Source organism: Hyperoodon ampullatus (genome assembly GCF_949752795.1).
Source record: "Hyperoodon ampullatus genome assembly, chromosome: 15".
Lineage (NCBI taxonomy): Eukaryota > Metazoa > Chordata > Mammalia > Artiodactyla > Ziphiidae > Hyperoodon > Hyperoodon ampullatus.
The window spans coordinates 68048744-68119393 of NC_136928.1; the positions used below are offsets into that span (position 1 = coordinate 68048744).

The following is a 70650-nucleotide window of genomic DNA, read 5'->3' on the forward strand; positions in this document are numbered from 1 at the left end:
GGGGCCGGGGGTCAGCACTGAATGATCCTAGAAGCATGGGCTGGAGAGAGGCAGCCGAAGGACCGCAGAGGCCCCATCTCAGGGCTGCTGGCTGAGCAGATGAGCTTGGGCAATTCCTTCCAGAAGCAAAGAGCAGCGTGGCCCAGGCTGAGGGCAGTGAGGTGCGGTGGGAAGGACACTGCCTTTTCAGTCCGGGCTTTGCTCCTTCCCACTTGTGTAACCTTGGGCAGATCATTCAACCTCCCTGAATCTTGGCTCATCTGTAAAGTGGGGAGAGTGATTCCTGCCTTGTACAGTCCTGGCATCTGGTAGGTATTCAACAGTGGTGGCTGTTCTTTTCCCTGTAGTAGAGAATTTTAACTTGGCCATGGACCCCTGGGGGACAGGCTTCAGGGTATCTGCCTGGGCTGTGGGAACAGGGGATGGGGTGAGCCTATGCCCCTCGTAACTCTGCCCAAGCACACCCTCTCCCTGCCAAGGACCCCCTGGGCCAGCCGGTCCAGGCCTCTCCCTGATTCTTATTCTCTCAGCTCAGAGCTGCTGAAAGTACAGATTCCTGTGACCGCCTCCTTGGTCCCTCTCAGGCCTCAGTTTTCTGATGGGTGAAATGAGGCAGGTTGAGCCTTTGGGGTTCCTTCTAACTCTGGTCAAATCTTGTGCAGTGATTAGTTCTGCCCTAGGCAGACTGAGGCAGGGAAAGGCAAGCCCCATGTGATGCTTTACAGCCCTGCTGAAGACGGGACCTGGGCCTGCGCTGACTCCCCGGCAGCTCCCAGTGCATCCTCGGTGACACGGGACATTGTCTGCATGTGAGAGTCAGATTTTTCCCCATGAATCGACAGGAAGGAAGGGAGAAGTGCTCTCCACAGTTGTTAAAACCAGAGAGGCCTTTCAGGCCGAGACTGGCTCTGCCAATTTCCTTGTATGACTATGGACACGTTATTTCAGCATTGAGTCTCCTCATTTACAAAATCGAAGGGCAGGATAAGGTGGTCCCTTTGGGGCCTCTCCGTAATGGCAGACCCATGAGGCTGGGACAGCTTGGTCCTACCCTGGGCTGTCTGTAAATTTCCTCATAAAGATCCATCCTGTCCTCATGCTTTCTGGGCCCTTCTTGAGGTTGGCTTGGAAGCTGAAGCTCCCTCCTCCTAAGCGTTTTAGCTGTGGGACTTTAGACAAGTCCACAGGCCCAGCTGAATTATGCAACCCTTATTTGTAGGGTTTGACTGCTTCACAGGTTCAGGGAGGAGATGAAGGGGTCAACTGTACAGTGATGCGCTGGGTATGGTAGATTACAAGGTTCATCTTAACACCCCAGGCAGCTGCTATTCATTTTTGATGCTTTGATGCAGGATGACAGCAGTCTGGTCCAGGCAGACAGCTGGCCCAACATCCTGGAAGCCCATTCATTTGCCCACCCCTACTCCCAGCCCAGAGCTGGCCCTGGGGGAGATGGTCTCTTGGGGGAGGGACTTGGGTCTTCTGAGTTTCCTCAGCTGTTGGATTGTGGAAGAGCCAGGTGGACATGTGGTACCTGCCTGCCCCTCCTGGCCTCATACCCTCCTACAGGCCTGTGTTCCTCCTTCCTGCCCTGGAGGCAGGGCTGCTGGGGCTACTGCTGCCACCGGAGCATCTGATCTGTGGGTTGGAAGCACCTGTGAAACATGAGGCCAGGGAGAGCCAGGGAGATTCCATCACAGGATTTTGAAAATCTTCCCCCTTCCTAGCTGTGCCACAGGCCCTCCTTGGCCTCCCTGGCAGGCAAGGAGAGTAAATGGTTCTCAGCTCTGGAAGCAGCAGCTGGGGCATCCCAGGCCCTCCCAGCTCTTGGAGAAGTGCCTGCTATGTGCCCCCTGCCACTCCCCTGTCCAGGCTTGTATAGAGATGGAGCAGTCCTTCCAGAGAGCAGCTGCATCCATCAGGACAGAGTGGAGGTCACCGTACTTTGCTGCCAGGCGTATTTTCTGAAACTCTAAATTACATACATTGCTCCTTTGCCCTGGCTCCCTGCTGCCTGTGGAATAATATACCCACACATCCCAGCTTGGTGGATGCATCCAGGGTCTCTCTTCCACTCTCCTCCTCTTTTCCCTCCTCTTTCTCCCTCCACAGGTCCACAACCATCTTTTGATGCCTGTTAAGTGTAGGTACCTGTGAGGCTCCAGAGATATAACCATGAAGGGGATGGACACAAAGCTTCCCTCCTCAGCCCCATGCCCTCCCCATCCCAAGCAGCCCTGGGCTCTTCCCATTGTTCTGGATCCTTCTGAGAGCATTGCCTTGTCTGAGCCTTCATTCAAGCTCCTGCCTCTGCAGAGCCGTTGCCATTTGCTACATCCCAGCCTTCCTTCCAGGCTCTGTCAGGGCCAGCTCTCCTCCATGTCCATCCCCTCCCCGGCCAGCTTTCCCCCCGCATCAGCCCCCTCCCCTCCCCAGCATGTGTGCACACCTGCGAAAACAACAGCACAATCAAAACAGTGAATATACCCCTCACCTCAAATCTTTCCTGTGCCCCTTTTTAAAGTGCCCCTCCCGGCGCTGTAAACTGTCGATTTGCTGTCTGTCCCTCTAGACCAGTTTACACTTCCCAGAGTTTTCAATGGATGGAATTCTGCAGTGTGTCCTCTCTGTCTGACTTCTGTGATCTTTTGTGACTCATCCATGATGCACGTATCACTGGTTCATCCCTTCCTGTTGCTGAGTGGTAACTAGTTCTCGGCATGGAAATGCCCAGTTGGTTTAACCATTTCCCTGCTGGTGGATGTTTGGGTTGTTCCTGTGTTTTGCTGTTACAAGTAAAGCTCGGCAGCTTGTGCCGATAGGGAAGGAGCACTGCTCGGGAGCTGGCAGCCCCCCGGCTCTGTCACCCACTCCCTGTGTGCAGGTTCCCTCTCCTCGCCGAGCCTCAGTGTTTGCTTCTGGAACATAAAGAGGACTCACGGGTCCTAAGGTGCCTCTAGCCCTGATGGCTGCTGTCTTGATGTGTCTGCATAGTCCCGGCCTCCCAGGGCCTGCTCCACCCCGCTGTGCTCATGGTGATGGGAGGGCCCGCGTAGAGTCTGGGCCTGGTTAGGACCAGGGTGCTCTGGGCACAGCGCTGCCCAAGCCTCGCTCTAGAGCCCCGAGGAGGAAGCTCCTGTTCCTCATCCGTTCCAGTGGTCTCAGGTGAAGGACTTTGGAATTAGAAAGGACTGCCTGACTTGTGCATGAATCCCCTGCAATGTTCGTCCAGGCTCTGCTCCAGGGACCAGAGTCTTTGCCTCGCGTGGCAAGCCCACTCACCATTGGCAGCAGACAGCTGACCCTCAGAGTCTACCCGCCTTGGAAGCTGGGGGGCCCAGGCAGGGGAGGTGGAGCTAGGTCTGCCCCTGTTCTCCCTGCCCGGCTCACTGGCTCCCTCCCTGCCTCCCAGCAGCCCCAGCAGTGCCCTACTTAGACCCCAGGGAGGGGTCTGCCCATCTGTTCCGCCAGCAATGGGCTGGAGGGGGCGGGGCAGCAGCAGATTCGTACCGCGTCTGTGGTGCCAGATCTGGAAGATTAATCCCCAATCATTCAGGTCTTGGGAACACTGGACTCGCTTCCCTGCAGCCTGATTCCACCCCCCGCCCCTCCTCCTCCCTCCTCTTGCCCTCAACCTGCTACTCCCTCCCGGGGGCTCAGGGAGGGCTGTGCTCAAGCTTACCCTGTCTTCCAGAGGCAGCTGAAGCAGCAGCCAGTCCCTAACTGCCTGGGAGGTAATCTGGGAAGGTGAGAAAACAGAGCAGCACAGCTACCCAGAGGGTAGGGTGGCCAGTTTGGAAGGTGGAAGCACAGCCTTGGGGTCAGAAACTGGTTCTGCCACTTACTGGTTGGTTGGGTGACTTTAGGCAAATGGAGTGACCTCCCTCACCTCCTCTCCTCACCCAGGAGATGGAGACAATTGATATGATGAGGGTTCTGATGAGGTTCTGGTAACACATCTAGCCCAGCTCCTGGCGCTTGCTTAATACATATTCTGTGCTCCACCCACCCCAGCCCCAGCTGACCTCAGGGTCCTGGACGTCAGCAGCTTCCCGTGGCAGATCTCAACTCTTAAGGTCATCTGAGTGCTCCAGTGACTGCCCTCCCACCCCTCCCCTCAGGGACAGACCAGTTGCCTGAGAGAGGAGCTGAGTCTGAGCCGGGAAGGGGATGAATGGGCGGTGCTCAGCTCTGGGGCTGGGGCTGGGCTGGGGCTGGGCAGAGCTGAGCTAAATGATGATGCCCAAACGAGGCGGTGGCGGGGGAGGGGGGGTGAAGAGGGTGAAGGCTGAGCTAGGCGAGGAAGCACCTGCTATTTTCAGCAAGTCCAAATCCCCAGCCCAGATCACTGACATCCCGGGAGACTGGAGAGCTATGGACTGGAGGCTCATCACCTGTGAGCATTGATTAAACAGACAGTTTTAGAGCACAGATAAAAGGAAGTGGTAAGTAGCTGAAGCCAGTAACAGTTCACCAAGAACATGCTGGAATAAATGTCGTCCTAAATTAAGGGTCCTCTATTCGGTCTTGTTCTCTTTGATATTTTCATCAAAGGCTTGAATAATGGCACAGAAAGCTGGATTATCAAATCTGTGGGTGACACGGAGCTGGGAGAGAGTGGGAGTAGATTTAACAGTGGAACAAGGCTTCAACACCCAGAACATCATCAAAAGCCTGGAACCAACCAGATGAGATTCTAGTAGCGCTAAGTCAGCAAGATCTTGCACTGACATTAAGAAAAGCAGGGCTTCCCTGGTGGCGCAGTGGTTGAGAGTCCGCCTGCCGATGCAGGGGACACGGGTTCGTGCCCCGGTCCGGGAGGATCCCACATGCCGCGGAGCGGCTGGGCCCGTGAGCCATGGTCGCTGAGCCGGTGCGTCTGGAGCCTGTGCTCTACGGTGGGAGAGGCCACAACAGTGAGAGGCCCGTGTACCACAAAAAAAAAAAAAAAAAAAAGAGAAGCAGCTGCTCAGCTACGTCGCAGGAAAGATCTGGCTTGAAAGGTACATAACAGGCATTGACTTTTTCTCTTACCCTGGCATTTGCTACCTGGCATGTGCACACTCAAGGGCAAAGAGATGTCCTCAGTCTTCCCCGGCCTGGATAAATAAGCAGGACATCAGAGAGAGGAGGGAGAATCACTTTAGTTCTGAGTTGTCAGTCTGGGGGAAGAATGCTGTGGTTCCCTCCTCTCCAGCCTAGCCAGGTTGGGGCAGCGGGCTCCCAGGAATCCCTCACTGAAACTACCAGAAGGGGAGACAGCATTTTCTTCCCAGGTTGGATGTCTACTTAGACATAAACTTGCTGCTCTATCTTCTGCTTATTTGGACAAGGGTGAAGAGCATTGGGGAGGGGTGGCAGGGGTTCCTGGGGGCCGTCTGTACTCCCACTGATTGGCATGGTCAGGATGTGGGAGTGTCCTGTGGACCAAGTGGACACTGAAAGTTGGCTGGGCCACCTTTGGATTTTTACAGTGCTCCACGCAAGAGGGCAGGCTGCAGGGCCAGAGGAGGCTGCGGGGGGACCCCCACGGGCTAGAGCCTGTGGGGACATTGGGTTGCCCCTCCGTGGAACAGGGCGACGAAGAGGCTCCTGTGTGGGTTCTGAAAACCCCACACTGAGCCCTGGAGAGCCAGCATTGAGAGCCAGGCCACACGGAGGGCTTCCATTGTCTTTTTTTTTTTTTTTTTTTAAAGTCTTTATTGAATTTGTTACAATATTGCTTCTGTTTTATGTTTTGGTTTTCTGGCCAGGAGGCATGTGGGATCTTAGCTCCCTTACAAGGGATGGAACCTGTACCCCCTTCACTGGAAGGCGAAGTCTTAACCACTGGACCACCAGGGAAGTCCCTCCTCTGTCTTTTTTTTTTTTCTGCGGTACGCGGGCCTCTCACTGTTGTGGCCTCTCCTATTGCGGAGCACAGACTCCGGACGCGCAGGCTCAGCGGCCATGGCTCACGGGCCCAGCCGCTCCGCGGCATGTGGGATCTTCCTGGACCGGGGCACGAACCCGTGTCCCCTGCATCGGCAGGCGGACTCTCAACCACTGCGCCACCAGGGAAGCCCCCTCCATTGTCTTTAATTCCTCTCCCCAGCTTGAGACTGTGGAAGGGCCAGAAATAGAAGGAGGGGGCTGGGGAGAAGAGCATGCCTCCTCCCCTTTCTAAGTCCCTTCGGCTGAAGGATGGTCTATTCTGGGAACAGGGAGAATATGAGCATTAAAACGGAACTGAGATTAAAGTTTTAAACCGGACTAGACTGGACTGGACTTCCTTATACCCAAGAGTGACCACAAAGCTCTGGGATTAGCCCCAGCTGATATTTAAGAGGCAGGAATGGGAGACTCAAGCTAGCGTTGCTAAAGGCTGTGAAGGGAGGAAAAACAAAGCCATTTCTCCCTTGGGGTCCACCAGGTTCCGACAGTACAATAATCCTGTTGCAGGAGCCTGAGGGCCATGGGGCTTTCAGCTGCCAGTAATGGAAAACGATCTGGGTCTTACACTTTTTGTCTCCTGTGATGAGACGGCCTGAGGTCAGGGGTTCTAGGGGCCGCTCCCTGTCACAGTGACAAATAAGCTCTCCATCTTCTCCTTCTGCCATTCCCACTGTGTCCATGATGTCTTCTCTCATGGCTGTCACTATTCCAGGCATCACACATAGACCTGGCAAGGTCCAGCCAAAGTAGAGTGGCATTTCCTCCCTTGTGATTTCTTTTAGGAAAGCCTCTCCTAGTAGCCCCCAGCAGACTTCTCTGAAGAACCCATTAACCAGAATGGAACACACTCGTACTAATTCAGTCTTCGGAAAGCTGCTTGAGGTCACCGTGATTGGCTTACTTCCTGGAACAGGCGTTGAGGGAGGGTGAGCACCTGAGGAATGTCTCCGTCTGCCATCAAGGCAGAAGGGCACAAGGATGGCTCTCGATTAGGTAACCAGTGGTGTCTGTCACAGTGGTTCACACGACAAGCTCCGGGAAAGTTTCGGTGGGCTGCAAGCTCAGCGTGAGGTGGCTGCCCACATGTCAGACGTGCTCTTAGGCTGCATTATAGGAACATCCCGAGCAAGGGAGGGGATGCTTATCACCTCTGTGCGGCTGGACCACACATGACGGATCAAACTCCTGGGGAAGAAGTAACCCGAAGCTCTTCCAGAGAAGGGCTGGTGAGAGGTCTAGATGTACTGTTTATGGAGGTGTGCCTGAAAGAAGAGGACATTTAGCCTGGAGAAGACTGGGAGGTACCTGCCCATGTGGGGAGCCATCTTGAATCCTTTAGAGCAATGCCCGAAACAGAGGGAGTTACTTCCTGTGGCTCCAGAAGGCACAGCCAGAACTGGAAGCAGTTCTTGTCTCAATAGAAAGAATATGGTCAATGTCTCCATATGGTCATTAGAGCTGCTTTTCAGTGAATGAAGGGGCGGCCTCAGAGAACAAGGGTCCTGTAAACTGAGGCTGTATGGCCTGGTAGGGAAGATGTTGAGGCAATTCTTGTTTTGTGGGGAGGCTGGACTAGATGTATTCCAGGCACGGGTGTGCACTGGAAAGTGCCTGAGCATTAGAGCCAGAGGGTCCTGGGTGCGGCTTTGCCACTTACTATCTGTGTGACCTTGGGCAAGTCACTTAACCTCTCTGAGTCTTACCTTTCTCACCTACCAAAATGAGGGTAACAGCACCTGCCTCACAGGATGGTTGTGAGATTTGTAAAGTCGTGGCACATAGTAGGTGTTCAGTAATGAACATACCCTGGATTCTCGGGCATGTCCTTTACCTTCGGAGAGAGGCTGGCACAGTACTTCTGGCAGTCAAAAGTTTCCTTAGAAGTTTCGGTGGCCTGAAATAAGGGCAGGATGAGAGTTTTTATGACAAAGGTGAGGACAAAGCACAACACAGCCCAGGCCAGGCTCCCTGCCCCAGCGGCACCTTCAGTCTCCCCAGTTGGACCTGTGCAATCTGGAAGGACAGTACCCCTCAAACCCTGATGCTGGATCCAGAACAAGCCCAGGGCTGTGGGCCTTCTTCCTACCACTCTGATCCGGTAGTCAGACCAGAATACTCTGTAGTCAGGGAGGACCTGTTCACGTGTTCCCTCTTCAGGGAACAAGAACTGTGGAAGAGTGTTGACTTAGGGACTTGGCCTGGGTCAAAGTCACGACCTTCTCCCAGGGATCCTGTGGCCCTTCCAGCTGAAGGGCGGGGGCTGTTATCAAGGGCATTGTGCTGCCCTTAATCCAAAGTCCATGGCTCTGGACAAAGTTTGCTCAGGGCTCATGGTGAAGTGGGTAAAACGTTCATGACTCCTTGTCTCCTTCTGCTAATAGGTTCTGTGAGTCACATCCACCTGGGCCTCCCCAGCCCATGGGAACCAGCCTGGCACACTGTGGGGGACACTTGGGGCCCAGAGGTACTGGGGCACACAGGGAGCCGTGGCCCGGCACAACCATCAACAATATGGAAGTGAATGTGGAACGGTGCCGGCTCTCAGGACCTTGAGTCTTCCTTTAATTCTGTCATCTGTAAAATGGGAGCGTTAATCCTCACTTAAATCACAGAGTTGTCCAACGAACCAACGAGAGAATGAAGTGAGAGGGCTTTGTAAATGGAAAACGCCCTTAGCGTGGATTTTCTGGGAGTTCACGGCCAGAGAAGATCATGGAGAAGATCATGTCAATTCCATCACAGCCCCCATCCTAAGGGTGGCACTACCCACAAGGCCCTCGCCTGCAGCTGGGTGAATGAGGGGCGGGGGTGTGAGTCTCCTGGTGTGTGTCCAGATGTAGATGTGGGAAATTTCCAGCATGAGAGTGAGAGTGACTCAACCTCAGAGATTAGCAATTAGCAGCTTTCATCTGAAATCAGAGTCAGAGAAGGCTGGGCCCCTACTCTGTGTGGGTGTGTGGGGAGGGAGTGTGGAAAGTGAGGCTATCTGGATACCCATCCTGGCTACACTGCTATCTTGCCTCTTGACCTTGAGCATCTCACTTCCTCTCTCTGAACCAAAATCCCTTCCTCTGAGAAAGAGGAGCTGGACCAGAAATCTAGAGGAGTGTGTGTGTGTGTGTGTGTGTGTGTGTGTGTGTGTGTGTGTGATTCTTTGCAAACTTTGACCAAGGTGATGGCAGTGCCTGAGGCTGTTGTTCCAGTATCACTGGGCAAGAGGAGGGGACCGTGTCCACTACAGACTGGGCTGTTCAAAGGCCCCTATAGGGAAATGAAGTCTCAGCCTTCTAGGCTGAACCCAGCTTCGGGAGCGACAGGCGGGCTTAAGCTTCATGCTACTCAGTGCAGACGGCGAGGTGCGCCCTGAGGAGGGGCTGTTGCTTTTTCCTCTGACGGTGTGTCTGTTCTGAAGTTCTTCCCTGGCCCTAGACATCCCTTCCCTGCCCCTGGCTTCCTGAGATAAGTTGTAGTGAAGCTAAAAGAAAGAAGGAGCTAAATGGTCCTACCTATGGGAGTGCGAGGACTTAAGATGGAACAGAATTTCCTGGCTGCATCAGGATCTGTCATCCTTGAAGGGAGACATGTTTAGGTTATAGCCTCCCCACTCACCAAGATTCTGAATAAGAAATGACACGTCCTAAACAGCTCTGCGACTTCCACCAAACTTTTGCTGAAGACGTGGACCACCTGGGGACAGGACACAGCGAGGTGGCTGAGAGCTTACGCCGGAGCCATCAGGCCCGGGCTCAAATCCCAACTCTGCCACCAGCCCACCGCCTGATCTTGGCACGTGAGCTACTCCGAGCCTTGGTTTGACCTGACGTAGAATAAGGAATAAAATATGTATTTCATAATGTCACGGCCTTCAGTTATAGAAGGACTTATAAGCTAAGCTCCTTTTGGAATTTATTGAGGGGGTAAGATCAAACTTCTCTCTTCATCAGACAGGTTTCACTAGATCAGCATTTCCCAAAGCGTGCTCTGTGGGACCCGGGGTGTGAGGAAACATCGTGCAAACAGAAGGACTGGTGCCGGGAGTGATTTTGGGCCATGCTGTGAGTTTAAGCACAGGTAAACTGCCGTGTCTGCCGCCGGCCTTTTCAGAACCTTCACTGGGCTAAGATGTCTCGGGAAGCTCCACACTTGAGCGATGTGTGCAGTGTTGCCCCAGATTCATCTGACCAAGGAACTCTTTTGGCCACAAGGTATACCATGGGACACATTTTGGGAAGAGTTCCATTGCAGACCTTTTTCTCTCTTAGCTCCCAGGAAGCTTCTGTTTCCATTTGAGGCTGGCACAGAGGAACCACATCAGTCAGAGTCTTGGTATATTTATACCCCACCCCGCTCTGGGGTGCTGGTTTTCTATTTTTGTTTTGCTGTACATATATTTTTTTAGTGCAGGGTGCCTCAGAGGCTGTGTGGAAGTGAGGACGGTGAGGATGGCATCACCTGGAGATAAAGAGCCCACAGTAGGACCGAGGGCAATTCTGAGCCATTAGGAGCTATGGGCAGGGGCTGGGGTGCAGGTCATTGCTGCCATGATTCTGATCACCCCCGGAAGACTGGGATGACTGCAGCCCCTTGGGGAATTCCTTCGAATTCCGATTATTTCACCCTAGACAATGAAGAAAAGAGGGCAAGTGTCAGCAGGTTTATGTCCTGTAGGAACTGCTTAGGAAAGTCAAAGCGATATTGGACTGGTCACTGCTGACCTCAAAAATGACATTGTTTAACTTAGCTCTTCTAAGAAAGACAGAGGCAGATAGGCCGTGGGCAGGAAGCCCTGGCTTTTGATGAGGTGGTCTTAGGTGCGGTGAGCCAATGGGAGCTCAGGGCCGGTTGTGCCGTGGCCACCCCAAGGGCCGAAGGCCAAGCAGTGTGTCCCGGGGGCCTGCCTGCAGCTGCAAGGAGCAGCCAGGAGCGCCGTCACACAAGGCTTGGCTGTGTCCTGCCTCCTGCAGGTGCCACCACTTCTTTCTTCGACCCCTGGATCCCCAGTAAGTAGGTCTCTCTCTGTATTTTTCAACTGACCTATGTGGGTGGGTGGGAGGACTGGGATAAAGCAGTCTTACCCACACTGCCTTTATTTCTCTAGTGTATTTCAATCTGCAGGGAGCAAACCATTAGTGGAGAGAGAAATCAATTTAGTGGGTTGTGAGCAGCATTTTATAACATGAACTAGAATAGAAAGTATTAGAATGCATTGGCTGTAGTAGGGGTTAAGTACTGTTTCATGAAAGAAAGACAGACAGGGAGATAGGCATGGGTTGTGGTGTCAAAGGCCACTGTGGGTTGTACTCAGTGACATCTGGAAGCCACTGGCTAGCTGATTCCAGGCACTGGCACCACTTGAGGATGCATCTGCTTCCAGGTCTATCCTGGGCTCTGGGGCCCAGTCCCAGGCTGAGTTGTCCCTCCACACCCAGAGGAAAATGTACCTGGAAGAGGGGTGCCTGCAATGTATCTCACCCCTGAGCTGCGTCTGCTGGGTGTGTCCTCAGACTCCAGAGGGGGAGTGGCCACTCCCTGGCAGTGCCAAGGGTACACGATGACAGAGGCGGCTGAGCCTGACCCTGGTCTCCATGGACAGCATTTATTAGGCGCCATTCTCAGTGTGAAGACAGATAGGCAGGAGGGGCTGAAGGGAGGCCGTGGCAGCTGCGGCCTGTGGGGTCCAGGGGCTGCCCGGGGTGAGGGTGTGGGCGCGGGGGCATGTCACCCACACGTATTGCATATTCTGTGGCAGTGTGCCCAGGCATAAGGCATTGGGGAAGCAGAAAGGCTGCCTTCAGTGGGAGGGGGTGAGGGAGAAGCAACACCGGCCTTCCAGTTCCCTAGGAAAGACCTGGCCGGAGACCGAGCAGTCTGCCGTGCTCCGCGAGGGCCATTCGGCCTCCTTCCCCACCATCTCCCTACAGCTTTGGTTGTGGCTCCCTTGGGACTGACGGGACGGGACCCCTCGAGGGCAGGGTCGTACACCGGACAGAGGCACCCCAACATAAACACAGAGGGCAGCCCCGGATCCTGGGCCCTGCTCTCTGTGGCACCTGGGCAGCCAGATCCTCCACACTGAGACGGGACTCACACACAGGCCAGGCCAGACTTCTTCCCTCCCTCCCAGGGGTGCCCAGAGGCCGGAGCGCAGGGTCAGGGTGGGGCTAAGGCTGATCACCCTGGGGGCCTCCACTACAGCTTCCCTGAGTGCCAGGGCTGGCCTTGCTCAGCAGTGTTAAGGAGCTAACACGGAAACAGTAAGAGGGGGCAGCTGGAGGGGGAGAGACCCCTCACCCAACCCTTGATGCTGTCCTGAGTCACGGTCCCAGCTCTAGCTCTGGGCCCTGACCATGGAGCCTAGGGTCTCACCTCCAACTGTTGCTCTCTACCTGGGCTTCTGGGTTGCAGGTGGGGTAGGCAGGGGGTACACCTGGGAGGAGCGTTCCTTGCTGCAGCTATGGCTTATCTCTAGCTACTTGGGACACAGGCACCGGCACTGGTTGTGGGGTCAGGGTTCACGTCCCAGGAGGATACGCCTGCCAGCTCTCTAGGCTGCTCTGCCCAATTCCCCAGCTCCTAGAGCTCCAGCTCCTGGCCTTTCTGCTGTCAGCCCCAGCTCTGCTTATCTGGCCCTAAGGACTCCCCTGTTTGTAAGTAGGAAGTTCATTGACCGAGTGGTCTTACCCTGCTTCAGCGGCCCACTCAGAGCCCTGCCTCGTGGCCAAGCAGAGGAGCGGCTGAGCCCAGCACTGGCTCAGTCCTGGGCTCTAGTTCTGGTCTAAGGCCCAGTTGCCTACACAATGCCAGGGTGTGCAGGCTGGGAACTTTGCTTTCAAAGAGCGGGAAGAGGAGTCGAAAGAAAGAGCACTTAGGCTCAGAACAAACAGCCTGGGTTCTTGCTCCCCTTTGCCTTTTGCTACCTGTGTCACCTTGGGCAAGTCATGTTACCTGTCTGGGTCTCAGTGTCATCTGTAAAATGGGGATGACAACTCCTGCCCTGGTGACCTAACTGGGGTGTGGTGAGAATCAAACGAATGGGTAGTCAGGACAGGGTTTTCAAACTCACTTCACGGATCTAAGAGTCGGTTATTAGCAGCAGCGGCCAGTGATGGCAAGGAGGAAGTTTTCTGTTTGATTTCAAGGCCAGTGTCTGGAAGGCTGGACTCCCACCGGCCCCACATGAGGATGTGACTGGAGGCCAGTTAGCTCTCACCTACCAAGGGGACCGCCCTGCAGACTGCTGGGCCCCTGCCTCCCCCTTCCCTTCTCCACCCCTTCTGCAGCCTGCCTGTCCTTGCTTCCATCTGCCTGCCCTCTGGGGACTAGCTTTAGGGACTGCTGGGTTTCCATTTCCTCCATAACTGCAAAGCCATGCAAACAACACAAAAGGTAGTGGGAGACTGGGAGACACAGCTGGGGATGAGGAAGGGGAGTGGGACTGAGTGGGGTGACCTCGACAAAGACACCCTGACTTTTGGAGCCAAGGGAAGGTGTGAGACCTGGCAGGACAGAGGTATAAATAGAGATGCAAACTTACACAGAACACGAAGGTCCCTCCGTAAGGGACAGGGGGAGGGGGTGATGGTCTAGTTACCAGCAGGGCCTCTGCGAACTGGGGAGCTCCTTCTTTTTCCAAAGGGATGGGAGGCTCCCAGCTTCTGCCTTCCCTCCCCAACCCCCCCCCCCCAAGTTTCACATTTCTCGGAATTTGCAGGGCGCAGATGCGGGCTCCAGGGGTCCTCAGAGCCCCGGCTCCTGCCGGCTGGTGCAAGCAGGCACAGTCGGAGATGGGGGGCGGGGGGAGGGTGGTGAGGGGTGTAGGGGCGCCAAAGGCGGCTGGGGCGGTCTCTTCGCCGACCCCGCTGCTCCTCCGGGCAGGAGCCCCCCGCCCCGCCCGCGCTCCCAGGTGCTCCAGGCCCCGCAAGGCGTTCACACGGAGCTCCTGCGCTTCATGAGGCTGCGGAAGGTGGACAGGCTGTGTAGGCCCGTGGACACGGAGCTGATGGCGGAGCGTTGCGCCCCGCTGCATAGGCAGCGGTGCGAGGGCGTGTCGCTGTAGCGGCCGCCCCCTCCCGGCGACGAGTGGCTCTGCTCGACGCACGTGTCGGACGTGGAGAGGTCCCGCGGGATGATCATGGGGATGGAGTACTGCAGCTTCTCGCGGCTCTTGTACCAGAGGCACGAGCACATGGACTGGAAGTGCAGCACCTCGGCGTAGACGTTGCGGAAGCCGCCGCCGCCGCCTGCCGCAGCCGTGGACGAGGCGGTGTCCGTGGTGTGCGCGCTGCCTCCCGCGCCGCCGGTGCCGCCGCCCGCCTGCCCGTTGCGCGTGAGCAGCGCGCGGTGCTCGGCGTCGCGCTTCTCGTCCTCGGCGTTCATGGTCATGAAGCGCAGCACCACGAGGTTGAGGAAGGCGCCGATGACCGTGAGGCCCGTGAGGATGTAGACGAAGCTGAAGGCCACGTACTGCGGCTGCGTCTGCAGCGCCTGGTCCTTCTGCAGCGCCACGTAGTCGCCGAAGCCGATAGTGGTGAGCGTGATGAAGCAGTAGTAGTAGGCCTGGAAGAAGGTCCAGTGCTCGTAGTAGGAGAAGGCCGCGGCGCCGATGCACAGCGTGCTAATGCACGAGAAGAAGCCGATGAGCACCATGTTGGCCATGGACACGTCCGCGCGCCGCATGCCCAGCCCCCTCTTGGCGCGGTGCAGCAGGTACTTGACGAAGGTGTTGATGCGCTCGCCCAGGCTCTGGAACATGACCAGCGTGAGCGGGATGCCCAGCAGTGCGTAGAACATGCAGAACACCTTGCCGCCGTCGGTGCTGGGCGCTGCGTGGCCGTAGCCTGGGGGAAAAAGGGGAAGAGGAGAGAAAACACGTGCTATGGGGCTGCCTTTCCAGAAACCTGCCTCCCTTCCCCCTACTCTCCCCTCTCCTTCCCCAGCCTCGCAGAGTCTGGCCTCTTTTTCCTTTGGCCGAAGAGAAGACGACTCACAGTTATGGGTGCATCCTTGTCTCTAGGCACTGTGCTAGTTCCTTGCTGATGATTTCTCGCTCACTGTCATGACCACTCCAGGGGGTAGGTAGGAAGGAAGGAGGAAGCAGGGAGGGTTAAGTGACTTTTCCGGGGTCCCACTGTTTGGAGGCAGAGCAGCCTGCGTTTGAATTAGAGTCTGTTTGGCTTCAAAGACCCGACCATTTTCTCTACCCAGAATAGGAGCTGACTCGTGCTGCTGTTGGGAACTTAGTCTAGAGGCAGCGTGGATAGCGTGAATTGGGAGACCTGGATTCTAGTTTAGTGTCTGTGGGCTTTGGACTTGTTCCTAGTCCTCTCTGGGCCTCGGTTTCCTTGACTATAAGGGGTGGAGGTTGGACTGAATGAGTCCTGCATCCTGCGATTCAGTGTGAAGGGAGGGACCCTGGGGGTCTTTGATGACTTCCTTGCTTCCAGCCAAAGCTTATGGGGGTAGTTCGCCCCTGGGGCCCACCAGTCTCCCAGAGGCAGCTGGCCCACCCGTGTCAGAGGAGGAGAAAGGAGACAGTGCCCTCCCCCCATGAATTAGTGCTCCAGACTCCTCATCAAACCCTCTGTGGGGCCCTGGCGTCATCCTCTATGCCTGGCCCCAATGTAGGGTCTCTGCTCATGGGGATGCGGCATTGCCTTTGTCAAAGCAAGGGCCCTGGGTGTCCTTCCAGGTGTTACTATCACCAGTCAGACAGTCTCAACCCTATCACGCCCTACCATGCCCCTCAGCCCTCACCCAGCCAGGAGCCAGGCAGAGGCAAAGCCTCCCTCTGAGCCAACCATCACATGGCCTAAGTCAAGAGTTCTGCCTGAAGACCTAGAGGGGAAAGGACCCTAGATGGGAACTCAGAAGCCCTAGGCACAAGTTCTGGCCCTGTCACTAGTGGCTGTGTGACCTTGGGCAAATTACTCCCCCTCTCTGAGCATGTTTCCTCATTTGTAAAATTATGTCTGCTGGTCCTGGCCCTGCTTCCTTCACTGAGCTATTAAGATATTTATTACTTTTATTAACAGGATTATTATAATAAAGTAATGCTTTCCATTTTTCCCACCTTTTTAAGCCTTATCAAAACTTAACCAAGGGCTTCCCTGGTGGCACAGTGGTTAAGAATCTGCCTGCCAATGCAGGGGACACGGGTTCGAGCCCTGTTGCAGGAAGATACCACCTGCTGCGGAGCAACTAAGCCTGGGCGCCACCTCTACCGAGCCTGTGCTCTAGAGCCCACGAGCCACACTACTGAGCCCGCATGCCACAACTACTGAAGCCCGAGCACCTACAGCCCATGCTCCGCAACAAGAGAAGCCACCACAATGAAAAGCCCGAGCACTGCAACGAAGAGTAGCCCCTGCTCGCCGCAACTAGAGAAAGCCTGCGCCGAGCAACAAAGACCCAATGCAGCCAAAAATAAAATAAATTTTAAAAAATTAAAAAAAAAACTTAAAAATGCTGCTGCTTCTCTGCAGCCATCCTGGGTTGCTCACAGCTGGAAGTGATCCCTGCTTTGTGTGGCACTGAGAATGTTCCGCTTTGAAGTCCAGGGCCAGTACTACCACCATCCCCTACTCTGCCACTCAGGTCCCCCAACTGTAAATATATATGTACAGCTAAATACTAGCTTGGGGTGGGTGGGGGTGGGCACTGCTGGACTTTGTCATGTTCCTCCCTACCCCCCCATTGCCAGCCATGACCATAGGCTATGCCCAAAATATGTTTGATGAATTGATGGCAAGGCAGGATACCGTCTGCTTTGGTATGGGATCTGAATTCAAATCCTGACTCTGCCATGGACTGTGTATTTTCTAAAAAAAAAAAAAAACCTCTCTGAGCCTTAGTGTCCACATCTGTAAAATGGAGCTAATAAGTAGCACCTGCATCACAGGACTTTTGGGGAGAAATAAGTGAGATAATGTGTATAACACTTAGCACAGAGTCTGGTACATATCAAGCGCTCAGTAACAGCTCACAATGAAGTGCCAGGTTTCCCTCACATTTCCAAGAGATCACCTGGGCTGGCAGACAGCTCATTTCCAGTAAACTTTGCATCTCTATCAGCTTAAAGCCATGTGAATCTTAAAGCTCAGGGAGGTCGAGGGACTGCTGCTGGGGTGTGTGAGGCTGTGGGCTGCCCTTAGAATGGGCTCCCCTGCTCGCTGATCATGGCATCTAGCTGGTGACTGTGTCACCCTTTGCCAGGGGCCTGGATAGCTGAGCTCCTGAGCTACCATGCCTGGCCCGTCTGCACCCCAGCAGGGTGAGAACAGATTGTGCCCGCCAGCTCGGCCACAGCAGCCAGACCACAACTCACCTCGACAGCTGGGCAGGCTCTGAGTCAAAGCAGCTGCTCATCCTGCCCTTCCCCGTCCCCAAGGCCGGTGCAGCATAGGATGCGGGGGAGGGAACAGCACTGTGGCCATGGCTGAACAGGGATAGGGAGGCATGGACCAGCCCCAGCTTGACCACAGGCTGGCTGTGTGACATTGGGCAAATCCGTTCCCCTCTTTGGACCTCTCTTGTCTGCTCTGCACTCTGGGGGGTTGAGCTACAGCTGTTAATCCCCACCCTGGCCACCACTGCCAGAGCTGCTGTCAGAAGTAAAGGAGAGGGAATTCCCTGGTGGTCCAGTGGTTAGGACTCCACACTTCCACTGCCAGGGCCCCAGGTTTGATACCTGGTCAGGGAACTAAGATCCCACAAGCCGCATGGCACAGCCAAAAAAAAAAAAAAAAAAAAAAAAAAAGGAGTAAAGGAGAGACTGGACATAAAAGTACTTTGGAACCTGTGGGGTTCATGACAGAAGGACCAGTGAGGGGTCTCACAGGGTAAAGTCGGCCTGAAAGTGCAGTCCTGAGTGGCAGGCAGTCCCTGATGGGGTCAGGCAACTACATCCCAGCATCCCCTCTCACCTGTGTCTGTTCATAAGCTGTAACTGCTCCCGGTCCACCATCCTTTAGGAAAACCCAGTGCCTGCTGGCCTGGCAGCCTCACTACCCGCTGTGGGCTGCCCACAGAGCCCCCCGGCCCCAAGTCTCATGCTCTGCCACGGCCACTGTCCTGTCCAGTGTTGCCCCACCTTTGGGGTCTGGTGCCCTCCAGGGCCCACCCTTACTTCCTACCACATGCTGAGGCTGCAGATCTTATCCTTCAGATACATTTTTAACTTTAATTCTCAAAAACTTCCTACAAGGTCATTATTATGACTATCTCCACTTTATAGTTGGAATAATGAAAGCTGAAGAAGCCTCGTGAGTTGGCCAAGGCCACTAGACCTTCTGACTCATCGCTCATTCTGATGTCTCAGAGCCAATTTATCACCCAGGAAGGCGATCAGGATGGGAAACTGAGACCCGAGAGGAGAGCAGTCCATTTGGAGCCTCATCCTCAGCCACTGCCCTGAGCTGGATCGGGCAGAAATGGCAACAGGGGTGCAATGCCAGGGCATTCAGATGCTTCTCCAAGCATCGGGCCTAGGGTCAGCATGCCCCCACCCCTTCGCCTGTTCTATTGTCACTGGGTGAAAGGGCGAGGGAGCTGGGAGGACCTGCTGACGTGGGCACCCAGCTTGGAGGGGCGCCAGCTGGGGTGGAGCCACTCCCAGAGGGCCCTGGAACTTCTGGGAAGTAACTGGGAGTTTGGCAAGGCCTGTCTGCCTGCCAGCAGGCCTGCCGCCTGTCCAGTGCTCAGGCTTGGTTTTTACCAGGGAGAGGGGGCAAAGGGAGTCCCCGTTTTCTCCTTCCTGTCCAGCCCTGCGCATCTCAGGATGAGGGGCTCCATCTGTCCTTGGGTGTTGCTGACATACATAGAGGCTACGCTCCGGGGCTGATTCTCTGAGGATCCTCCCTCATTATACCCGATGGACCGACCAGCCAGAACTCACGCCCTGACCCTGAGACTCTAGACCCTGCCTCTCAGAGAGCTGACTGGGGCTGTTCCTGTCCCCTCTTCTCCCAGCTACCCTTCCTGAATCCACCATATGCTCAGAGCCAGAAAGGTCCTTACTGACCATATGGCCCAGTCCTTATATTGTACAGATGAGGTGATGGAGGCCCAGAGAGGGAGAGTGACCTGCTCAAGATCACACAGCTAGTGAACGGAAGAGCCAGGACTATAACCTGGGGTATTCCATTCCAAACTCAATGCTTTGTCCTCTGCCCTATGGCTCAGTATAACCAAGGTTGACCTGTTCATTCAACCAGAGCCCAGCAGCCCCTGCTTGGGAGCAACCCAGCTAAGAGATGGCCTAGAAACCTGGCTGGAGCATAGAACTTACCTGAGGAAGCCAAGTGGCTAGATTTAAAAATTATGTGGCTGGACATAAATATTAATTATGAATATTTTGAGACAGCAAGAAAAATTAGGTGGGATGGGAACCCCGGGGCCTTAGTTCTTCTATTTTCCTCCCAGCATCACCAAGGGCCTCAGAAACTGGCCAAAGCTCTGTCTTCCAGGGAGATGCAGAGGGTTGGGGGCCATCCCTCCCTCTTACTGAACTTTTTCTCTCTGTGGACTATTTCCTTCCAGTCGAAGCACAAATAACCAGTCTGAGACCTTGGTAATGGCCTTGGCTGGATTGGACTCAGCTGTCTGTTCCCATTGACCTCACATGCCTGCCAACTTGAGTGTCTGACCTCTTACCCCTGGCCTAGCTGGCCACAAAGTTAGAAAGCTGACCACAGCCTTGGGTGGAAGAAAGAGCTTGGGACTAGGAAGCGGGAGATCTGGGGGTCTGACCTGGCCCTAACCATAACCAGCTTGTGCCTTGGGCAAGTCCCTTTTCCTCTCTGGGGCTCAATTTTCCTCATCTATGACATGGAAAGACAGGACAAGATAAAGGGTTCCCACCTTTTCCCCCTGCTATGGATGCCTTTTTTGTTTTTTTGTTCACTCACACCCACTCATACAGTCTAAATTTTAAAATATTTTACATATGAAGTATAATACGTTGATCAGTACAGTGTAGCTACTACCTAGAATAGGTACTGGATAGATAATTGTGAAAAAATGAATTATTTTCCCATCAAAATTAATTAGGAACACATTTGCCAGTCAGAACTTCTGAGTAGCATGGGATAACTGATTCTGAGACTGAATTAAGTTATTATTACGCTTTTGAAATACTGAAAATTGATATTTCTATTTTCCACGGGGATCTCTGCAGTTTAGTGGTATAGGTGAGAGCAGACTCTGGAGTCAAACAGCTTTCAGTTTTGGCCAGGATACTTAATCTTCTAAGTGCCTCAGTTTCCTCACCTGTAAAATGGGAATAATGATGCACTTACCTCATAGAGTGGCTCTGGGGACTTGATGAGTTAGTGGACTTAAAATGCTTAGGATGTTGGGATAAATAAATATTAATCATTAGTATGAATATTTTGTGGAACATCAAAATTAGATGGTCTTTAAAGTTCCTTTCAGCATTGACATTCTGAGATCAGTGTTTCCCAAAGGTAATTTCCTGGAATACCAATTTCATGGACTATTAATAACTGTTGGATGAGAAAAGTGTTGCTTGGTTAAATGAAATTGCAGGAATGCTGAATTCAACTGCATTTGTTGTCATTTGATTTAAGTGGAGGCTTTATCAGAGCCACTAACGTGTTCAAGAGCAAGGTCAGGGGGCTTCCCTGGTGGCGCAGTGGTTGAGAGTCCCCCTGCCGATGCGGGGGACACGGGTTTGTGCCCTGGTCCGGGAGGAACCCACATGCCGCGGAGCGGCTGGGTCCGTGAGCCGTGGCTGCTGAGCCTGCGCGTCTGGAGCCTGTGCTCCGCAACGGGAGAGGCCACAACAGTGAGAGGTCCGTGTACCGCAAAAAAAAAAAAAAAAAAGAGCAAGGTCAGTTGAAGTTGGGAGAATGTGCTTAAGTTTTCCTGCTTGTATGACCTTGGAACACTTCTCTCACAGTGCATATTGCTGGACAAGTGTTCCTTGGAGCACAGTCTGGGAAACGCTCCTCTGTAGCAACAAGAATTCTAAGGTCCTTCTTCCGGGTCTCTGACTTTGAGATTCTCTGGTGTCCCGTCTCTGGTTGGCCCAGCCCTTCTGTAGATTAGAAACACACAGCCCTTGGCAATGCCTAGCTGCAACCTGTTTCTTGGTTTCCCGCAGACCTAGTTATCTAATGTAAATATGGCCCTGGCCGGGCTAATGTTTGCCCTGAGAGAAGATGGATGAGGTGACCCGTGGCCAGAGGTACCCAAAGGCTGTGCACTCTGGGCCAAGCTGGGCTGATGCAAAGCTGCACCTGGGGAGGGGGTGTGACCTCAGCATGCTGTCTGGGTCTGGTGGGGCAGCCGGAGAGGACTGGGGGCTTGAGGGAGATGGGGCAGCTCCAGGGGACTGGCTGTGAGACATAGGCACCCCCAGAAGAGGCTGAGCTCTCCTGCTGGGCCTGCGGAGGGCACCTCAGAAAGACCCACGGAGGACCCTGAGGCACAGACAGGGAGCCGCCCCCTTGATCTGGAGGTGGCAGCAGTGAGAAGCCAGGAAGTAGGACCGGAGGCTCCACAGGGACCTAATTGGTGTGTTAAAGGAGATGAGGCGGAAGGAAGCTGGCCCAGGCCCTGGGAGGGAGGGAAAAAAGAGGCTGCCCAGCTTGGTGGAGATGGGGAGGGGAGCGCAGGCCCTCTCCTTCCATCCTGCAGGATCCAGCTCAGACCTTGCCTTTTCCAAGAACCTTGGAGTGCCTTCCCAAAGCTGGAGGGACCTCTCCCTCTGCCTCGCTCTCAGGCCTGGATTTGTGCAGAGGAGCTCTGCAGGGCTCTGAGCCCCCGGAGGGCCTGCAAGTCCCCTCAGTGTCCGGCAAAAGGCCGGGTGGGTGCAGCTGCTCAGACAACGCTGTTTAGCCCAGACAGCCCAGAAGTATGAGATGTGGATGAGAGAAACCTCCCCTAGACACCCAGCAGTCGGCGGCAGTGGGGGTGGGGAATAAGAGGAGGGCCCTTTGTGAGTCATGGCTCCTGCCCTCCCTGTGGCCCCCAGGACCCTGCAAAATGAAATCAGCCTTAGGGCCCAGAGGAATCCCCTGCTGTCCCTGGCCCTGGCCAAGGCCTGAGCTAGGCCTGGGAAACCACTGGGGCCTGAAGGACCTGGGTTGGCAGGAGGGACCAGTGTGCAGAACTGGGTCTGGAGTTTGGCCCCCTCCAGGCCAGAGCGCCTGGGAAGGACAGCTCGGAGGCACAGCACTGCCCCCCAGCCCTGCCCCTCTCCAGATCCTCTCTTCTCATCCTCCCGGCTCCTCTTCCAGCTTTTGTCCCCACTCCCCACCATGGTCATCCCCCTCCTCCTGCCTTCCTCCCCAGCTTCCCACGTGGCGGCCCACTGCCCTCTCCTCTGTCTCTTTTTTAGCTCTCATCCATCCGCAGGTGCCCCTATGACTCCGGTTCAGGGTTCTCTGATGTAGGACAGCCCCCCTCCTCTGCCCTCCCCAGGCCCACATGGGATTAGGGGGAGCTGAGGGGGGTGGTGCTGGTGTCATGGAAAATCCCCGCGGCAGCCAAGGTCAGTGTTTGCAGACACAGCCTGGCCTGGAGCCAGGCCTGCCTCCCTGGCCAGCTCCCTCTGGCCTATCCCAGAGGCTGGCTTTGCACAGGGGCCCTCGGAGGCACCCCAGGGCTGCTCTGGGTGCCTGGGGCCAGGGGCCACAGGAGCCATCTATCCTGGAGTATGGGAGACTATGTAGTTCATTTTATAGATGGGTGAACTGCAGCCCAGAGAGGAGCGGGGACAGAGCCAGGACTGAAATCCAGGGCGTTCTGATGTAGCTCAGTCCTCGCTGCAGAGGGGAGCCCTCTGAAGTCTGTTCTGGTAGGACTAGGAAGAGTGAAGGCTGTCGTACACGTCCAGTAAATTAAGCGCTAGCTTGAGGTTGGGCTAGGCTTGAGGTGGGTGATGGGGCCAGGGGAAGTAGACCCAGATGATCAAACCACAGTCCTTGACCTCAAAACACTTTCCATGTGAAAGGGAATCAGATGAGACATCTCAGTGGAAACACAGTGGAAAACTTCAATGCCCCGCCCAAAGAAGAGGTTATTATTACACAAATTATTAAGATGCTAGGCAAAGGTAGGAAATGTTTTAGGAAGAATTTAAGACAGGACCTGAGGGAGGGCTAGTGGTGGAGAACTTCAGTTTGGATATCAGGAAGGGTTTCATGGAGGAGGTGGTATGTGCCCTGAGCTCTAAAGGATGGGTGGGAAATGCAGGGCTCTGATGGAGGGGAGCTGTTGAAACAAAGACACAATGCTAGGAAGACACGTGGCATGTTAGGGGCAGAGAAAATTAACCCGAGGCCGATGGGCATGCTCACAAATGGGGGGCGGAGGGGGACAGGCAGACTCTCTCAGGAAGGCAGCTACACGATATGCCTCAAGAGCCTTGAAAATGTGTCTGCCCGTGACCCTGCAATGCCACTTCTAGAAATCTCTCCTGGGAAAATAACCAGAGATTGGAACAAAGATTTATGAACAAGGATGTTTATAGCAGCATTTTCATTGTGAAAAATTGCAAACAGTCCAAATATTCACCAATAGGGTTTGGTTAAACATATTAAAGTATATTTATGTGGGGGAATATTGTGTAGCCATTAAAGTGCTGTTCTTAGGAGTCTCTTAATTACATAGAAAACCACCATCGAAGGTTAAATGCAAATGGTAGGATACAGCCCTTCATGTATAATGGGATCCCACGTAAATATACAAATTTGAAAAATGCAGCTATACACACACACGTACACACACATAGAAAGAGAAGTTGGAAGGAAATATACTAAAAAGCTCCTAAGAGTTTATCTTTGAATCATGGGCTCATGATTACTTTTAATTTTCTTTTATAGAGTCTATATTTTCTACAAAAATCTATTACTAAGTATAAAGAAATGAATATTATAAACGTAACAACAAAAGTTCTTGGTTATTTGGAGCAGAAAATAGTGAAGGTTGGTATGGTGAGCAATGGCTAAAATGGGAAGAGCTTGGAAGGGGAGGTGAAGGAATTCAAATCTTAACTTGAAGACTGAGGAACCATTGACAGCTTCTAAGCAGGGGAGGTACACGCCAAAGAGGTATGAAGATGGATTTTCCTGGCATCCCTATGTGTAGGGGTGGGGAGGGCAGTGGGAGAAGGCAGGCAGGAGGATGCATCAGGAGGCCTCTGCATGGTCCCATTGTCAAGTGCTCAGGCTTAAACTAGGTTCAGGAGGGGAGAGGGGAGGGGAGGAAGGGAGGAAAGAGGAGGAAAGGAAAGGAGAGGGGAGAAAGGAAAGAGTAGATACAGTGTGTGAGATGCTCTTGTATTTGTGGATTTAAACTGTAAGGCCCATGAGGGCAGAGATTTTTGTCTCTTTGGTTACTACCAGATTCCTCACACTTAGAAGGAGTGCTCGGCATGTAACTGGCACTTAATAAATCTCTGCTGAATGAGTGAATCAAGGAAAGGAGTCATCAAAGGTGAGCCTGAGGGTTGAATGGGATGGAGCCAGGGAGGATGGACAGAGCACGAGGCCCAGAACGGGCAACGTCCCACACAACACAGGGCAGCAACACTGGGTGAACCCGGGAGGGTACTGACCTGAGAGGGCTGTGAGGTCTGTTCTAGCCCAGCCACTGCAGCAGGTGGCCATGGCCCAGGCCTGTGGCCTGTCTGTATCCTATGACTAGCTGGATAGAACATGTGTGAGCTTAGAACTTGTAACAGATTGGATCTGGTGGGGTTTTAATTAAATGAATCCACCAGGGACAGTCTGGCATTGAGAAAGGAATTCTACAGCACAATTGAAAGTGGACTTGGCCACCTCAGCAGATGGCTGGGATGCCAGTCCCCCCACCCCCACCCTTGTGCTTCTTGAAAGGCTGTGTCTGTAAGTCTGGCATCTGGCTGGCCTGAGTCCTACACTTACACTCTCTGGCTCTTCCTGTTTTGCCCACGGAAGAGAAGCAGGCACATGTTGGCATCTCCTTGTCAGACTCCCCCAAAAGGGACTGAACTGCTCCCAACAGGAAGCCTTGTTGGGTCATGGGGGCAACAGTGGCCAGCCTGGGTGTTCCCTGTTGGCTGCACCATGTGTCCTGGAGCTGAGCCTGCCCAGAGCCTGGCTGCCTGAAATTGCATCCTGCAGGCAGTGTTACACGTGGCGAGGTGGACCCCAGAGGGTAGGGTACGCACGCACGGGGTTAAAGAACACCCAACCAGGAGTCGGGGGCCTGGCTCCCATCCTCGGTCTGCCACTACCTTGCTGTAGGACAGGACTTGTTGAACTTTTTCCTGTAAATGGCCAGATAGCAAATATTTTAGGCTTGACAGACCTTATGGTCTCCTGCAACCACTCAGCTCTGCCATTGTCTCGAGAAAGCAGCCCTAGACAATATGTAAATGAATGGGCGTGGCTGTGTTCCAAAAAACTTTATTTACAAAAGCAGGCGGTGGGCCAGTTCAGCTCACAGGCTCTAGTTTGCTGAGCCTGCTGTAGGGTCTTTGTTAAGGCATGTCAGCTACTGAGCCTCTGTTTTCTTACCTATCAAATGGGAAGTTAGATTAGAAGGTTAGTTCTTCTCAGACAAGCTATATTTTAGGATTTAATAAATTGCTAGCTGCCCCTGTTCCACCTAGCACACACAGGCCCTGAGGATAGGCGTGAGTTTTGAGCAGGGTCTGGAGCCCAAACCTGCATGTGGAATTGGTATCCACAGCTCTTTGGAGGCATGGCTGCATTTTCCCATTTCTGAACCCTGTTCATGCTCTTTTTTTGTCCCTGATGGGCTTCTACTCCTCCATCAAATTCCATTTCACAAGTCACCGGCTCTGCGAAGCCTTCCTTGATCCCACTCACCTAAACAAGTCAGCGCTCCTGGAGCCCTTTGTTCATCACTCACCAGTCCACAAACATTCATCCATTCAACCAGCAGATGTTTTTTGAGTCCTTAATATATGTAGTGCTCTAAGTTCTAGAATAATAACTATTTCTGTGTTGCACTGAAGCAGCCCTTTGTCATTTACAAAGCAACTTCTATACATTCTATTGTTTGAGCTCGCACAGCAATCCCGTAGAGGAGGTATTTACTATTATTATTTTCTATTTTACGGGTGTGGAAACTGAGACTCAGTGAGGTAAAGCGTTTTATCTCAGGCCATAAATGCTAGAATCAAACTTGAAATTCAAAGGCTCTTCTCTTTCCATTGTACTTGGTCGCCTCAGGACCCTCCAGGGCCGGATGGAAGTCAGAAGACCTGGGGTCTGCTTCCAGCTGTGCCGCTGTATGGTCACAGGTAAGACCCTGCCCTTCTCTGGGCTTGGGTCTCCTCTTCTGGGAGGTGGAGGAGATGTTCTTGAGGTCCTGTGACATTCTAGGATTCTGGGCTTACAGAGGGGCCACGTTCCCTCCCCTACAAACAATGAAGAAAGCAGTCATCTCGGTGGGACAGTTGGGTCCCCAGAGCAATGGCCCTGAGCCTCCAGGTGCGTGTTAGGCCCACAGATGCTGGGGCCCTTTGCAGAGCTGTCCTAGTCAGCACTGAGCAGAGGCTGTGCATAGGGTGAGAACCCTTGGGCTGTCATGGGAAGGGGGAGGGTTAGAGATGGGCTGGTCCCACTGAAGTAGGGGGGCAGCCAGAGCTGACTCTTCAGAGACAAAACTGTCCTCCCACCTCGCCCCCCACACAGCCTCCCGGCGCAGGAGGCCGCAGAGAGTCAAGGAGGAGATGGCTGCATGTCCCTGCCTGAAGTCTTGTTGGTTCCCAAGTTCTCTCTTCTGACTGCTGAGTGCTAAAGGGACCCCTAGCCCCACCCCCATCTAGCCCTAGGGACCAGTCTCTGGAGCCTTGAGCTTTTACTCCTTTTTGCTTCTTTAGCTGCTTCCTCCTTCCTTCTTCTTTCTTCCTCTGCCTGTTCCTCTTCCACCTCCTCCTCCTTGTCATCTAATTTTGTCCTCTCAGTCTCCTTCTGCACTCTGAGGACAGGGATGGTGTCTTGTATTTCTCAGGAGCTCAGTGCCTGTCACCCAGTAGAGCTAATGGTAATGGTGGTAGTGGTGATGTAGTAGCAGCAGTAGTAATAGTAATAGTAGTAGATCATAAAGCTCACATTTGTGGAGCATCTGTGTGCCAGGGACTGTACTCAGTGCTTTACATTATTTCATTTAATCTTCACAAAAACTTTATGGGGTAGATATTATCCCCACTTTCCCTATGAGAAAACCGAGGCACAGAAAGTTTCCCTAACTCATTCAAGACCACACAGCCAGTGAGTGGCTGAGTCAGGGTACAAATTCAGACCTGTTGCCTCGTGCAGCCTAACCAGGCTTAGTTGATTCGATGCCGCATCTGGAAGGCAGGTGCCTTGGTTTTGAGCCGAGGAGACTGAGCTGAGTGGCTGGGTGACAAGGCCGCACAGGTGTGTGGCAGAGCCAGGGCGAGTCCTGCTCTCTTTCTTCCACATCCCAGTGGCCTCCAGGGTCTCTGGGCTGGGGTCAGGGATCTGGGTCCATGGCCCATCTAAGTGGGACCTTCATGAATTGCTCTTCTTAAGGTTGTTCTGGAAAAGTCATGGCAGCTTGTTCCCTGTCTGTCAAGCACGTGCTTTCCCCAGCTATGATGCTTCCTCTTTCCAGCCCTTCTCCCAAGAGGCCAGATCCAAGAGTGTGCTGGGTCTCCCCAGAAGACGCCCTCCACCAGCTCCAGCCAGGCAGGAGGAGGTGGGAGAGCTCAGAGCCAGCCCTGGAAACAGCTAAGGGGGGGCATCTGGGGAGGCTGAGCGGGCAGGAGGGGCCCCAGGGAGGCTGCAGCACTTGTCTGGTCTCGAAAAATCAGCTGGAAAATCACCAAAGCAAAAATGGCTTTATTTCCTCTTAGCTGGCCTTGATTAATTAACTGAACAAATATTTCTTAAGCACCTACTACTTTGTGCCAGGCACCAAGCTGAGTGCTGGGAGAGGATGCGAAGACGGGGATGGCTCAGTCTTGCCCTCTGGGAACAGAGAAAAGCCAGTGGGCAGGTGAGAGAAGACTGTCCCTTAAGTGAAGAGTTATCGCTGGATGTGGGGAGTCTATGTCAAAGGGGCCCTTCTGTGATGGTGGGACTGCAGGCCCCCAGAAACCAGCAGTCAGAAGGCACAGCAATGTTGCCAGTGCTCCTGTGGCTGGGAGCAGGGCCTCTGAAGATGCCCCTGGATATGGGGGAGCATTGTTCAGGGTGGTGTGAACCCCTGGCTGCTGCACAGAGCTGCTTGGCCCTGGTTGTCCCTAGAAATTGGATCAAGGTCAGTGTCTGAGGCCGTACTCTCTCTCTCTCTCTTCCTCCTTCTCCTTCTCCTTCCTATTCCGTCTCCTCTTCTTTTCTTCCTCCTCCTCCTCCTTCTTCATCTTCTACCATCTACGTTTTTTTTTTAAGTACACTTTTAATTTTAGACCAATGTTAGATTTGCAGCGTTATTGTGAAGCCCTGTCTTCCTTTTTTAAATTTTATTTATTTATTTTTTTTGCGGTACGCAGGCCTCTCACTGTTGTGGCCTCTCCCGTTGTGGAGCACAGGCTCTGGACGCGCAGGCTCAGTGACCATGGCTCACGGGCTCAGCCGCTCCTCGGCATGTGGGATCTTCCCGGACGGGGGCACGAACCCGTGGCCCCTGCATCGGCAGGCGGACTCTCAACCACTGCGCCACCAGGGAAGGCCCCCCCCCTTCCTTTTTAAAACACTCACAGCCTCTGGTGATGCGTTGCTGGCTGCTGTGTTCCCACCCCATCCCCATTGCCTTCTCCCAGGAAGCCTTCTTCCTGTTCTGGGCCACAAGCATCCCCTTCTCTCAGCTCTGCACACAGCATCCATCTCTGCCACTCACTTGGCCTCTTGGCAGACGCTGCCTGGCATATTTACCCACTTCCTTATGCACAGTGATGCCTCTGTGAGCAAAACTCCTTTTAGTCAAGTCTGCCTGTGCAGAGTGGAGGTTGGGGGCGGCTGGCCCGGGGTGGGGCTGGGCCCTGGACAATGCTTTTGAGAGGCGGTCAGGGCGCAGGTCTGGTCCCCTGTTGTGGGGACTCGCCTCCTGGCCTCCCCTCTGTGTAGCTGGGTCTGGGGTGGCAGGTGGGAACCGGGAGGGGACAGAGTATAAGAGCATGGAAGGGGAGAGAAAGAGGGGACAGTCATAGGCCAGAAGAGAGCCTGTGCTTTTGCTGCTCCTAGTGCACCTACTAATAACTGTACCAGTGTCAGGAGCTCAGCCACCCTTGCAGCAATCTTCTCAATTCTCACCATGATTTTCAAGGTGGGCATTACTAACTCCATTTTGATGAGGAAACTAAGGCTCAGGTTAAATACTACTTGTCCAAAGTCATGCAGATAAAAATTGGAAAAGCTAGGATTCAACCTAAATCTTTTCGCCTTCAAAATCCAGGCACTTTCAGGTGTCCCTGGAACCCTTCACTTTGCGAATAGAGCATGGAAAATGTGTCCCACTGGTCATCATCCTAAGACCCCTGGAAGCCTCTCAGGGTAGGATCTGGGTCTTAGAGTCTTAGGGCTCTGCATCCATCCTGATGGCATCCTGCCAAAGACCCTCTCTCCTGAGCCCCTCCCCTGCTTTCTGCCAGCCTAATGAACCCAGAAGTTGATTGGCCAGTCCTTTCTGTCCCAGGGAACAGCTCCCTGGAGGTTCTCTTTAGAGATTGCTGGATGCTTCAGTCAGGCCAGGAGCCAGACAGAGCAGGAGGTGAGGAGAGGAGAGCTGGAGGGCAGGGGCCCAGGGCCCCCAGGGAGGCTGTCTGTGGTGGACATGTCTGGTGTGGCTACCCACTTCCTGCCTCTTCGGAGCTGTCCTGCCACAACTCTAGTTAAGGATGGGCCCAGGTAGCACCTTTGTACCATGTGGCCCTGGACTACGGATTGGACTAGGGATGCATACCTGATCTAAGAGGACCCGAACTGTCAGCTGGGTGGACCAGTCAGGTTGTCTCTCCCAGGGATTGTGATGAGGGCTGAGGGGCTGGGTCGTTTTGGGGAGCTGAGCTGCAGGGTTACAAAGAATTGGGTCCTAACTGAGACCAGGGTGAACCAAAGCCACATGCAAGTCGGGGTTATTGGGGAAGGGAAGCCAGGGTGAGCAGGAACAGCAGAGACAGAGATGGTGTGGCCTGAGAGAGATGGAGAGAGAGGCCTGGGCTTCTGACTGCGGGTCTTTGACACCAGCTAAGTGGTGCTGTTTCCTTTCAGAAGTCCCCTTTTACTCACACAGGTCCAAGGGGGCACGGTACCCTGGCTAAGCTCCAGCCACTCCAGAAGGAGAAGCCAGGCTCCCAAGCACTGTGTCCCAGGTGTGTCTGGCAAAGTGAGCAGCACAGCAGAAGGGCCCTGGATGAGTCAGGGGAGACCCATAAGGGCACTGCACACTGTAGTGTTTAGGAGCGCTCCTGTTGAATCCACGCAGCAGCCCTATGTGGCCCACTGAGCAGGGGTGGTCTCCATTCGATGGCTGGGGACACTGAAACTTGGAAAGGCTGGCGTCTCACCCGGAGTTGGACCTGGGACCCAGGCCTCCTGATCGCAGGCCTGCTGCTTCTCTCATAACCCACACTGCCTCTCCGATCCCCTCTCTTATTAGGTAGCTGGGTGACTTTGGGGTTAGAAATACAGTGTGCAAAGTACCTAGTACAAGGCCTGGCATGTGGAAGGTCTCAGGAGGTGGGAGCTGTTGTTAACATTATGTTTTTTTGTTGTTTTTTTTTTGCGGCACGCGGGCCTCTCACTGTTGTGGCCTCTCCCGCCGCAGAGCACAGGCTCCGGACGCGCAGGCTCAGCGGCCATGGCTCACGGGCCCAGCCGCTCTGCGGCATGTGGGATCTTCCCGGACCAGGGCACGAACCCGTGTCCCCTGCATCGACAGGCGGACTCTCAACCACTGTGCCACCAGGGAAACCCCTGTTAACATTATGTTTTAAAGCAGAGCTCTGAGCTGCCACTCACCACTCAGAAGCCTTCCTTAGTTTCCCAAATGCACACAATACATTCTAGGGGTTTCCTGGCCCAGCACCTAGGCTGTGCACAACTTAATGCACCCCCAGCCTGGCCTGCTCTCTCCTGGCTCCCCCAACACTTCCAGTCCCCTCTGCGCCTCACCTCTGAGCACTTCCTCATGTTGTTGGGCTGCCTGGAGTTCCCTCCCTCCTCTCTTCCGCCCTCCAAGGAAGGGCACCTCCGGGGCTGCCTCCTTTGGGGCGCCTCCCCCGTCTCCCTGTTGGAAGAGCGGTACCTTCCTCTGCCCCTGCCACTCTCTGCCAGGTATTAGGTTTGGCGTGGAGGTGGGTGCCTCTCCCACTGGCCCACCTTGCCCCGGTGTCTGTGGTGCATTCCCAGCAGATGCATGAAGCTGGTCTGGATGCATGGGTTGGGTTTGGCAGGGAGGCCTTGGAGCGAGCGTGGCCCCCGTGGGCTCTGTCTCCATCACCTGCTTCCCACTCTCCTTGCTGGTCATGGCTGGTGGCCCAGACAGCTCTGGGCTGGCAGGGAGTTTGGGAGCAGATGCCAGGAGATGTGAAGGAGGTTTTTCTTAGGCTCAACACCCTGCCCAGGGCTCAGGAGCTCAGATGGTGTAGGTTGGCACAGTGCCCAGGACGAGAGGGACTCCAGGCAACAGGGACTTCAGCCTGAAGCCAGCTGCCAGGACCTTCTCTCCCTGTGAGCCAGCCTGTAGACATGGTGTCCTCACCCCTACCACTCACACGTGCATGTGTGTGCACACACGCACAGATGCACGCACACACACACACTCACTCACTCCAATACATGTCCCCCACTGTGGCCTCTTGGCATGACCCTGTCCACCATCCAGGGCAGAGAGTACAAGAACCAGGGGGGCTATAGGGTGGACACACCCAGGAAGCAGGAAAATCTGCCCTTCAATAAAAGGAGAGGAGTCCCCTACAGGACTTGGCCTCTGGGCTCCCCGCTCTTCCTTCAATTTCCAGGCCCTCAGGGATCTAAAGAAGCCACTAAGCACAGCTCTTCCTCCACACAGGTCTGGACCCAACCGAGAGGCTAAGATTCCGCCCCTCTCCATGGAAACACACTTCACTCAACCCTGGGCCCTGTCGGAGATGCTCCTTAGGTGGAATGAAATGAGACTCGGGCCATTGCTTCTCAGCCGTCTTCAGTGGAGACACAAGCAGCTGTCCCCATCCTTGGGACACTGCCCTTTACACAGAGACATGGAAGCAGACACTCATCCCCCCAGGCTGCCTCCCGCTGCCTGACTCACCCCGGGCTTGTCACCTCTCCTCTGACCTCTGATTTCCCAACCTTTTCAATTAGCTCTGCCACTCCACCAGCCTTGCAGGTTCTCCATCTGCACTGTTGTTCACAGCCCAGAATCGCAGGAGAGCCCGGCCGGGCAGGGGTATAATTGGAGAATGACTTCCCGGCTCCTACGGCCTATAGAGGATGCCGATTCGTGCAGGGGTGTCCCGAGCTTGCTTTCTACGGTGCCTAGAGCTGCAAGCTGCGCGGAGTCCCCTGGACCCAGCCCTCCCCAGCTACTGCTTACAGTGTTGCTGTGCCTTCTCCTCCGTCCACCCCCATGTGGAATCTGGGCGAGCCGGCTTTCTCTGCCCTTGACTTTATTCAAATGATTAAATGACTCTGTCACTGCTCCCTCCTCCCCAATTCAAAATAGTCTTTTTTGCGGTACGCGGGCCTCTCACTGTTGTGGCCTCTCCCGTCGCGGAGCGCTCCGGACATGCAGGCTCAGCGGCCATGGCTCACGGGCCCAGCCGCTCCACGGCATGTGGGATCTTCCCAGGCGGGGGCACGAACCCATGTCCCCTGCATCGGCAGGCAGACTCTCAACCACTGCACCACCAGGGAAGCCCTTAGCTTTATATAGTGCTTACTATGTGCCACTGCTCTAAGCAAGCTAATATATGTTCCTCTTTTATTCCTCTAACATCCCTATTCTGTAGGTACTACTATTATTCCTATTTAAAGATGCAGGAACTGAGCCCAGAGAAGTTAAGTGATTTGCTCAAGGTCACACAGCAAATACCTGGCAGCGCGAGGCTCTGCCCATACTGCTTCTCCTGCTCTCTCTGAGCGCTTTGCCCTTTTCCTCCAACTCCCATTTCAGAGGTGGTGAGGCCTGCCCTCCCAAGGCTGAACCCCTAACTACATGCTGCCCTGGCCTTGGGCTTTTCTTCCTAACGTTTCTCCTGGAGGCCCCCCATTTGAGGGTATTTTAAAATTGTCCTCTGCTAACTTCTCACTATTTGCCTCAAGCCTTCAAAAAAGGGAAGGGAGGGAGACAGGGAAGGAGGAAGGGAGGCAGGCCCACCATGCCCCTGTTGCTTCTCTCCTCACCCATCAGGATGCCCCTGCTTCACCCACGAAGACTACTCTCCCCAACAGCATCAGGAATTTCCTGAGTACCAGACCCGGTGCCCTGTGGGCAGGGCTGCCCTAACTACCATGGCACTCTGGGACCAATTAGAAAAGAAACGGGCCCCGTCTGGGTGGATGCAGCCCCTGGGAGAGTGCGTGGCTTGGTAAGCAGGCTGGACTTCAGCAACCCACACCCATCAGCTGGATTCTTTTGGACAGTCCATAACCTGGACGGTCATACATGGCGGTCTTGGCTGTTGGCATCCTCATTTTCCTTCATATTCTGGCCATGCTCAGCCCTGATGGCCGGTCCTCTTCCTCACTGGATACCCGACCCTCCTGCTTCCCACCGGTCCTTTGCAGTCTCCCCTGCTGCCTCTGCTTCCTTCTCCTGCACCCTGATTTTAAGAGTGGACCGAGATTCTGCCTGGGCTGCTCTGATTCTGGTTCCAGGGAGGCCACCAAGGCCTCGCCTCCAGCTCTAATTCACACGGTCACCTGGCTGGAGCATGAGCACCCAAGCCTGGCTGGGCCCCCGGAACCCATCCCTCCCACCACGTTGGCCTCTCTGTACTGCCTGATTCCTAGTAATTCCTCAGTCAACCAGGCTGAACACCTTGCCTTCCCCTCTTCTCCCCGCCCCCAGACCTAGTCTCAGCCATTCCTCTTTTCCTAGTCCTGCCCTTTCTTTCTGTTCCTATAGCCACCGCCTAGGCTCTCATCCTCTGCAGTCTGGACCTGGGGAGGCGACCCTAACTGTCATCCCTCGGTCACTTCCTAATCTTCCTCACACCTACTTCCAGATGACACTCCAGTCTGCACTTGTCACTGCTCTGCTCAAAACCTTCCACAACTCCCCATTGCCTACAGGGAAAGAAGCTCACACTTTCAACCTGCCTTTCAGCGTCCTCCACCATATGTGCCTGACGTTCTTCTCCAGCCTTAGCTGCTGCACCGTACCCGAGGAGAGGGCTTTGGAATTAACTTTTGGCAGTGCTTTTCCATAGCTAAGCTCTCTGGAAGGCTGCTGGGGGGTGGGGTGGGGGGCAGGGGCTGGGGGAGGGCTGGGGGGAGGGGCTGGGGGAGGGGTGGTTCTGCCCTTGTCGCACTTCCCACCATCCCCTGCCCCAGGCCAAGCCTTTTAATGGCCACCAGCAGCCTGACAGCTGCCCTCTACCCTGGGCGGCCTGGATTAGAGTCCAGCCAGACTGAAAATGTGGAGGCAGGTCTTAGGGGGTGGTCAAGGGATGAAAGGAAGAGGAGCCTCTCCCAGCCTGCGAGTCACTCACCCTGGGAGATAGGCATGGCTTGGAAGCGGTTAGTGGGACAGCGGGGGCAGCATGTTTGCAGGAGGCGTTAATCCCCACACTCCCTTAGATTTGTGCAACGTTTCAGTGTATCACTCACTTTCTGAGTGAGATGCAAGAATCACTATCACTCACCCCACTGAGAAATGAGGAAGCTGAGGCTTGTGCTGGTGAGGTGACTTGGTCAAGGTCACAGAATGTGAAATGTGTGCATCAGAGGCAGGATGGAGTTTCAGGGTGGCGGGGGGCGTCTTTCATGCCAGCCCACCTGCTCACCCCAGGCTGGACCCAGGCTTTCTGCGCAGCAGGGACCTCCCTTGCCATCCAGGGAGGGGTTGGTTAGCTCCGGCCCTTGGTGGGGAGCCCTGGGGGAGGGGCTCATCTTGCGCTGCTCCATTCCTGGCCCAAATTGGCACCAGCACCTGGGAAGGGCTGCCGGCCAGCCACGTGCCAGTGTTACTTTAAAAATAAACCAGGGAAGAACGTGGCTTAAAAATAACCCTGGGGATGTGTGAGGAGCTAATTACTGCCGCAGCCCCCGGTCAGGGCTTCCAAGAGCGCGCCGGGGCCCATGGTTCGCTGTGCTGTGTTCCCTCTGCCCATCTCTTCCAGTTGGGGACTGCGTACCAGGCCCTCCTAGAGCAGCCGGGGGCAGACAGGGCCTCAGAATCCTGAGGGTGGAAGCTGGAGGCGGCTCTGGGCATCCTGGGCGGCCTCCCTCACCTCGGCCAGGACACGGGGAGGCGGGGGAGCACCCAGGCCGGGAGGGAGCTCCGACAAGAGTCTCTGGGCCTCACCCCTGTCTTCCCACTGGAACCAGCCAGGCTCCAAAAGGGACTCTGAAGTCCTGAGCGCCCCCTTCTTCTCTGCATGTGGTGTTGGCAGCCAGGTGGCTGCTTTTGCCGATTACATCTCCCTGTTTAGGACTCCACCTAATCATTGTAGCTGTCTCCTGAGAAGAACTCGGAGGCCCATCTTGGCCCGTCGGGGTAAGAATGCACGGCCCTCCTGGCTGCCCCCTCCTAGTTGCTTCCACAGACATCCCTGGCCTGTGAGCTCGCGTCTCTGGACCCTCAGTGCCGAGAGCGCTTGGTCTGCTGCCCAGCCAGGCCCGAGGAGCCCCCAGGCTCTTTCCCCAATGGCGGTCAGGGAAGCAGGAGCCACGCTCTCATCCTGCAGGCCAGGTTCCCGCAAGGCTCTCAGAAACTCTTGCAGATCCCCTACCTTCAGCGCATCCTGAAGCGACAGGGAGGAGGGGACACAGGGCCCAGCAGAGGACGCAGCCGAGGACAGACGTGCAGGATCAAAGAGAAAAAGCAGAGCTTTCCCGGAGGAGGGAGGCAGAGGCCAAGACTGCTGGAAGCTGACAGAAATGATCAAAGGACAAGGATGGATGGGAGGGGCGGGGGGAAAGGAGCAGCCAGGAGACGCAGGCAGAGCGGCAGTTGGGGGCAGGGGCTTTGGGGTCAGACAGGCCTGGACTCAGGGCCCTGGCTGGGTGCCCTGAGCCAATAATCTTGCTGGGCCTTGGGCCTCATTTGCATAATGGACATAATGATGACTACCTCATGGGCCTCTGCAGAGGGAGGTTTGTAAAGCATTTATGAAAAGGCCTGAAAATGGGGAGCTGGGATATTGTTTGTTCCCTCTCCTGCCTCTGCTGGGATCTGGCCCCTCTGTTCCATGTCAGGCTGGTCAAATACAAAGGATGCCCTACCACTCTCTCCCTCCCATGCTCCTGGAACAAGCTGTTCAATGTTAGTTACACCATGTTTTCATGGTTAATGTCTCCAGTGGTCACCACATTGCCAAACACACTGGTTGCTTCTCTGTGGTCAACTGACTTGATCTCCCAGCAGCAGCTGGCCTGGTTGACAGTTCCCTCTCTCTCAAAACAACGCCTCCTGGCCTTGGGACACTGCACTCCCCAGGTTTCCCTCCAGTGTCCTGGCAGGTCCCCTTCCTTGCTTGACCTCCCAGTGCTGGAGGAAAGGCCTGCCCTGGGCTCTTCTCTCCCATTCTCCCCTCTCCATGGCTGATCTCATCAAGCTGCATGACTCTAAATATTATTGCCATCTGATAACTCTTAAATTTATATCTCAGCTTTGATCTCTCCCTTGAGCTACAGGCTTGTCTGTCTAGCTGCCTTCATGGATTTGTAATAAGCATCTCAAAATTAACCTGTATGTCTAAAATAAGAAGTCTGGAATCTCATCTCTTTAACAAACCTTTTACTCTCTGAATTTTATTTCCCATCTCAGTAAATGCTTACCTTCCACCCAGTTGCTCAGGTCAAAGATTACCACTGATTATTCCCTTCCCCCTACTCCCATAGCCCTCTGGCTCCCTCCTTTCCCCCAACACATACATCCTATCCATCAACAGGTCGGGCCAACTCTGTCTTGAAAACACACCCACAATCCACCCCTCTCTACAGTCTCCACAGTCTCCACCCGAGTCCCATCCACCACCATTCTGTCTTTCAAGTTACTCAACTGCAGCCTGACGGGTCTCCCCGCTTCCCTCTTCTACTACAACCAGCTGACCTCTAGCAGCCAGAGGGAAATGGTAAAAATTTAAGTTATATCCCACCACAACCCTGCTTAAAACTTTCCATTGGCTTCCATCACATGTAGAGTAAAATCCAAATTCTTGCCCATGACCTCCATGGCCCTGCAGGATCCAGTCCTCCCATGCTTCCGCCCCGTCGCTCAGCGTGCCGCAGGCACACTGCCCTTTCTGCTCCTGTTCCTCAAACATGTCAGCTCTGGCCTACCTGGGACTTCACATGTGCTGTCCCCATGCCCCGCCCCCACCCTGGAAGGCTCCTCCTTGATCTTTGCATTCCACAGGGCCCCCTCCCTGGAAGGCTTTCCCAGATTGCCCATCCCTCCTCTCCATCACTCTCTACCCCATTCTCTTGTTTTACTGACTCCTGGCACTTGTCACCATTGGGATGATTTTTTTTTTTTTTGTGATCACATAATGTAGTTTATCAACTATCTGCTTCCTCTGGAATGCAGGCATCGTGAGGACCAGGGCTGAGTCCCTAGGGCCCGGAACGGTGCCCAACACATGGAAGATGCTCAGAAAAAGAAAGAAAATGGAGGAATGACTGTGTGGGTGCTGGGGGAGTGGGAAGAGTCAGGAGGCCTGAGTTTGAGGACTGGCTCTGATATCGCACTGCTGGTGGCTGGGGCAGGCCACGCCCCATCTCCCCCTGCACTCTGCCCTGGTCTCAGTCTCCTCATCTGGAAGAGAGAAGGGTTGGGCTGAATTGGTGATTCTCAAAGAATCTGAACGACGCCAAGAACTGCAGTAATGCCGTCCACTGCCAAGCTGAGCCCTTATACTGCATGAGCATGCTGGCGTCAGCACCCTGAACTGACCCCATTCCAGCCAAAGGCTGAGGAAGGTGATCGTATGCTCTGCAACACACACATATTGTGTAATGGCCCAAGAACATTTTGAGATATCAAACCATTGTGAGGACCCATGCGGCTAACTCCAGCCGCTCAGAGGTCTAGCAGGTCACTGGTCTAGGTGGGATGTTGAAGGTTGGTCCACGAGCAGGACCTTAGCTCCCAGGACCCTGGAAGCCTCTGAGCTAGCCGAGGGCCTGGATTGTAGGAACAGCCACCAGTGCACTCATCCCGGGCCAGCTCAGGTCCAGGGGCAACCTGGGAAGAAAGACTGTCTGCAGCCTCTCTCCTGGCTACCCTCCTGCCTGAAAGTGCTGGGGGGTCAGCAGGCTCTCAGCACCACTGCTCCTCCCACACCCCATCCACAGACTACTGTGGGAGCTGCCAGCTGTTAGGGGGCCCCCCTTTCTGGGTGGGAGGCTCCCGCATTCCAGCTGTCCCAGGGGTTGGGGCAGTGGACTCGCTCTGCTGATAAGCAAGGCTGCGGCCATAGTCAGAAATACTCTTTCCAGAAAGGGGTGACTTGGAGGTCCTGGACAAGGCTCTATTCTTGGGACTGGACACAGAGGAAGTCCCTCCAGGGCTGAGCCATCATGGGGTAAAGTGGGGACAAGATTGTAATACTGGGTAGGGTGCATCTCAGGAGGGGCTGGAAGCAGAGGCCAGGATTAGGTCCTGGCAGAGCTAGAGTAGAGATGGTCCAAGCTGTAAGGGGCTCAGACATCACCAGCCCAGTCCCTTGCAGACAACGCCAGGGTGGGATGTGACTTGCTGTGGGTCTCACAGCCAGGTAGGAGCAGAGAAACAGCAGAAGGGTCTGTGTCCCCCACTTTCCTTAGCTCAGCTGTGCTACAACATCAGTCACAGCTCTGAGAAATGACACGTAGCCCACTGACGATCCTAAGGGGAAGATAGGGGACGTCAGGGCCTCTTTGGTGCCCAGGGAAGACAAGTGCTTAGGAGTCTGGGGCACTGAGCTGGGCACCCAAGGGAAGGAGGGCTGCCTCTGAATTTAAGTCCAGGTTTCTCTTCCTGTGGCTCCGCCTGGAGCTAGACCAAGGACCAAGAGTAGCCCCGGAGGGTCTTCCTCTGTCCAGCCCTCATGGTGGAAAATCCACGATGCAAGTCATGCTGAAGAAGGGTCACGCTGGCTCAGCCAGGCTAGAGCCCCCCACTTTGTTCCCAAGTGAGTGATACTCACACAGCTAAGGGGGCTGACCCCCTTCCCTGGGGTCATTTGAGAGCTAAGCCATGGAGGAGCCAACTCCTGTCCCATGACCCCGCTGAGACCCTCTCAGTCCCCTTCTCCTCTGGGAAGAGTGGGACCTGCCCTTCTCCTTGGGCCACCCGCTGACTCCTGGGCCCTCTGCCACCTGGCTCACCCCAGGAGCTTTGGCTTGTGAACTCCAAAGATTCTTCCTCAGCTGCCCCTTGACTGTTTCTCAAGTCCCAAGGAAACCCAGAAGGAAAATGCTAGCTGCTGGCTGGCAAGTGGCCCAGCCTCCCAAGTACAGAATGCTGATTTGAATAAGCTCTCTTCTTTCCTGTGCTTCCCAAACCTGGCTGCAGATTCCCCTCACCAGGGGAGTTTTTAAAACTCACAGCCTCCTGGGCTTAGCTCAGGCCCGGATACCCATTGCTCTGGCTCCAAATAACTACTGCTACGGGGACCAGCGTCCGACGCAGCATGCAGGGGCCATCTTCCCTGCCCTCCCCCCTGCACGCCGGGGAGCAGGTGTGTTGCCAAGTCACCCCCAACCAGGCCCTTCTCTTACTCACTGGCTGTTCTTAAGAACCATCACTCAATGCTCATTTCTAGTCTCAGGTTTCCCTCCTGTTCAAATGCATGGAACTAAGGCCACTCCATGACGACTGCCACCCCCTGTCCCCCAGCACCATCCTCTTCACCCTCCATAGGCCAACACCCACTTCTACGATGCCCCAACATCCGGACCATCCAACCCACCTTCAGCTACGGGGGGCCAGAGCACCCCTCGGGGGGAGCTTGATTTTGGGCTTGGAAGGTCTGGGCTTGACTCTTGCTTCCACATTCACTGGCTCTGGATCACGGGAAGCGATCTTATGTTCTCAAGTCCAGTTTCTTCATTGACATCTATACCTCTGGGTTGTTATGAGGTTCAGGAGAGATACTGTGTGACCAAGTGTTTTATAAAGCGAGTGCTGGGCCTGCTTTACACACCCCTGCTCTGCTGATTGCCAGCAGCGCACCTGTGCAGGCCTGCCCTGGCCCCTCGGAGCCTCAGGGTCCTCCTCTGTAAAATGGGAATTGTAATAGTGCCGCCTTCATAGAGTGGTAATACATGTAACGGGCTCAGCCCAGAGAAACCTCCCAGTGAATGGCAGCCTTGGTTCATGACCGTGGAAACTGAGGCAGGCTCTGTGGGGTGTGGCGGCTTCATGTCAGGTCTAAGGTCTGGACAGAATAGGTCCAGGTGAGAACAGATCTGTTGCGTCGATCTGAGACTTGCTCCTGCCTGGAACCACCCAGCTCTGCCTGCCCCCAGGGCCCTGGGGAACTCCCCTGCCCTGGTGGGAGGACAGCACCATCCTGGGGGAGAGGGCTGCCTCCTGTCTGAAGCCTGGCATCACCCTCTTGGGGTTGTTCAACCAGGGCCTGACAGTTTGGGTCTCTGGAGAGAGCCTCCCAGATGGTCCTGTGGCCAGCGGGCTGGAATGTGCCTCTCCGGATGTTTCTGCGATGGTTATTTCTGCATCGGATCTGTGGTCAGGAGAGGCCCTGCACATTCCTGAAGAGGGACACTGAGTCCATGCCAAGCCGTGCAGCAGGGGCCTGGTGTTGTCTATGCAGAAAATGTCCACACAGCAGTGGGGGACAGTATCATCTCCTTCAGCTCAGTGCTGTCCCAGGAGGGCCTCCTGAACACCATCCATAAGCCTGGGTTTGGTCTAGGCTCCAGAGTGGATCTTTGGTCAAGAAAAGGAATCATGGAGAGGGGAGGAAGTGAAAGCACTTCCTGGGGGCTGGCTGAGGTCTGCTGGGTGACCAGGGTGGGGCTGAAGTGAGATAATCAGGATTCAGGTTGCCATTACCCTCTGGTTCAACTGGGGTCATGAGGCACCCACTAGTTCAACTGGGGTGACCCACTGGTTCAACTGGCATGATGGAGGCAGCTGGTGGTTCAATTGGGGTCATAGGGGCATTCCATCCTGATCCCTGGTCAGGATCCAGGCAGGAGAACACAGGTTGGAGTCTATCACTTCCCTCCTCCAGTTCTTGTCAAATCAAGTCCACCTGCCAGAGTCTAGCACTCAGCCCCCTCCAAGGTTGGCTCCCCCACCTTTCCTTGGGCAGACTTATGGCCCCAGCCTAACTCATGCTGCTCCCTTACCCCGGAAAGCCCTCACTGCCAATCCTCACTTACTAGAGTTCTCATTCTTCATTTACACCTTCCTCAGGTACTACCTGCTCCAGGAAGCCTTCTCAGATCCTTATTCTGAGTTACTCCACTAGGATTTAGCATATATACCATTCAACTTGTGGTTTCAGGATTCCACCAGACTGGGGGCTCCTTGGGGAAGGATCTGGATCTTAGTTTTCTATTCTCTTGGTGCCTGGTATAGTGTCTGGCACTCAGAAGACCTCAATGATTTTTTAGGTAAACTAAAAATGAAGTTTGGTAAACCTGAAATGAAGGCTAAAGTCAGTACTATTTGGAAGGTGACCCAGAGGGTCTGGAGGTCCCCAGGACACTGATGAGTCCCACTTAGGGTACTCTAAGTCTCCAGGCTGCCTCTTTGAAGATCAAGAATCTAAGTATCTCAGGGTTGGTAAGCACCTTAAAAGTCACTTATTGTGGTCCCCAGTGTGATATATGGGTAGCATGATGATCTTTTTGATGTGTCAACTTGGCTAGGCTAAAGCTCTGAGTTATTCAATTGAGCACTGATCCAGGGGTTGCTATGAAGGCATTTTGTAGATGTGATTAAAGTCCGTAATCAGTTGACTTCAAGTAAGGGAGATTATCCTAGATCACTTGGTGGACCTGAATCAATCAGTTGAAAGACCTTAAGAGGTGAGCCAAGGCTTCCCTGAAGAAGAAGAAACTCTGCCTGTGAACAGCAGCTTCAGCCCGAGCTGGAGAGAGTTCCAGCCTGTCCTTCCCGATGTCCTGCTGTATAGATTTCACTCACCTAGTCAGCAACTACCATCACATAAGTCAAGACACATAAGTCTATCCATCTATCTCTATATATATATTTCCAGCTGGTTGTGTTTCTCTGATTGAACCCTGACTGGTACAGGTTACCTCTGCATCTACTTCCTCTGGGGCAAACCAAAGCCCTGCCCCAGCCTCAGAGGAGGGTCCACCAGCTCTGAGGCCATTGGCTCTGACACTCCATGACCAGATTCCTAAGGACCTTTCCAGCTCTGCACAATCTTGTTCTTAAAACCCCAGTCCCCACCTCATGTCTGTTCTCAGAAGTCAGGTCTCCAGGTTATTTAGATCCTTGCTACTCAAAGTGTAAACCGCAGATCAGCAGCATCAGTGTCCCTTGGGGGCCTTGTGAGAATTATAGACTCTCAGGCCCCATCCCAGACCTACTGGTTCAGAATCCGCATTTAAACAAGATCAACCAAATCGTCAGAGATGACCATCGGAGAAGTACTAATGTAGAGAATTCCGTATTGCTGAGCTAGCCTTCTCTAGTTCCCCCTGGGGAGCACCTCCTTTGTACAAATGGGGAGACTGAAGCCCACCAGGGTAGTGCCTGTGCCTCTCATGAGTAGGGGGAAAGCAGAGAGAGAGAGAGAGAGAGAGAGAGAGAGAGAGAATGATTTGTCTAAGGGGAGAGAAAGAACCCAGTTTCTAGCTCCCAGGCCAGGCTCCTGCCTTATATTCCCTGCATGCATACACTCTCTTCACAAAGGCGTCCCTGTGTGTCCCTGGAAGAGGCGGGAGTGGGAAGCAGGGTGGTAAGGAGCTGGCTTTGGTGAAGGGGGAGCGTGGGAAGTCGGCCCCGGTGTGGCGGGGATCCCAGGGGGCCACAGAACCAGGAGGACCAAAGCTGTCGTCTCCAGGTAGTAGCTGAAGCCAGCTCCGGAAATGGGAAAGTGAAGGCGTGACAGCAGCAGTGGGGGCTCGGGGTGGCTCCAGGTGAGGGGCAGGTCTCCGGCAGTTTCTGGACAACGGGGAAGTGTGGACAGACTGGGAGGTGGCCGCATCAGCTGGGCCGGTGACTGCTTCACGACAGGCATTGGTCACGTGCTGAGGACCAGAGCCTAACAGAGGGGTCAGGAGGGGGCCCCAGGCAAGCAGGACAGGCCGGCTGGCAGTCTGCTTTCTTCTCTATGAGCCTGGGGGTGGGGTGGTGAACAACACGGGAGGAGGCATCAGTCAACAGGGTTCCCTTCTTCTCCAATCAGAATTTTAGTTTCCACACTCTAACATGAGAGAGGTGGAGCTAACTGATTTCTCTTTGGGCTAAAGGCTCTACCCATAGTCCTGAGGCTGTGATATCCTGACGCTGAGGTCACAGCTGAGTGCCCTGCATGACCCTGATACCTCCATTGTTTGTGACATTCATATGAGAGGGACAGCAGAGCCTCCGTGGGGAGCAGGGGGCTGCACGACTCCATGAAAAGATACTTCCTACAGCCCTGGGTGTAAGCCCTGTTACTGTCATTTTACATTTGTAGGGTCCTGGGCCAATGTCTGAACCTCTCTGAGCTTTCCTTTCCTTGACCATAACAGGATGATAATGCCTGCCCTCCCAGGGTAGTTGTGGGAATGCAGGCGGTGAGAAGCGCCTCGGACAGAGCCTGACGTGTTATAGGCACGTCAGTTCCCTGCATCCAAGGCAGGGGTGGGGTGGGAGGGAGGGAGTGCCCATCCTGGGTCTCTGCTGAGGTTTGCCTAAACTCTTCATGATCTCAGTCAGAGCTGGGTCTCTTCCCTTGCTGCTGGCTGACGGCAGGGAAATCGTTTTTACATTTTTTTTATTACAAAATCAACTCACAGATTTACCGTTTGTGCTGCCAGCTGAAAGCTGTTTATAGTGGTGATTTGCACTACATTCATCTGCGCTTGTTTATGTTTTCTTTGAAAATACTTATTGTGTTTGTCCTGTCCCCACTGTGGCCAGGCATGTGTCTTCTATTTCTGTCCTATTCTGGCCCCCACTCCCTCCATGTCGCTAGCCCCCAGTCATGACGTGTGGGAACTGGACGTGCAGGCAGGAGGCATGGCAGCCAGAAGGACCTCTGATCAAATACGTCCACTTTGTGGATGAAGAAACTGGTGGTCATAGAGGACCAGCAGCTAAGTGGAACTGGAACTTTTGCCTTCTTGCTCCGATCCAGGATGGGTTCTCCTACCACTGTGCACCTCACTCTCCCTGACTGGTCTGCTGAGGGTCTGCCTGCTCAGAGGAGGGAGCATTGCCCCTGAGCTTGGATGTCAGGCAGACCCTAGGCATGAGTGAGGATCTGGGAAGCCTGGGATGGGGGAGTGAGATTAGGAGGATAAAGGGAAGGGTGTGGCAGCCTCTGGTCCCCAATCCCACTGTCCCCACCTGTTAGGAAGGAGTAGAGATGCTGTGGTCATAGTAATCCTTGGGAAACAGAGCAGTTCCCTTCTGTAGGGAAAGTGACAATACATGAGAAATAATAACACTTAAAATTGTAGATACTGTTTATTAAGCACATACTCTGTACCAGGCACTTCTTTTACGTTATCCCATTTAATCCTAGGAGGCAGATATTATTCTCCCATATAGTAAATGACAAAGCAAGTTCAGAGAGACTCAGTAACTTGTCCAAAGTGACACAACTAGTAGCAGGCGGTGGAGGTGGCGAGCGGAGAGGGGGGTTGGGTGATGAAGCCAGGCACTCGGGCTTCTAAGCCAGCACCCGTGTTCATATGCCACCCTCAGGAAAGGCTGTACAGTTGAAGCAGAGGGGTGGTCTGTGGGCAGCGAGGAAGGAAATACTGACTGAGAGTGGATAGTGGGACCGTTTCAGGCTGGACTGCCTCTCCATCCCCCGGGAACTCAAGAGAGTACTGGGAACAGCCGAGGGATAAGCGGACGGAGGCCCTGGTGCTAAGAGCAAAGTGGGGGTCGTGAGGAAAGCAGGCTGGGGTGATGGAGAGATCTTTAGTCTAGGCACCCAAAGGGTTGTACCTGCGACTTGCTGTGTGAATTTGGGCAAGTCACTCACCTCTCTGGATGTTTGGATGGCTGCTACTGTCTCCTTTCACTTTTTTATTTGAGGACTCTGGGATTTCGGCGGGTGGCAGGTCACTTCTATACTTTCCTCCGTCTTAGAAAGATGTAAGAAATACAAGTTCCCCCATCAACTACCTGCTTGAATGCACAACCTACGGGTTCCCAGGCCATGTGGTGGGCGATGGGAGCCTGTGCTCTGCTGGAAGCTGGGGAGAAAGCAGAACAGAAGGTTTTCTGTCCCAGCTCCACCAGCTTAATCAATCACCTGGCCTCTTGTTGCCTTAGAGCCACAAGGAATCCAGGGACCTGTGGTGGGACAACGGGCACCTGTGAGCCCATGGCAGTCTCCGGGAGGGCCTGGTGCTGGGCACAGCTGTGGCACGTGGTCTGGGTTGGTCAGGGACCAGGGTACAGGGAGCAGAGGCTGGCTGTAGCGTGCTGGAGCCAGAGGCCCTCTCTTTCTGGGGAGGGTTTTGCCAGAGGAAGAGACAAGCCTTGGCTACTTGGCGTCCCCAAAGTACAAGGGTCTGGGCTGGGTTCTTGAAGTAGAGAAAGAATTGGTAAAAAATACAGGGCATGGGACTCAGAGAGGCTCCACTGAATCTATGCTTTCAAGTCACAAGGCCATGGTGAGTCATTTACACTCAGAGCCTTAGGTTCCACCGCTGAAAAATGGGGATAATAATGCCCATCTTGAAGGGTTGGGGAGAGAACTGAATGGGAATATAAATGAAGTGTCTTGTATACAGCCTGCCAAAGAGTAGTTAATAAATGGTGGCTGCTATTAGTATTGTTGCCGTTGCTGCTGTTAATAATAGTAATAAATAAAGAAGCAGTCTGCACAAGTGGAAGGAGCGGGGGCCTGCAAGTCAGGTTTGACTATCCTATTCCCATCACCTCTTTGGTTCCTTCTCGGTAAGAGGAGGGGGTGGCACCAGCTGATCTCAAGGCCCTTTCCTGCTCTGACAGCCTCCAGGCTATGAATAGATGTGGCTGGGGCCCCGGAGGAGCCTAATGACTCAACAGCTAGAGAGGTTAAGCCTTCCCAAAAAAGAGTTTCCCTTTGCATTTGATGAACTTAGGGCCCGACAAAGGAAGGGTTTCCTGTCCGGAAGACTAGGGACAAGGGAGCTGGAGGAATCCTCGCAGTTAGTGGAGACTGTGACTTACCAGGTGAATGACTAACTCAGACCCTGCTGACCCTCAACCAATCAGGGCTGCCCATGAGCGCCCTGCAAGCTGGCATGATTGAGCACATCTTGGCCATGCCAATCCTGGCTGGCTTTGGGCTTCACAGCATATGGAGGCAGAGGAAGCAGCCAAGAAACCAGCAGGGGAAGGAACACTGGGCTTAGAGTCAGAAGTCCCTGCTTCTTACTCTAACTAGCTCCACTGCTCACCAGCTGCATGACTTTGAGGGAGTCCCTTCCCCTTCCTGAGCCTCCATGCCTTCATCTGTGCAAGGGAGCTAACAGTACCTGCCCTGGCAACTTCCCTGAGCTATGAAGCATTGTGATCACTAAGGCACTGAATGAACAGGAAATTTTGTCATTATTCTATCCCAAAGGGACTCCCAGTCTCTCAGGAGACCGATTTGGGTCCCCAAAGGGGTCAGGTGGACACAGACTGCTGCCTTTGGGTTTTGGGTCAAGATCAGTCTAATATAGGGCCCTTTCCAACCATCTGATCACAGCCCAGAGAGGTGTTTCTTAGATCTGAGCCCATATGGACAGCTCCCAGCCAGGTGTCATAGCCAGAGTGAGAGGTGACAAAAAGCCAGTGATGGTTGGGTGGGGCAGAGTGGGCAGTGCCCGTCTAGGGCCCCCACAGAGCTAGGGTGGTTCTTTGATGCTCTCTTTCCTCTTGCCAAGCTCCTTGTAAATAAAAAAAATCATCAGAACCACACTCTGTCTGCCTCTACCCCCAGCTTTTAGCATCTCTCTTGGTGAGGACTACAAGCACTTCGGGAAACGGCAGGGATGGAGGGGAAGGATGATGCCGTCTCACTTCTGCACACCTTAAACCCATCAGTAGCATTCTCTGAGTGCTCCTGTGTATTGCTGGGTACTGTGCCGGCACTGGGAGCACAGAGATGGGAACCACAGGGCCCTGCCCCCACGGAGGTTAATTACACCCCCTGTGGTTAAAGAGACAAAATACACCCCCTGAAATGTAAATAGCTGTGCAAAACAGCCTACACTGTGTCACTCAGCTGGTCTTGACAGTAGGTCCTGCAGGCATCCACAGCCAGTGGCCTGGGATGGTCTGGCAGACTTCAAGGAGGAGATGGGATTTGAACCAGACCTGGAAGGTTAGCTTGGACAAGATAAATAGAAGACAGAGAAAAAGGCATGCCAGATACGCACACTTCAGGTGTTCTCAAGGGACAGTTGGGCTGCAGTGGCGAGATCATGTCAGTAAGAAGGGAGAAATTAAGTTGGACACAGAGATTGCAGCCAGGTATGAGGTCCTGAAAATTTGGGATGAGGAGCATGGATTTATGGATTACATGGGCAGCAGGGGGGCATTGAGGGCTTCTGAGAAGGGTATTGGTATGGTCAGAGCTGTGCTTTGGGGAGATTCTTTCTGGCAGCCTTATCCGCGGGAGCTTGCCCTAAAGGGGAATGAGGCTGGAGGCAAGGAGGTCAGTTGGGTGGTTACTGTGGAGCCGGGGACCAGGGTACTGAGAAAGATGGGGGCACACACCAAGGGCGAGATGTGTGGGGAGAGAGGGAGGGAAGGTCTAAGGATCTGCAGGGCTCCTGAAACCCTGGCAGGTGGCAGGGAGGTGGGAGAGGGGAGGAGAGGCCGGACAAAACCCAGTCTGGTCCTTCCCAGGAAAGCAGGCTCCTCTTTGGGCAGACCTGAGTCTGACCATCCTGCACTAAACTCACAGCATCAGCAGGACCCAGAGGTGCCTCCACTTGGGCCACATCCACTCCTGGGGTCCTTTTCATCATCTTCCAGAAACCACATAGCATAGCTGCCTGCGGTCTCCAGAGAGCAGCGGAATCTCGGGACAATCCTGCAGTGGACAAACTGCAGGGACGGCGTCCAGTACTGCCTTTTACCCCTCTCGGCTCCTGTTGACTCCCAGGAAAACACTGCCATCTTGTCATGGGCTATGCCAAATGGCAATGAGCCCGCGGGAGCTCAGCCAAGGCTAGGAGGAGGACCAGGGAGAGGAGAAGGAATGGGAAAGATGGAGGAAACAGCTTCTGGAGGCATCCTAGTGAGCTCTGGGGGAAGGTGGGCTGGGAGCACATCAGGACCCGGAGGAGCCCTGGAGATCATTTCAGCCAAACCCTCATTGTCTGGAGGTGAACTTGAGACTCGGGCAGGGGAAGGGACTTGCCCAGTGTCATACAATGGGACAAGTAATGGAGCTGGGCTGGAATTATAGTCTTGGGAGTGGGTAAGGTGTTTAGTCCTGTTTGAACACCTGAATAGCACACCAAGGGCCTCACTGGAGATTCTTTCTTGGATACCCACTTGTGCGCTTTGTGTGTGTGCCTGTGTATGTCCTCTGTGAGCTTGCGTGTGTACCTGTGTGTGCACCTGTGCCTATACTGTGAGAGAGTCTGGGTGTGTATGGCCTCCTACACTGAGGTCTGCCCTGGCTGGAAGAAGAGAACTGGGGCCATTCCTGTGAGGTGACTGTTTTCCTGGGACAGCAGTAAAGAAGGCAGACAGGGCTGGATCTGGCTTCCAGCACCAGCTCTGCTGCCCTAAGAAAATTAAAGGCACTGGCTGGCAGAGCCTAAACTCCTGGCGCTGGGCACACACGTGCACGCAGACACGCGCGCGCGCGCGCACACACACACACACACACACACACACACACACACCCCAAGAAGTACTCCTAGCCACAGTTACGGAGTGTTCCAGGCACCCAGAGCGGTCCCGTGTGCCTCAGAGTGTGCCAAGTACCTGCATCCACACGTCTCCCTGAAGCCCCAGTCGGTGTAGACACGCTGGGGTCCGGGAGCCGATCTGCAAGGACACGGAGGAGTCGAGCGTTCCCTACCACTTATACTCGGCGCCCTGCTCCAGGGCCTGGCGCGGCCACACCCCTCCTCCCCAGCCGCCGCCCGTCGCTCCTGCCCCTCTCACACACTTCAAGAGTCCCCTGGGGCCCTCTCGCAGCCTGGCAGGGACAAGTTAGGGCTGGCCCTGCTGGAGAGTCAAGTCCGGAGCCAGGATTCGACGCCTCCCCCGAGCCCTGTCCCTACGGAGCAGACACGTCAGGCTGAACTCGGGTTTCTGGGAGCGCGGGGTTCGGCGCCTAGACCCTCTCCGGGTGAACCCCCCAGCCCCAGCCGGCTCCGGACTACCCCAGAACCCGGCGCCCGGCCCCCGGGTCCCCGCCCCCCGCCCGGCGAGTAGTTACCGATGGTGGTGATGACGGTGATGGCGAAGTAGAAGGAGCCGGCGAAGCGCCACTGCACGCCGGCCTTGTGCGGCTTGAGGCGCAGCACGACGCGCTCGAGCTCCTCGTAGCCGCCCTGGCTGAGGTTGTAGCGCGCCCGCAGCTCCTGCTGCCGCAGCTCCAGCCGCTGCCGCTCGATCATCTCTGGCTCCGACTCGAGCGCGTCGAAGACCGCGGCGCCCACCAGCAGGTAGGTGAATGTGCACACGATGAGCGCCAGCGTGCGCACGTTCTGCCGCTTCATCGTCCCGCCCGGGCCGCCGCCGGCCCCCCGGCGCCCCCGGCCCGCGCCCCGGCCCCGGCCGCCGCTGCTGCTGCCCCGGAGGCGGCCTGGGGCATGGCTGCGCTCGCTGCTCCCCGCGCCGGGCACCCACTCCGCGCCCCGGGGCCGCAGCCGCCAACGCCGCCGCCGCCGCCGCCGCCGCCGCCGCCGCCGCCGCGGAGCTGTCCCTTCAGCACCACCCACCGCCCTCCTCCGCCCGGCCCCGCTCCCGCCCCCCGCCCCCCGCCCGCAGGCCGCCTCCTCCCGCCAGCCCTCCCGCCCAGCCAAATAAGGACTGGGGAGACGCGCCGAGGGAGGGAGGAGCGGGGGCTGCCGGAGGGGGAGGGGAGGGGGAGCGACGGGAGAGCAGCGGAGAGACCGGGCAGGACAGAGAGCGAGAGAGAGGGAGAGACCCAGACAAAGATAAGTAGGCAGAGAAACGCATATAACTACAGAGGAAGAGAGAGAGAAGAAGAGTCAGAAGGGGGTGTGACAGACAAGGAGATAAAACCAGAGGTAGACTCATAGACACAGAAAAAAGAAGAGGCAGGCAGAAAAATACAGAGCGAGAGAGGCACAGAGCGAAAGATGGAAACAGAAAGAGCCGCAGGCGAGAGACACAGAGACCTGGATAGCTGGAGATAAACCGACGACACAGAAAAAGAAAAGCAAGGAAGGGGAAAGGAACTGGGCCAATCAAGCCTCTAGGCCACCCCACCTTCATCCCTCCACCCAAATCACAACAGGCTGTAGCTGGACGGGACCTCGGGCCTTGCTGTCCTGCCCTTTACGATGTGGATGAGGAACCCGAGGCACAGAGAGGTCCAGTGCCGCGCAAGGGCACACAGTGGGTTCGTGTCAGCGCTTGGACTCAGCCAAGCTTTCCCTCCTCCCAGGCCCTAGGCCCTCCCCTGTGCCAGGCTGCTGGCTGTCTCAGAAATAGGAGGGCACAGTTGTGGACCGGGCACACACAGGCCAACCCCCAAGGGAAAGCCCTGCTCTCGTGAATTGTGTCCCCTCCTAGGTCAGCACAGCTCCTGGAACTGGCTGAGGAAGCACAGGCTGGTAGCCTAGGCCACTAGCATCCAGTCCTAGGGTCTCCTGTTCTGCTCCCCAGGGGCCTTCGCGGACAGGCCTGACATCTAGGGCCCCTGTCCTGCACCAGCTGGCCAGGCTGGGCTTGCGCCGGGCTGCCAGGGATAGCACTGGACACCACCACGGGGCATCCCAACAGAACTGGGATCTAACTGAAATAGGGTGGGTGGCGGAGGGGCCCAGATCAGGAGCCTTGCTGACAAACTGGAGGAGCCAGCAGACCTCCTCCTACGCCTCAGTTTCTTCATCTGTCAACATGGTGCAGTGGTGGCGAGGACGGCAGGCTGTGGGGCGTCATCGCCCCCTCGGAGTCTTGCTTCCTTATCTCCTCGATGAGGTGCCACAGCAGATGATCCCACAGGCCCTGCTTAACTCCAAACAACTCCAGACTTGGATGGGCTGAGTGAGCAGAATGACTGGAATGCAAATTCCACTGCCAGGGAGGGTCAAAAAGTCTTTCACAGGACCCTGGTATGGGCCATGGGGAGAGACATGGGAGAGGCCCCAAGACCTCTGAGGGTGGGCTCAAGAGGCAGCCAGCCAGAAGCAGGAGCACCATCTGTCCACATCCTGGGCTGACCTGTCACTGCCAGTCACTACACTGCTTCTCCCAGGAGTGCCCCCAACTCATCCCTTTCTTCCACCATTCATTCAACAAGTATGTCTCAAACATCTGCCTTGTATCAGGCGAGGCACGTTACATTCATTATCTCTAGTCTTTACCACGATCCTGAAAGGAAGAGATGGTTATGTCCATTTTATAGATGTAGAAACTGAGGCTAAAGGCAATACAGAGAATCCCCCAAGGGCATTCTGCTGGGAAGAGAATTCCATCTGCCTTCCAAGCCCGTCTTCTTCTCCATAATGACTCCTCGAGCCTTCATTTATTTTCACTGTAAATGGGATAGCTAATCACACTAGCTCTTGAACAGATTGTTGTAAGGGATCAAAGGGGGTGACATACATGTAAGTCAGACAATATGAGGTTCTATAAAAACTTCTTCTCCCCTAAGACTCAGGTCTTTGACCAGAGCCTGCTGGGAAAGCCTTGACTGGTGGCACTTTGTCCCCTCCCCCTCCCCTCAAAGGTCTTTGGGTTGTGTCAGATTCTTTCATCCGCCACAAACTTTTGGTCCTGCCCTTTTGGCCATGAACTCAGCCTGTTGCAGGCTTTCCCTCTTGGCATCCTGTGGCTCTTTGGAAGAAAAGCACTGCCTTTCCTGGCTTCCCAGGGGTGCAGGCTCAAGTTAGGTTCTGTGTTCCTGGCCACAATGACCCCAGAAGCCAGTTCCCCCGAAGCCAGTCTAGGGGAGCAAGTGGCTCACTAGCCTGGTTTTCAGTGTGAAAGGCTATGTATGTGTCCAAGGTCTGTTCACCTCTGGCTACCAGGCCAGACTGCTGTGCAGATGAAAGGTGATATTATGAGTGAAAGAGCTTTGGAAAAGGGAAAAAGCTCTCTTTAGGGGCAGGGCATTTATTATTAATAATGATGATGCTTGTTCTCACAGCACTTCAGAACTGGAAAGACCTTTAGAGATCATCTAGCCCAACCTTCTCACATTACAGATGAGGAAACTGAGGCCCAAAGAGTAAGAAGGGTGTTGCCCAAGGTCACAAAGCGAGTGGGAAGTCCAGGACTCACGTGCCATGGCTGGGGTCTTTCCTATTATCTCTCATTATGTCTGAGATCAGGACACCCACTAGCAGGGGAGCACAGTGCCCTTGGAGCCCAGGAGGGCAGCCTGGGTCTCCTCCTCCTACCTCTCCTCCTTCCCTTCTCTTAAGGAGGGGGGACCAGTCGGTGTAATTGCACGGGTGCCAGTCAAGTTTTCTGAGTAACCCCCAGGACCTACAGGCAGGAATCGCATTGGCCAGCCCTCGACCTGGGTGGGATGGTGCCAAAAGCCTGGAAGCCTATCCTGCTCCCTTCTGTCCAGGACTTCCAGGACCTGCCTGTACCTCACCACCCGCCCCTCCATGGGGATGCCCCACCCTCTGCCCAAGGCCAAGTGTCAGAAAGCACCTCTGTCAATCCTGTCTGTTATAAACGATAAAAACTGCTCAGCTGTGGCTTCTCCAAATTCTTGTATTTTTTTTAATCCATTGGTGACTCCAGGGGAGGAAGCTTTGGGCCAGTAAGAGAGAGATTTTTTTTTACATCCTTCAAATCATTATACTGGTCAGCCTTCTGTGCAAGGATTTTCTGAAATCCTGTCCGGTACAGAGAACACAGGGTGGAGAGTTGGGAGGCCTGGGCTGGGGTCCTGGCTCTGCCACCTGCTTGCTGTGGGCCAGTCACTCCTCCCGGGGCCTCGGTTTGCACAGCCATAAATGGAGGGGTTTGGATCAGGGCATGTCTGTTCCCTTCATTTATAACATCCCATGACCTTCCTGGCTTGCTTCTGCTCCCCCAGTTCTTCCAAGAATCAGGTGAAAAGAGAGTATAGTCACTGCTTTTAAGACTTTAGTTTGTGAGGAAAAGGACACAGTCTAAGTTAGGATAAATGGTACAGAATTTAATTATCATTAGTTGCTGCATATTATTATGTACTAAGCATCATACACATACGATTTTACAGGTATTTTTTATTGGAGTATAGTTGATTTACAATGTTGCATTAGTTTCAGGTGTACAGCAAAGTGAATCAGTTATACATATACATATATCCACTCTTTTTTACATTTTTTTTCCCATATAAGCCATTACGGAGTATTGAGTAGAGTTCCCTGTGCTTATTTTCCAGTTTTATATTCCACTCCGTTCCTCTCTAAGCTCTAGACACATCCAAGTACTTTTGTGCTTCACTCCTGGCTCACGTGGCTCCCATCAGCTGGGATGCTGGTACCTCCTCAACCTCTCCATTTCCTATCTATCGAACTCCTATTCAGGCTTCAAGACCCAACTCAAAGGCCACACCCTCAATGAAGCATTCCCCAGTTGCCTCCAATCAGAATCACTGGCTCCTTTGGGCCTCCACAGCACCCTGTCTAAGCTTCAACTCAGTAGACATTCCCCCTGCCTCGCTGACTCTTTAATATTTGTCTTCCTCCCCGGCTCATTATCTTCTCCAGGCAGAGACCCTTCTTACTCATGGTACACCTCCCGCAGTGGGAGCACCGTGCTTTGCACATCAGAGTCGCTTCCTTGGGTACTCGGAACACAGTGAAGACCTTAAAGCATCCTCACCTGCTGGGATAGAGACCAGCAGTGTCAGTGAGGCCGGGGACCCAGACAGCAGAGCCTGTGGGCAGAAAAACCCGGGCAATCTTTTTCTGTGACACATTGCAGATACTTCAAAGGCTGGAGCAAGCCCTGCCTCGTTTAGAAGAAGAGGATAAAGATAAATTTGAGAGTCTGAAGGCCTGAGAAAGTCAGTGGGGAGAGCACTGAACTGGGAGTCCAGGTCCAGGAGCTTGGTCCCAGTGCTGCTGCCAGCTACTGACCAGCTGGTGGACTCGAGGAGTCACTTTGTCTTTCTGTGCCTCGGTTTCCTTTTCTATAGGATGAAAGGGTGGACTATCTTGAAAAGTCTCTTCTCACTCTGACATTCCGTGATGTTAATGAGAGGCCTAGCCCTGTGATTAGCAATGCTCATTCTACAACAGCCAAGAATGTGGTCTGACAGATGAGGGGCACAGAGGCCTCTCTGTCCCTCACTTTCTAGCCCTCCTTTATTGGCCAGTTTGGCTGGAAGATGGGGGCAGGAGGTGGTGAGGTAGGGGGAGAAAGGGCTGACCCCTAGTCAGACAAGCTGGGGTTCAAATCCTGATTCTATCAATGACTAGCTGGACCAGAGCCTGCCGTGAAATTCTGGTCCATCCTGGCTGGACGAGGCCATAAGCTCCTGGAGGGCAGGGATAGGGCCTTAGTCATCTCCGCGCTCCACAACGCTTGGTACAGCACCTGGCACAGAAGGCGCTCTGGTAACACTCCTCCATTCGTTCCAGTAGCCCTGGCTGGGCTAGGTGGGTTGGCAGGGCCTGGAGCCCCTGGTTTGCTGTAGGGAGGAGTGTCCAGGGCCATCTCAACATCAAGCCAGGGGCAGGCCTGAGAAGGGGGAGGGGCCCCGCGGGCCCAGGAGCTGCAGCAGAGAGGGAAGTGGCTGACACGGAGAGTTGCCCCAGGGATCCTGGCCTACGAGGGCAGGTTGATTGGATTCAGGGCACTTAGGGTATGACTGAGGTGTTTCTTGGTGTGCCTCTGTAGGGAGAGGCATGGAGGATTAGTCTGGATTTACAGAGCATAACCAGTCCAGCGCAGCCAGCTTGCGTTTGTCAAGAGTCACTATTTGTTTAACATCTCAAGCCCAAACCAAACACAAAAGGCAGCTGTTCACAAAGGAGAGGCTCTGCGAGCTGTTGGGGGAAGAGCGCTACTCCTGGACGTGGACACCTGGCTCTGTTCTCAGTCCTGCCCCGATGGGCTGGGTGACAAGCTCAGAACACAGACTTGGGTGCCCTGCTAGTGACAGTGAGAACCAACCAGTCTTCATGGAGTTGCCATGGGGAACGGGCTTGCTCCCTTCGTTAGCAGAAAGCCTTAGTCCAAAGTCTACACCTAGCTACCACATTGGACGGATCCCTTCCCATAGAGACGATCGCCTTGGTGGCCTCCCTCTCTGACTCTGAATACAGCGTGGAGATGAGCATCCTCGTGTGTGTCCTTAAGGACCTGCAGGGAATTTCCACTGGGACGCATACCCAGAAGTGTCACAGTGCTTATGCCCACTGCATGGCACCAAACACCGCCGGGCTGTCCTCAGTGTGGCTGGCTTGGTTTTCACTCTCCCTGGCGGTGCATGAGTTGGTGTGCTGTCTCCTCACTGACACTGGTACGATCCACTTTTCTATTTTTGCCACTTGTATGTTTCACTATTTTCTACTAATTTCCCCTTTTCTCTCCCTTTCCCCTCCCCTACATTACTGGGGTCTTAGGCAGGCCAGCAGGTGACGTCAAAGCGAGATCTGGGAGAAAACCAGCCGCTGTTCTCCAGCCTGGTGTGTGTGCGTGTGTGTGTGTGTGTGTGTGTGTGTGTGAGCGTCTAAAGGAGGCTGTGAGCCTGAGACTTTCAGTTTCATGCCTGATCTCCTTTTTTCCCCCCTCTCTATCTGCCAACCCTTGTCAGTTTCCCCTCCACTCACATTCTCCTCTGTGTTTGGCCAAGCTCACAGAATAATTAAAACTAGAGGAAACCTTAGACCAGACAGTGCCGATGAGGAAACTGAGGCTTGGCAAGGGGAGTCCGCATCTCCAGGCCTCATGGCTTGCTGGGCCATGGGAGTTGAGCCCAGCTATCCTGACCTCTAGGGCAAGGTAAGTGCCCTAGACTTTCCCCCTTCACATCACTAGAATTAAGTCCCTTAAGCCTGTCCTCAGTAGAGATTCTGGAGCTGCCATGACCTGTATTCTCTGACAAATGTGTTGCTGCTAAGGAAAAGAATGAGCCTGGAGATCTAGTCAACAGCCTCACAAATCTTGAAATCCTTCTTTGCAGGTTTATGGCTTCTGAGAAGCAAGCAGAGGCGGCCAGTTCTCAGCAACAAACACAATAATTATAATAGCACTTGCAATGATTAATCAGCCAGTGAGTATTGAGTGGTGCCTGCGAGCATGCATGGCAGTGTGTGTGTGTGTGTGTGTGTGTGTCCATCCGGGTGGGGGAGAGGGCAAAGGGGGTGACTTTATTCCCAGTGAGCATGTTTTAGGTGTCCTTCCCTCAGTTGAGGGGCTGGGTCACAACCGTGGCAGTCCTTGGGTAGAGTTGTGATCTGGCTAGAGCTGCAGCTGTTTCTGCCGGGAGAGGAGTCCTATTTCCTGTCATCCTGGATGTTGGGGTCCTAACCATATACTGGGAGAGAGGAACTGACGAACAGAAGCAAGTTCTAGGCCTGTCAACCAGATTAACGTGGGACTTCACCAGCGTGATGTACGTGGCAAAACCAAGGAACTTGGCATGTTCAGCCTGAAAAAAAGATGCAGCGGACATGTGAGCTGTCACACGGAGGAGGGATTAGCTTTGTTCTGGGTGGCCTAGGAGGGGCCAGTGATCTGTGTGGAAATGCTCCAGTGAAAGAGTTTTCAGCTTAAAATAGATGGAACATTCTCTCTGCCTCTGCGGAAGCAATGGGCTGCCCAGATGTAATGAGCTCCTGGTCAATGAAGTTATGCAAGCACAGCCTGATTGATCGCTTGGGTTCAAGCTGTCTTGTTTTTTTTTTAAATCTTTTTTTCCTTCCAGTTTTATTGAGATATAATTGACATACCGCCCTATATAAATTTAAGGTGTACACTGTAATGATTTGACTTACATATATCATGAAATGATTACCACATTGAGTTTGGTCAACATTCATCATCTCATATAGATACAAAATTCAAGAAAAAAAGATCTTTTTCCTTGTGATGAGAACTCTTAGGATTTATTCTCTTAACAATTTTCCTATACAACATACAGCAGTGTTCATTATTATGTTGCACACTGCATCCCTAGTGCTTATTTATCTTAGACCCAACTGGGAGTTTGTACCTTTGACTGCTTTCATCTGATACCCCCGCCCCCACCTCTGGTAACCACAAATCTGATCTCTTTTTCTAAGGGTTTGTCTGTTTGTTTATGAAGTATAATTGACCTACAACACTATGTTAGTTCCTGGTGTACAACGTAGTGATTTGATATTTCTGTGCATTACAAAATGATCACCACGATAAGTCTAGTTACCATCTGTCACCATACAAAGATATTACATTATTATTGACTATGTTCCACACACTGTACATTTCATACCCATGACTCACTTATTTTGTAACTGGAAGTTTGTACCTCTTAATCTCCCTCGCTTATTTGGGGTTGAGGCTATTTTAGAAGGATCCAAAGAGCTAGTACAGTGCCTGGCACATAGTATCTGCAAGAAATGCCTTCTGACATGATTGCTAAAAGTACTGAGTTTGGGGGCTGGACTAGATGCACTCTGTGGTTCATTCATGGAGCATTTCCTCTGTGCCAGGCCCTTTGACCCTCCTGGAAATGCTATAATTCTCCGGCCCCCGGAAGGGCTGTACCTGGAGTCCTTGCTGAGCCCCCACAGCACTGCTTTCTCCTAGCTCCCCTGTCCCCACCCACCCAAGGTCCCCACACATATACCCTACACCTCACTGCTTGCAGAAGCCCAACACTCACAGGTTGGAGTAAGGGCCTAGAGGCCCTAGGGCTCCAGCAACGGAAATGAGCCTCCAGCAGGCTAATTACTGGGAGCTGATTCTATTAAGTGGATAGCTCGCTCTAGGCAAAGCAATTACAGCTAATCAGCCCCTTGCAGCAGTCCAAAGGGACAGCCGTTTGAGCCAGACACATGCGTGAGTAGGAGCATCAAGGCAGTCTGAGGCTCAGGCCTGGGCAGATTGGTCTCAGGCCAAAGGCTGCTCAGAAAGTGGTACCCCAGCCCCTTCCCTGGGCTGCCCAGATCTCAGGCCACTGTGGTGCTGCAGCTCCATGGAAGCTGCACTGAATGGAAACCCAAAGACCTGTGTTGAGACTTGGCTCTGCCACCAAGGAGCTGAATTTCACTGGGGAGAGTGCCTCTCTGACCTGAGCCTCAGTTTCCCTGTCTGTCAAATGAGTAGGATGGACTAGGGAAGAATCTAGTCCAAGCTTGAAACTGGAGTCCATCTCGATATTGTAGTGTATACTTAGAAATGTCTAAGAGGGAAGATCTAACATTGTGTTCTTATAAAAAATAATAACAACAACAGGGGACTTCCCTGGTGGTCCAGTGGTAAAGAATCCACCTTCCAATGCAGGGGACTCGGGTTTGATCCCTGGTCGGGGAACTAAGATCCCACATGCTGCGGGGCAACTAAGCCCGCGCACCACAACTACTGAGCTCACATGCCTCAACTAGAGAGCCTGCGTGCTGCAAACTACAGATCCCACGCCCTCTGGAGCCCGCCTGCCACAACTAGAGAGAGAAAAACGTGCATGCCACAAAGAAAGATCCCACATGCCTCAACTAAGACCTGACACAGCCAAAAATAAAAATAAATAAAATAAAAAATAAATAAAATCTGTTAAAAATAATAATAACAATAATAAATAAAGAGGTAGGAGGAAACTTTTGGAGACGATGGATATGCTTACAACATAAATTGTCTTGATGGTTTCGTAGGTGTATGTATACTTATATCCAAATGCAACAAGTTTTATACATTAAATATGTACAGCTTTTTGTATGTCAATCATGTCTCAATAAATGGTTTTAATTAAAAAAAAAAACAAAACAGAGATGCTAGTCTATCTAGTCCATCTGGTTTGGATTCTAGTCCAGGCTAAAATGACCTGACCAGCTAAAGAAGAACTTTTGAAATCCTCAAACATGGAAATATATGCTGCAGGATCTAATTATTCAGGCTATTAAAAAAAACGGGGGCTTCCCTGGTGGCGCAGTGGTTGAGAGTCCGCCTGCCGATGCAGGGGATACGGGTTCGTGCCCCGGCCCGGGAGGATCCCACATGCCGCGGAGCGGCTGGGCCCGTGAACCGTGGCTGCTGAGCCTGCGCGTCCGGAGCCTGTGCTCCGCAACGGGAGAGGCCACAGCAGTGAGAGGCCCGCGTACCGCAAAAAAAAAAAAAAAAAAAAGGAAATAATGTATTTTTTAAAATTATGAATGCCCTCCTGGAATTTTTTTCCTCTAGAAATTTAATGAAATGTGTGTTCCCTAAAAAACAGACAAGATTTTTTTGACCATGATTTAGTGGCTTCCAGATTCTTTGAGGAAGTTGGGTCATGTTAGCGGGGGAAGGAACGGGAGAGGAGGTCCCTGGACGTGAGGGGGTAATGAGCAAGATGGAGACAGGAGCGTCACTGGGCCATGGCAGTGTCTGTTCTACCTGTGCTCGTTCCTTTCCCAGAGGAAGAACTCCCTGAAAGATTCCTGGATGCTGTCAGAACGCTGAGGAGGAATTTATTTATTCATTCATTTATTTAAAAATTTTTTTTATTTTATATTGAAGTGTAGTTGATTAACAACGTTGTGTTAGTTTCAGGTGTACAGCAAAGTGATTCAGTTATACATATACATGTACCTATTCTTTTTCAAATTGTTTTCCCATTTAGGTTATTACAGAATATCTAGCAGAGTTGCCTGTGCTATACACTAGGTCCTTGTTGGTTTTCTATTTTAAATACAGTAGTGTGTACATGCCAATCCCAAACTCCCAGTTTATCCCTCCCCCACCACCTTTCCCCTTTGGTAACCATAAGCTTGTTTTCTAAATCTGTGAATCTGTTTCTGTTTTGTAAATAAATTCATTTGTAGCATTTTTTTTAGATTCTGCGTAAGAGTGATATCATATGATATTTGTCTTTGTCTGACTTACTTCACTTAGTATGATAACCTCCAGGTCCATCCATGTTGCTGCAAATGGCCTTATTTCATTCTTTTTAATGGCTAAGTAATATTCCATTGTATATACGACCACATCTTCTTTATTCATTCATCTGTCAATGGAGATTTAGGTTGCTTCCATGTCTTAGCTATTGTCAATAGTGCTGCTGTGAGCATAGGGGTGCATGTATCTTTTCAAACCATAGTTTTCCCTGGATATACACCCAGGAGTGGGATTACTGGATCATATAGTAGCTCTATTTTTAGTTTATAAAGGAGCCTCCATACTGGCTGTACCAATTTACATTTCCACCAACAGTGTAGGAGGGTTCCCTTTTCTCCACACCCTCTCCAAGACCACTGAAGAGGAATTTAAACATCAGTCCCTCCCAGCACTGAAATTCTAAGATTCTGGGTTGGTACTAAGCAAATGACATGACCCAAACTCACCATGTGGGCAGCCTAGTGGAGGAGACCAGAAGCCAGCAGACCTCAGCAGCAACCAGCTATGAGAGCTGGGCAAGCCATGGCCCCTCTGTGAGCCTCAGCTTCCTCCTGTACAGCATAGAAGGATGAGAGACTTCTCCACGAGGCTTCCCTCACACAGTGGTTGAGGGATTCCAAGTGAGATGATGAATGTGAAACTAAGACTAATTAATTAATTCTTTTAAAAGTAAGAATGTAAACTATTGAAAAGCTTCTGTACAGCAAAGGAAACCATCAATAAAATGAAAAAGCAACCTACAAAACAAGAGAAGATATTTGCAAATCATATATCTGATAAGGGGTCAATGCTCAAAATAGATAAAGAACTCATACAGCTCAATAAAAAAGACCAAACCATTTAATTAAAATATGGGCAGAGGATCTGAATAGACATTATTCCAAAGAAGACATACAAAGGGTCAACAGGTACATGAAAAGATGCTCAACATTACTAATCACCAGGGAAATGCAAATCAAACCCACAATGACCTATCACCTCACACCTGTTAGAACGACTATTATCAAAAAGACAAGAGATAATGAGTGTTGGTGAGGATGTAGAGAAAAGGGAACTCTTGTGCACTGTTGGCAGGAATGTAAATTGGTGCAGCCGCTATGGAAAAACTGTATGGAGCCTCCTCAAAAACATTAAAATAGGGCTTCCCTGGTGGCGCAGTGGTTGCGAGTCCGCCTGCCGATGCAGGGGAAATGAGTTCGTGCCCCGGTCTGGGAGGATCCCACATGCCGCGGAGCGGCTGGGCCCGTGAGCCATGGCTGCTGAGCCTGCGCGTCCGGAGCCTGTGCTCCGCAACGGGAGAGGCCACAGCAGTGAGAGGCCCGCGTACCGCAAAAAAAAAAAAAAAAAAAAAAAAAAAAAAAAAAAAAAAAAAAAAAAAAAAAAAAAACATTAAAATAGAACTGCCATATGATCCAGCAATTCCACTTCTGGGTACTAATCTGGAGGAAATGGAATCACTATCTCAAAAGAGTATCTGCACACCCATATTCACTACAGCATTATTTACAATAGCCAAGATTTGGAAACCAACTAAGCGTCCATTGATGGATAAAGGGATAAAGAAAATGTGGTATATATACAATGGAATATTATTCAGATATAGAAAAGAAGGAAATCTGCCATTTGTGGCAATGTGGACAGACCTTGAGAGCATTATGCTAAGTGAAATAAGCCAGACAGTGAAAGACAAATACCCTATGACCTCACTTATATGTAGAATCTTACAAAAACTGAACTCATAGATACAGAGAACAGATTGGTGGTTGTCCAAGGCAGGGGGTGGGAGGTGGGTGAAATGGATGAAGTGGTCAAAGGGTACAAACTTCCCGTTATGAGTCCTGGGGGTCTAATGTACATCATGGTGACTACAGTTAACAACACTCTACTGTATATTTGAAAGTTGTTAAGAGAGTAGATATTAAAAGTTCTCATAGGGCTTCCCTGCTGGCGCAGTGGTTGAGAGTCGACCTGCCGATGCAGGGGATGTGGGTTTGTGCCCCGTTCTGGGAAGATCCCACATGCCGCGGGGCGGCTGGGCCCGTGAGCCATGGCCGTTGAGCCTGCGCGTCCGGAGCCTGTGCTCCGCAACGGGAGAGGCCACAGCAGTGAGAGGCCCGCGTACGGAAAAAAAAAAAAAAAAATCTCATAACAAGGAAAAAAATTATAACTATGTATGGTGATGGGTGTCAACAAAACTTATTTAATAATATGTACACATATAAAATCATTATATGTAATATGTTATTACACATCAATTATATCTCAATTTTTTAAAAAAGAAAAAAAGAGTGTTTTTATTAACAGCAGCTGGGACCCAGGTCTCCCTCTCTAATCCAGCCCTTCTCTCTTTTGATTTTCATGACTGTAGCTTTCAGAGCAGGGTGGCCTTGCTGGAGCAGAGTGTGGGGGCCACCTGACTGCCAGCTTTCCCTGGCCTTGGTGATCTCAGATGGCTGGTGCCCCTGTAATCAGACCAAAGCCTTGATCTGTCCTCAAAGAGGAGTCCTGGCGCTGATTGATAACCAGTGGCCTTGCTGGGCCATGCATAGCCTTTGGGTATTCATTGGGGGGAGGAGAAGCAACCTTGATTCAGATGCTGGGCTTGAGGAGAGCCTATTCCCCCTGGATCATACTGGCAGGAAAGAGGAGGGAGGTGGGATACAGGGGGAGGGGCCACCAAGCAGGCCCGGATTGCCCTGCTCATCAGCACCCCACATTAGTCACTTGCCAGAAGAGAGGGTATGAGGAAGAAGCCACTTTATTCCCCATACTATTCTGAGAGTGGTGGGAGGGAGGGCTGTACTGGGAGGTTATTGGAAAGCCTGGAGTGCCAGCAGAAGAAATCTGCACGGCTGGATGGAGGCAGTGGGAGAACATGAAAGGTGCTCGGGCAGGGCTATTCCAAAGAGACCATGGCCCTCAGAGCCAAGCCCGCATCCCTTGGCTTGGGCTCCTGTCTCGTGTGATCTGCCCAGTCTGCCTCTCTAGCCTCATCCCCCTTGCTCCGCTTAGGGCTCTTTGCACCAGCCATTCTGTTATCTTCGCGGTTCCTCCAAAGGTTCCAGGCTCCTTCTTGCTTTTCTGCCAGAAACGCACATTGTGCCAGGTACAAATATGGTTACACTTAGTGCTGCCTTTGGAATGGCAGCATTCCCACTTTACAGATGAGAAAACTGAGGCTCACAGTGAAGCAAATGGGCTAAGCTCTTACAGGTAAATAGACAGCTCCAATATTCAACCCAGATCAGTCTGACTCCAAAGTCTGTGCTTTCACTTTTCTGCCACACTCCCTCGCTAGAAAATGATTGAGGGCAGAGCCAAGCTGCGATGGGGGAATAGAACAAAAGGTGTTGTCCACACAGAACCTGGCACATAGCTAGAGCTTAAAAAATACTGGTTGTGTGAATGAATGAGCAGCTCAGAGAGGAAGGCTGTAGGAAGGGCTAGGACGCAGCACCTGGGCTTGTCCCAGAAGGGACAGATGCTTGACTTTGACTAGGAAACAGGGCAGAACAGTGGGTGAGACCAGTGACTCCAGCTTGCAAAGGGACTGGGAGACAGGACTGTCATGAACAAGCTGGACTCAGTGACTGATCCGAGGTGGAGAGGAAAGAGGAGGCCACGTTGTCAATGGTCCGCCCTAGCAGGGTGCCCCAGCATCCAGCCCAGGCAGGGACTCAAAAGGGTCTCCACAGCTGTGCATAGATTGCAGGATACGTTTGAGTCTTTGAGCTAGGTGTCTGGGAGAACGGCAGTGTCTCTAGCACACCGAGCACTCTGAAGGGGAATGGACCATCCAACCACGTGGACAGGGGTTGGTCCTGGTGCTGGGTCACCATGGGAAGGCACAGGTGGGTACCTGGGCTCTGTGCTGCGTGGATGTCAGATGACCCAGAGGTGGTACAGTCCAGTGATCCACGGAATCCACAGCACATCGGGGAGATGGAGATCAGCTGGAAGGCAGTGCTCAGGCAGAAGGGCACTGAGCCGTCAGGGCGATGGAAAAAGTGATGTCGTTAAGGAACAATGTGGCCAAAGGAATGAGCTGTAACTTGCTGGATCCAAAAGGACAAACGGGAAAACTGCTGCCAGAGGCCCAGGGGTGTCTGATGATGGCCTGACACGGCCCTGGGGGAGGGATTGAGCCCCAGTCCAGAGGCCAGAAGGGAGTCACCCCATAGGCTCCGTGGACCTTTTCTGCTCCCCCAATACCTTGTCAAACAAACCCTCTGGTCTCTTAATAAGGATTGATGAATTGAGTCAGGACAGAACTCGTGGCCAGAGAACTCTACCCTGTTTCAATGGAGTGGATCTAAGGATGCAGTCGTGAGGCAGAGGAAAGAGCACAGGATCTGGGCTCAGCATCCCTGGGTGGGTCCTGCTCTGCCCAGCTGTGTAACCCACCTTCTTAAAATGCGTTGGCAGGATTAGGTGAGATAGGGGAAGCACCAGTCCTTAAGTCAGGACTGGCATGTCTCAGTGCTGCTTTCCTTTCCCTCTGTTCCCTACTTCCCGGGTAAGAGCTGGGGAAAACCAACCCTGCACCATAGCTTAGGGAAGAAGCCAGCCCTGAGGCTTAGGTGATCTGGTCAGGAAAAAGGGCTTCCTGGTCTAGCGTGGGTTGCGTGGGCTGTGGATGGACTGAGCTGATTAGAGGCAGGCAAGACACTCAGCAGAGATTCAGGGGAAATTTAGAATCTTGAAATGAGTGTCCCAGGAAATTTGTGTGTGTGTGTGTGTATTGTGTGGCGTTGTGGTGGAAGTCATCTGGTCTCAATTCCCACTCTACAAGCGAGGAAACAGAGGCCGAGGGAAGGGAAGCGTCAAGGGCATGCAACATGATGATGGTACTTTGTTCTTGATTGAGTTCTAATCCCATTGCTGAGCTTCCTAGTAAGAAACATCTCTGACTAGCAAAGAAATAATGGGGCTCCAGGCAATGGCCAGGGTACCAGACTTGAGCAGAGGTATTTGTGTTGACCTTGGGAATCTGGAGGAACTGGAACTTGCTTTTTATTGTAGTTAAAATTGTTGAGAACCCAATTAGCCCTGGGTAGGGCTCCAGCTCACCTGCTGTGAGGCCCAGCCGTCTGCAGAGGGGTGTTCTCTCCTGGACGTTTGGGACCAGGGAGCTTCAGGGTCTGATGGACTAGGATTCCTGGAGGTGGCTGATCTCCAAGGGTTTGACTGGGGCATACAGATGACCACACCAAGGCTTCTGTCCACCCACCAATGGTGAACCCAGAAATATGTTGTCCTCTTTGCCCCAAAGCTCAGCTTGAAGAGCACATCCAGTGCATGTGTGGTCCCACTGTCATCTCCATTTTTCCAAGGAGGAAGGATGGCTCCAAGGTTCACCCGGACGGTAAGTGGGGGAGGTGGGACTCCTGGGTTGTCAGACACACTACGGTCTCTGCATCTGCCTCTTTTCTCCGCACACACCACCAGTCTCCCTCAGGGCCTGTGATTCTCCTCAGCTGCCAGGTCAGTTCCCCTGAACACCTTCAACTGTAGGTCCTGTTTCTCACCTCCTGTGTCTGAGCCCTTTCACTCTCAGGCTGGACCAACCTTCTCCACCAGGTCGGGGGAGGGATGCAGAAAGGGAAGCCTGATGCCCCTGTACAGAGAGGGAAATGAGGCATGGGGCTGGCCTGAGCCAAGGTCAGGATCCAAGCTTCCCTGTCCACAGGTCCAGTAAGAGAGGCCCAGAGCTGCAGGGAAAGGCAGAGAAACACCGCTCTGTTTTCTTAAGCTCCCAGCTGGGTCTGAGAACACCAAATCCTCTTTGAAAAAATAGAAAAGGGATTTTAAAAAAATCAAGATATTAACCTTCTGAAATTGGACACTCCCCTCCATGTAGAGATTAACTTCTTTTCTAAGCATTTTTTTTTCATTTCTATAAACATCTTAATTAGGCCGACGTCGTGGCCAGCCTGGATTATGGATGGATGGAGAGACGGATGGCCTTGTCTCAGCCACACATGCACACAGGCATATGTGTGTGACGTGCGTGTGCACGCACACGCACATACACACACCTGGAACAGCAGAGAGAGCACTGGTCGAGGAGCCGAAGATCTGGGCTTTATTTTCAGCTCTGCTGCTGAACCCTGGACCTCAGTTTTCTCATCTATAAAAGGGGTGGCTGGACCAGCCAGGTTTCTAAGACTCCTTCCACCCCCCCACCCCCACCCCCACTTTCTGGCACTGCCCAGCAGTGTAGGTTGGCCGCCTTGCTTCTCAAGGACCCTGCCTGTTTCTCCCAGAACTTCTCTGACAGTCTTCAGGCCTGAACAGCATGCAGGGGGAGGGAGGGGGGAGGGAAAGCATGCATTCCAGTTCTGTGTGGGACCAGGGCTGCTTTTATAGTTATTTCAGCTCTGCTGTAAATGTAAAGTCACATGTAAAACACCCAGCACGTGAACTGAGCACACCACAGGTGCTTCCCAAAGTCTGTTCTTTCCCCTTTCACCTCCTTTTTTTAGTTCACCTGGAGGCTCTTCCCTATCTGAGGCCCGGTTCCCTTCATCAACCTCAGCCGATGGAGAAGCCACGTCATTTTTGTTTTCTACTTTCAGGTTCCCCTCAGCCTGTGTCACATGGCTCCAGTATGAACTCTTGAATGTTTCCCATCACTTTTAGGATGAAGACCTGGCCCCTCGGTGTGGCCTGGCTCTTGGGGATCCACACCCCCTACTTCTCCAGCCTGGCCTGGCAGTCTACTTACCCTGCCCCTCTGGGCTTTTGGATCCTTCTTTCAGGTCCCCGATTTGTCCTGCCCTTCCATCTCGGCCTCCTCATGAACCCTGCCTCCGCCCGGGCTCACCCCTGTGTCTACCTGGCGCACATCTGCTCCTCTGACAGTCCCTTCCCCAGGAAGTCCTCCTTGACCCCAGGGAGGTTAGGCCCCTCGTGCTGTGGTCCTCTCCTTCCCGATGACAAAACACCATCATGATGAAAAGACCAGCTGTACCTCAAGCATTTGATGCCTGTCTCCCCCACTGGACCGTAAACTCCAGGAGGGCAGGGCCAGTTCGGTGTGTCTGTTTGGCTCCACACTGTCTCCCCAGCACCTGCTCAGTGTCTGAATTCCATAGTAAATGAATGAGTCTAAATGAGTCTAAAATTGCTCTCTTTAAACACACCTGAAACCCTGCTCAGCACCTTCCATGAAGTCCAGGCAGAACATTCCCTAAAATAGCTTCACTCTTCACTCACTCTGACCTCCCCTAAAGGTCCCCTCTTTTCCCTTCCGATGCCACATACTCTCAAAACCTCAAGTTTCTTTTTAAACATACCACCAGCCCAATCAAGCAACACTTTTCGTATCCATATTTCAGTTCCTTCCACCTTCTGACAAGCCCAATCATTTCCAAACCTTGATTATGTTCTGGTTCTTAAGGCTGCAGCCAGCTGTGGTTATTCTCAACTCTCGTTGTCACGGGGGAGGAGGGTAGATGTGCGCTAGCCCTGACTCATCGAGGACCGGGAGAGAGGCGCTGAGCGTCCTCAGTAGCCTTGGGCAGGGGTGGGCCACAGCAGTGGTCTGGTTCCGGCTAGAGCAGAGGTTATGTGAATCCCCATTCGACTGTCATTTTGGCCAGTGTTCCTCAAAGGATGCTTATAGAACAATGGTGTCTGGAGATGTTTTGCAAAAGAAAAAGTCCTGTGCTCCAATGCGTTTGGGAAATTCTAAGCATCACTCAGCGTTAGTTCTTGTTTGCAAGCATCAGAAGCCAACTCTGCTAATTTAAGCTTAAAAGGGATTTATTCTAAGGATCTCGGGCAGCTCAAAGAATCTCCTGCAGGGTCAGAAAACCAAAGGCAGAGCAGCCAGGGACAATGCCCAAAGTCATATTGTATGACTGGGGCCCCAGGAAGCCCCACTGCTGCTGCCACTGAACTTGTGCTTAATACTTGTGCCACTGGCTCCACCAGCACTGGAAGCCGCTTCTAGAACTGCCACCACTGAAGCCTCTGAAAACAGACTGTGGCTGCTGCCACCACTGCTGCCACCACTCTCATCAGAGTAGAACCTGCATATTCTGGGCTTCCTTGCATCAGGGTCTAGGGGTGGAGTGAGGTCATGTGCCCGCGCCTTAGCTCAAGAGAGGCGGGGACAATGTGAATTTCACATTTCACTTTCAGCTTCTGTACTGGGAGGCAGCCTCTGCTTCAGCTGACAGGGGAAACCCTTAAACATAGGAAAGGGGGGGCAGGTGCTGATTGGCCCAAAATGACAACTGTTCTCTGCACTGTGGACCCTGGACACCTGCCCTGGGAGTGTGCCGTGCTCTAGCACAGGGTCTGCCAGTCTTAGTACTGTTGACGTTTGGACCAGGCAGTTATTTGTGGTGGGCTATCCTGGGCATTGTGGGATGTTTAGCATCCAGGCCTCTATCCACCACATGCCAGTAGCACCCTTCCAGTTGAGAAAGCTAAAAATGTCTCAGTACATCGCCACATGTGCGCTGGGGGTGAATTTGCCCCTGGCTGAGAACAACTGCTCTAGGAGATGTGTAGGAAATGTGTAACATGTCTGAGGAAACAAGATTGATTTAACCCAGTTCCCAAGCTTATTTGACCATGGAGACATTTTTTTTTCTCTAACTCTCTTTGGCTTTATTTCACAGAACTTCTTCGGGAAATGCTGAGTTTATAACTGGGGCCCTCTTTCTTCATGTTTCATGGAGGTAGGAGGTTGCACAAGCCAAATGGCACTCCAGGTCTCCCTGTCACCTCCTTCCCATCTGTCAACCTCCCTGTACAAGGCTGAGGCTCCTTGCGGTCCAGCTTTGTGAGGACCCACTCTCTGGGGAGTTAGTTGTGACTTTAGGAAACATTCCCAGGGACCCAGGGAGGGGTCTGCAGAATGCCATTCAACATGGAGAGTCAGTCTTTTCCCCTTGGCTGTGAACCTGCCCTGCAGGCACAGGTATTGCTCTAACCACCAGGCACACTGCCCTAGGGATATGCCTCTGCCTGTGGCGGCCCACTGGAGCCCCTGCACTCTTTGACAAAGATCCCACAAGATTCAGGCTCGGGACTTCCCTGGTGGTCCAGTGGTTAAGACTCCGTGCTCCCAAAACAGGGGGCCTAGGTTCCGTCCCTGGTCAGGGAACTAGATCCTGCATGCCGCAGCTAAGACCTGGTACAGCCAAATAAATAAATAAATATTAAAAAAAAAAAAAAAAGATTCAGGCTCAAGAACAGCTGGTCTCCAATATGTGGGCCCAGCCTCCCAGTCTGTATTCCCCACACGTCCACTATGTCAAGGCCCAAAGAATGCCCTGGACACAAGGCCAAGTCTGCCCCAACCCAGGAAATACCCTCATCACCGCGATGCTGGATGAGGTCACAGGCCCTAGAAGGGTGGGGCCGCTGCCCACTGGCCTTACCTTTGGGAAGGAGTTTTGGGAGCTCCTGCAGACTGGGAAAAGGAGCGTGGGGAAGCAAGTGTCCTTGGAAACTCAGCTGTCCGTTCTGGAGGCTTCTGTGATCCGGCAGTTTTCCCATACGGATGGCTCTGCTCCTGCATGCAGCTCACATTTGGAGCTCACTCACGTGGCTTAGAGTGCCTCTCGCTGACCTTGGCTCTTAACCTTGGGAAACTGGGACTTTGGAAATATACTAGTGTCAGGGTTAGACAACCCTGTGTTTGATCTTGGTCGCACCACTTAATGGTGGAGTGATCTTGGCCAGGTCACCCTTATTTTGGAACTTTAATTTCATCATCCATGTAGATTTTTAAAAAGCACTTTTCCTGCTCCTACATTTGATAATTCTAGGTTTTAGGCACTAACAGGTGGCTCCTGGGTGAGTCTCACTGAAGCCTTCCTGAGAGTTTAGGGACTCTTGTTCTGGACCACAGGGTGCATCTTCATGGGGCAGGGGAGACAACGGGAATGAAAAAACAAAGGCTTAAACATGCCTTGGATCCCAACCAGCCAGAGGATGCGCGAATGGAAAATTCCTGCTGTGTGTCAGAGGCCCACCTGGCCCGGGTGACAGCCAGCGAGCCAGACACACAGGCCCCACTGCGTGTTTAGACAGCACTTTTCCTGCCCTGGCCAGAGTTCACCCTGCCCCCCACCAATGCTCATTCTGGGGAGTGGGGAGGGGCGGGGGTCCTCACGCAGGCCCAGGAAAGCTTCCTGTGTATTAATATCTGAGCAGGGGCTGGGGAGTGGTAGCGTGAGCTGTAAGAAGAAGAATGAGCGGCAGGAAGCCCAGGTTTGG

At 53.2% G+C, this 70650-nt stretch overlaps 1 protein-coding gene across 1 annotated transcript; it reads right to left on the reverse strand.

The window, feature by feature from the left end:
• Nucleotides 1-13860: 13860 nt before the first annotated feature.
• Nucleotides 13861-49913, reverse strand: KCNK3 (potassium two pore domain channel subfamily K member 3; the record flags this gene model as incomplete). Its single annotated transcript, XM_079721249.1, has 2 exons — nucleotides 13861-14771; nucleotides 49631-49913. 2 exons carry the CDS (start codon nucleotides 49911-49913, stop codon nucleotides 13861-13863), a joined length of 1194 nt encoding a protein of 397 aa, XP_079577375.1.
• Between the last annotated feature and the right edge of the window lie 20737 nt (nucleotides 49914-70650).